Raw genomic sequence first — 72,089 nt, forward strand, 5'->3', positions numbered from 1 at the left:
AATGAATTTTCTCCGTATTCAAGGGGTAATTCTCAACATGCTTGTTATGTTCATTTGTAAGGAAAATGATATTTCAAGTAAGTGACAGCCACAAGTATATGGAAACTTACTTATTTACATCAGTGTAAGACAATGTACTATTTACAGTGATTCTTTTATTCATTCGATAAATATTTATTTGATACTTCCTGTGGGTCAAGAACTAATGAACATTACGTTGGTCTATATTGCCTGTAGATAGAATGCTTGACTCTCACACACAGTAACTAGGAACTAATTACTGATACAGGTTAGTCAAAGCTAATCCAAATTAATTTTATTTAATTAATTATTTTTGTTTATTGATTGATTTATTTTTGTGTTTTTAAGGCCGCACCCCGCAGCATATGGAGGTTCCCAGGCTAGGGGTCTAATCAGAGCTGTAGCCACTGGCCCACGCCAGAGCCTCAGCAATGGGGGATCCAAGCCACCTCTGCAACCTACACCACAGCTCAGGGCAATGCCAGATCCTTAACCCACTGAGCAACGCAAGGGATCAAACCTGCAACCTCATGGTTCCTAGTTGGATTCGTTAACCACTGAGTCACGACGGGACCTTCCCAAATTATTATTATTATTATTATTATTTTTTTTTGTCTTTTTGCTATTTCTTGGGATGCTCCCGCGGTATATGGAGGTCGAGTCAGAGCCGTAGCCGCTGGCCTATGCCAGAGCCACAGCAATGCGGGATCCGAGCCGCATCTGCAACCTACACCACAGCTCACGGCAACGCCAGATCGTTAACCCACTGAGCAAGGGCAGGGACCGAACCCGCAACCTCATGGTTCCTAGTCGGATTCGTCAACCACTGCACCACGACGGGAACTCCCCCAAATTATTTTTGAATGCAGTCATTCCCTCTATCCTTCCTCCTCACCTGAGAGATGATCGTATTAGTGTGGGGACCTACTCAGATGGACCCTCCTAATTGGTATAGAGATCATTTTAAAGTGAAAATATTTGAGTTACAAAAGCTTCAGTAGGAAATCTTCTCCAAACTTCCCTCTCATCTGACCAAAGTGGAGCCTCCTAAAGGTATACCTCGCATTAACCCCTCAGGAGTTTCCCATAAATTCAGTTGCCTGGAGACAGACTGTCCATTTACATAAGCATGGAAAAGCCCAACCGAACCTTCCATACTTTCCTACTGAAGCTGTGATCCACCTGCCGCTTTTTTTTTTTTTTTTTTGTCTTTTTAGAGCTGCACCTGTGGCATATGGAGGTCCCCAGGTTAGGGGCTGAATCAGAGCTGTAGCTGCTGGCCTACACTACAGCCACAGAAACACGGGATCTGAGCCACCTCTGTGACCTACACCACAGCTCACGGCAACACTGGATCCTTAACCTACTGAGTGAGGCCAGGAATCGAACCTGCATCCTCATGGGTACTAGTCAGATTCGAATCTGCTGAGCCACAATGGGAACTCCCACCCTGCCACCTTTAAGTTGATATACGGAATAAACCTTACTTATGGCTAAGCAACTTCCATTTGTCTGCATAAATAAATATCATCTTTTTCTCCTGTTAATCTATCAGTTAATTTTCAGGCTCCCACCACGAGACCTAAGTCAGTAGAAAAAAAGCTTTTCCCCCCAACATGAGCATATTTTTGTCTAGCAGTCCATAGCAAGAGTCAATTTTGAACCATACAAAATTGCTATGCTTAACATTTACAATGTTCACCAGTGGTTATAGAGAAAACACATCCCAGGGACATAGAGTTTAACACTGTATTTGAAAACTAGCTGTTCTACTTGCTGGCTGTGACCTTGAACAAGCAAATTAATTTCTCAGTGCTTCAGTTTTCTTACCCATAGAATGGGAATAAAAATAGTACCTCATGGGATAGCTATGAGAATGAAACATGGTAGCACATGTAAAGCTCCTAGACCAGGGATATCTACATACATCCCTACTATACACCAGGGTGTATAGTAAGGGTTCAATTAGATGCTGTTATTCCAGGGTCTCCATAGGGATGGCGGTGGTGGTGGGGGGTTGTCTTGTCTTCTCTGTCAACACCAGTTATCCTCTGGTTTCCTTACTTTACCTTGTTTTTTGACACTCGGGAGTATTTCTGAATTAGTGTTGTGACATAGAATGTTCTTTTTTAGGGTATCTATGTATACTTCTCTATAATTTCCTAAATTTTTTAAAGTAATTGATGATTTCTGAATATTTGGGGATCATTATGGACACTTGTAAAGTTTTGAAGGTTTGAAAACAATCTAAATGTCAGTACACTCTGAGAGGTTTATTAGCAATGCAAAGCGAAGCTACCGGTACTGTGAATAATTACAATAAAGAAAGGAATTAGATTCACTAACAGAGACTTGCAGGCCATTCAGTTTTCTAGAACTTGGCTCTGACGAGTTAGAAAAACAAAAGGAAAGAAAGAATAATCTGAGTTTAAGTGTACAGAATTTTGCCAGTCTTGACTACTTGAGGTCTGGGTCAATACCAATGACTATTATTTATTGATTACTTATCAATGTTAAGATCCCTGCTAATCTTTTTTTTTTTTTTTTTCTTGGGCCGCTCCTGTGGCATGTGGAGGTTCCCAGACTAGGGGTCGAATCGGAGCTGTAGCCGCCGGCCTACACCACAGCCACAGCAACGTGGGATCCAAGCCGCGTCTGCAAACTACACCACAGCTCACGGCAACGCCGGATCCTTAACCCACTGAGCAAGGCCAGGGATCAAACCCGCAACCTCATGGTTCCTAGTCGGATTCGTTAACCACTGAGCCACAACAGGAACTCCAAGATCCCTGCTAATTTTTTTACAGACATGATCTCATTTGGCTTTTCATGAAATCTAGTCAGAGAGGTATTATTATTTCTGATAAACATAGGAAGGAACCGAGCATTTTAAGATTTAGAAAACATGTCTAAATTCCAATGTGGAGGTCCTCTTTGAAGCCGCTTGTGATTGTCCGTTCAGAAGCCAGACTTCTTAACCACCACGTTGAACAGCTCCCCTGGTTTCAGTGTTCTTGCTGTGTTTAGCCAGCTTCTTATTTTATTTGCAGGTGGGCCACACTTGGAGTTATATTTTCTGCAATGAAAATTAAAATCTTAAAAAGTCATTAGTGGATGTCTACACAAAATATATAAATATGCACTAACAATGCAAAGAGTTTCCCCAACATCCTTTATTTTGGTGCCTACAAAGTTAATTCATTTCTCCCTCTTTTCATTCTTCTCTTCTCCTTCCTCTTCTAATTCTGCTCCTTCTTTTTTTTTTCTTTTTCTTTTGTCTTTTGAGGGCTGCATCTGTGACATATCGAGGTTCCCAAGGCTAGGGGTCCAATAGAACTGTAGCTGCTGGCCTACACCACAGCCACAGCAATTTCAGATCCAAACTGAGTCTGTGACCTACACCACAGCTCATGGCAACGTCAGATCCTTAACCCACTGAGCGAGAAAAGGGATGGAACCTACGTCCTCATGGATGCTAGTCAGACTCGTTTCCACTGAGCCATGACAGGAACTCTCAACTCTGCTTCTTCTTGGTGTTTGTCTTTGTCTTCATCTGCATCTTCATCTTCATTACTCCACAAAAAAACTGGAGGAACATGAGAGGAGAATAGTGCCCTGGTTGCAGAGGTCAATCTGATCATATGGAAGTTGTAAACCCAGAGATGCTTTCAACTGCCCCAAGATTCCCATACTTCGCTTTATTACCATTTCTATTTACAATGTATCTTTCTTCTTAAGATCTCAAAGGCCCGGAAGCTCACATTATTATCATAAGGCTGTGACTCAAATACACGCAAATTTAAATTTTAAAAGAGAATGATTAATATAGGGGAGGCCTTGCTCACTTGGTGCTGACTTGCTTCATTTTCCTGTGGCAAGCATGATTTTTCTGAATCAGCTAGTGTGTTCCTCTGCAGTAGATGGGTGACCCAGTACCTCTTTTTGCTGAATCAGTGGGTGCTGTGTGCTCACGTTTCCTTTGGGCTGAGTGACTACAGGAGGTTCTGTCATGCATACTTTTTATTCATGCAATGCTTCAGGTAACAAGCAGAAGCAAAGGTTAATTTCCAGGGAATGCCAGTAGCACTACTCACTCAGAGGAAATGGTTGGTGATCAAGAATCATCTACAGCTAGAGGCTTTTATCCACTTCCCAGCCAGTTTCATGTTTAAATATTGCTTATATGGGGAAAAGCCAGTGATATTTTGAGTGCGTGTGCATTATTTTTTAAGTTGAGGTGATTCTAATACGATCAGCAGAAATCATGAATGACTAATTTGAGCTCTGCTTGTTACGAAAACATCTGTGTGATTTCTTTTTCTGATAAGTACATTTGATTGTGGGTATTCCAGAAGATTCTGCTTTTTACATTTTAATACTCTCGGTAGATATTTATTTAGCCCCGATGGTGTGCAAAGCTCTGTACTAGACACTGGGGAGGGAGGTTATTGGATGAAAAGAAGAAAGAGACATCAAGATGACTAACAGAGGGCAGGAGGATGAAGGATTACACACACACATGCAAGTGGGTGGAGGTGCTTAGTCTCCTATGGGGGCTAAATCTGATGGGAAGTCTCCACTTTCCAAACTGGGACTCCAAGTTTGGAAGTGTGGCTGCTTGGACCGCTGGTCCTAGTAGTATCTTTTCAGATCTTTTGATTCCAAACATCATGCCTCGTTCATCCACCCAGGATGGAATGATATTATCCAGCTTAACTAGAACTAATGGAAAATGTGAAGAAGAGAGGAAAAGCATCTCCAAACAATGGAGAGCTATTTTACTTTTCAGGGTTAGTGCTAACTTAATGTGCCTTCTATTCTGAACGATATCTTCCTAACTCCTCTCTTCCCTGGTTTCCCCTACCCCAATCATAAAACAATTGGGTAGCTCTATAAAAATAATTGTTAACCAGGGGAAGAAATAGTGAAAGAATGGTATTAAAGTATTTTCACTGTGAAGGAGAAGGGAAGAAGATTTTTCCAGGGGGATGCTAAATACATTTTCATAGAATCTTAGAATCAGGAGGAAGCTGAGTGATTGGGTTGAATATCTTTCTGATAGAAAATTCCCTCTTTCCAATCCCTGATAGTTGCTCAAGGGGGTTTCCAATGCTTCACATGACTGCCAGGTGACTCCTTTTGGGGTGTCTTGCTCTCAAAGATTAGTCAGCTGTTCTCAGTGGCAGGTGACAGAAAGCTGAATCAGTGTAGCTTAAATGAAACTTAGACTCTAAAGAAGAGGAATGTATATATATGGAAGATTGGGTCACTGCTGTGCAGCAGAAATTGGCATAACATTGTAAAACAACTACATTTTAATTAAAAAAAAAGAGAATCTATTGCTCTATGCAAGTGGGTAGACATAGCTGAACCTAGGAATTTATAGACTTGCATTAATGTCTCCTCTTTCGTCTATGTGGGTTCAACAGCAAGCATTCTCTTCTCACATTGTGACAATGATAACTCTCAGCAATGATAGGTTTGTATACCTCCTTTCAACTAGGGATTATCGTGAAAAGATGAAAAGTCCAAGCCTCTTTTTAAAAACAATGTGAGGGAAAAAAACAACCCAGGGCCAGCTGGGATCACATGTTCACTCCTGAACCAGAGGGATGGATTACTCTGGCCAGGTCCTGACACCAAGGGGTGTGGTCAGTCCCACTTAAACCCTATGGATTTAAGAAGGGGTGGGGTTGTTCTCCAAGAATGATTGGGTATCTAAAGATGCATATGTCTACTATATGCCTCTAATTCAACATGCCCAAAGCAGACCTCTTCATCTCTCCTTCCAAATCAACTCATCCATCTCTGTTCTCTTCTCGGAGAATGGTTGTGTCATCTGCCTAGTTGGCCAAACTTGAAAACACCCTGGACTCTCCCTTTTCTTCAACTTCCTCAACAAGTCACCAAGTCTTTTCAGTTTGATTCGATATTTCTTACATATGTCCACTTCTCCTCAATCTGATTATATAATCTTTGTTCATCTCTGGATTTCCATAAACTCCTAAAGTGTCTCTTTGCCTTCAGTCGGAAGGGGTGGGAATTTTGCAATCTATACACATTCCTCCCTGGGAAACAGAATAACCTTTTCAAATGAAAATTCTGATCATTTCATAACCTAGTTTCAATTACTTTAGTAGCCTCTCATTGTCCTCATGATGAGGTGCAATACTCTTTGTATGTTTGAAAAGGTCCTTCATGATGTGACCTCTGCCATAGTATTATTATCATACCAGTGCCAAAGAATAAAAATTTATTTTGATTGCCAGTTTTACTTGGTGGTAATTAAAATCCTTATTTTTAGGAGGCCTGGGGTTAATAGATGCAAATTATTGCATTTGGAGTGCATAAGCAATGAGATCCTGCTGTATAGCACAGGGAACTATATCTAGTCACTTGCGATGGAACATGACGGAAGACAATGTGAGAAAAAGAATGTGTATGCATGTGTGACTAGATCACTATGCTGTACAGTAGAAATTGACAGAACACGGTAAATCAACTATAATGGAAAAAATAAAAATCATAAAAATAAAATAAACATTAAAAATCCTTATTTTTATAGTAATTAAGTTTGCATGATGCAAAATACAAAATATCAGTAATTTTAAGATCAAATAATTAGGGTAGACATGCGGTGCTCAGATCTGGTTCTCCTCTCTTTCTGGGCACTTGGATGGATTCTTGAACCCTGAAGTTGGATGCCTACTTCTGGGTAATGTTTTGCGAGCAGGTCATTTAATTGCTGATGTGAGGCTTTCAGAGCTCTATTTCCTTTTGAAGAATTTGATTTTCAATATTTCACAGAGTTCCCATTGTGGCTCAGTGGTAATGAACCCAACTAGTATCCATGAGGATGCAGGTTTGATCCCTGACCTCGCTCAGTGGATTAAGGATTCAGCTTTGCTGTAAGCTGCAGTGTAGGTCTCAGAGTGGCTTGGATCTGACATTGCTGTGGCTGTGGTGTAGGCCAGCAGCTGTAGCTGTGATTTGACCCCTGGCCTGGGAACTTCCGTATGTTGCAGGAGCATTCCTAAAAAGACAAACAAGACAAGACAAAACAAAAGTATTTCAGACAATGACTTCTTCAACAGCTTGGGTCTTGAAAGGAAAATGACCCTAAGCAGTTTCCCCAGTCAGCCTGTGATGACTATGAAACAAAAGTGAGAAGAAACCTTTTCTGTTTTAGGCAAATGTTGGAGATGTTTGTTACAGCAGCACAATCTAGCCTATCCCATCTGAGGCAACATATCTGTCTTCTCTCATCTGCGAAGATAGTTCTCTCTATTCTGCTCTTAGGAGTTCAGGTACAGTTTTGAGAAGTACTGCTTTACGGCATCTAGCTTAGTGCGATTGTGTACTAGATGCTCAAATAATGTTTCTAGAAGAGAATTCATTCTATTTTGAATGATAATTTACATGTGATCTTTTCTAGAGTTAGAAGGATATATATTTTTTCTTTTCTACGTAATCATCACAGAGAATTAATTATTGAAGTGATATGCGATGCATTTTCTTTCTACCTTTTCCTCCACAAGTGACAAATATTATTTTTGGAAAACATATAATCAGAATTCTAGCATGTATCCTAGTAATATTTAGCAGTCTTACCCCACAGTCTATTTTATAAATATCTGAAGAATTTTTAGGACATTTAAATGTGTTTCCTTCCCCATGATAGAAATGTGATGCTTGTGTCTCTGTGAGACACACACAAATATGGCTGCCAGTGGACCTGTGTGTTACACATACAGTACAATGTCTCTATTTGAAGTTAATCTTTTCCCAAACAGGTTTTAGAGAGGTTTAAGTGAATGCTTGTAAATTTGAGTCAGTGCTGGCTAGCAGTAAAAAAGCAGGTAAAGAACGAGCAGATTTCAACAAGACAGTCTTTTATTGCTAGAAAACTGCTTTATGTCCAACCCACCCTAAAGATCATTGCAACAGGCAACTATAAGATTTACAAAGGACTAAAAGCATTTACAGTGAACTATGGAAAACCCTGCAATTAACAACACCGAGCTAGACCCTGAGATGTCCCAGGGCTGGTCAAATTTTCCTTTGATCTGAGTAAAGATTCTCTCTGTTTCAGTTTGCATATGTTTAGTCCCTGGAAGTTAAATATCCTCAACTGATTTTGCTTGCTGGTTATTGTTTCATTTATTCATGGGGCACACATTCAAGTTTGCAAAGCAAATCTTTCCACATCTCTAAGTATGACAAGAATTTCTCACCTGGGGTAAAGTGTAAACTCTGTTAAGATATTAGTTTATGTATTTTCTACATTGTTTACATAGTCACACTTTTAGAAATGCTTTTTGAAAGAGTGGGACTGTTTGTACTGAGAACCATCTTGCTTAACCTTTAAATTCAATCACTAGCTACAACTGCGATTATAGATCTTTTTGTTTGTGAGTATTAGTGTTTGTTTCATTTCATGATTAGAAATTTGATTTTGGGAAAAGTGTCCATTTAAAAAAAAATGCAACTAAATGAAATTTGCTTTGTTAATTTTTTTACAGCCACACCTGCCCATATGGGCTAGGGGTCAAATCAGAGCTGTAGCTGCAATCCTTAACCGATTATTGAGCGAGGCCAGGATCAAACCCAAATCCTCATGGACACTATATCGGGTTCTCGACTCCCTGAGCCACAATGAGAACTCCTATTTGCAAGGTTAATTCAATAGACTCAACCGCTGCTTTCTCTAAGAAGTGCAGTCTATTTCAATACATGCATATACTGACTGCTTAAGCAGAAGTTTTTATACATGTGTTCTCTTCCTCTCTTTCCTTTCACGTATATACACATCTAGTCCAATTAGCAGACATGGAAATGATTTAAACCTAATTGTATTAGTAATATATTACGTATATATTATTAAGAGATGTTCGTTCTGGTGACTTTTCAGGAACTCTTCAGATTTTCTCAAGATTTAAAATTCTCTATTTTTTTGTGGTATTGTAAGGCTCTTTTATAATAACTGTCTTCTCTTTCATCAAAATGACCCCTAAAGGCCAGGACTACATGTTGTTCAACTCCTGCATTTCTAGACTCTAATATAAAAATATCAAGAATTTAATGTATTTTCCATTAAATAGATTAGAATATTTCCTCTTTTTTTTTCTTGTGAAGCTCATTTATGGAATACCTAAATGATTAATTTAAAATTAAGCCATATGTTCCTTATATCTCAATAAAGCCAGGAAAATACTAATTTAAACCTTCATTATTTTAAGTTCCACAAGAGCTGTATTTCCATGGATATTTGTCATCATTATTATAGAGGACCCAAGGCACTGTTTTTGTGTCTGAAGTTTAATCAAATTATAGTTCTTTTGTTGTGGAGTGCATGGGGATTGGTGTGTGGAAGGGGTTCACCTTTGGTTCAAGCAATAAGAGGTTTCAATGCCTGTGGAGAACTTCAAAACAACTTAGAGCCAACTGAATATCAGTCTGCTTTTATTCCAACCACAACCAGCATTTCTAAGCAATGTCAGTGATCATTGACTCTTCCCTATTGGGGTACTGCTTCAAAGCCTTTCTCTAACCTGGTTCTTAGGACTGTAATTTTTCAAACTAAATTGCTCATGTCTTACAGAGGTTAAGTATTTCAAAGCACTAACCTTTTTTTTTTTTTTTTTTTTCAGGGGGAGAGGGGGCTGTGCCTATGGCATGTGGAAGTTCCTGGATCAGGGATCAAACCCATCTCACAGCAGTGACCTGACCCACTGCAGGGACAAGCAGGATCCTTAACCTGCTACGTCACAGGGGGACTCCCAACACTAACATTTTACAAAAGGAAATTTGCAGATTCTTGAATGACCTTCAGTTTCAAAGCATTACATCATTTCAAGAAAAGGGAGCAATTTTGTCTTCGTCTGGTGATGATAAAGAATATCCATTTACTATGATCCTGGGCTTAGAAAGCTGAAGGCAGTTTTGAGGAGGGCTTTAGCGGGGTACCTCAGCTCTCAAAATTTCCAAAGACTTTTCAATGTCTTCCCTGAACCCTGCCCTGAGCTTCTCTCTAGCTGCCTTACTGTAAACATAGGCAGCTCTACTGGGCAATTAAAGATAATCCAAGGTAGCTGACTAGAATGGGAGATCTGTCCACAAGGAACAATGCTTGAATAATTAAGATATCAATACATCATTTTTATAGTTCTCATAATGTGTTTGCCTAGGACATCCCCACAAATTATTCACAGCATGTGATTTTGCTTTATTGAAAACACTAAGGGAACAGCCATAATATGTCCTTTTTTCTCTCTCACCACCATTTACTATATCTTTTAATATCCTAGCTACTATGTATGAAAACTTAAAGCAATGGAGGACAAGGTAATTGGAAAACATTTACTCTGTATGTGTTCAGAAAGGCAGTGTTTTTTGTTTGTTTGTTTGTTTGTTTGTCTTTTTGCCATTTCTAGGGCTGCTTCCTCGGCATATGGAAGTTCCCAAGCTAGGGGTCTAATCGGAGCAGTAGCCACCGGCCGACGCCAGAGCCACAGCAACCCGGGATCTGAGCCGCATCTGCAACCTACACCACAGCTCACGGCAACGCAGGATCCTTAACCCACTGAGCAAGGGCAGGGATCGAACCCTCAACCTCATGGTTCCTAGTCGGATTCGTTAACCACTTCGCCACGACGGGAACTCCAGAAAGGCAGTGTTTTATGGTTAAAAAGGCAACAACTTGATGCTTAGATCCACCATTGACTAATTGTATGGTAGCTTTCAGCAAGTCAGCTAACCCCTTCGAGTCTGCATTTCTTGGTCTGATAAAGGAGAACCACTGAAGTTAATGTAACCCTCCTGTGGGGCTGATGTGAACAGCGAGGGAACAATGGACCTGAAATGACGTTGAAGACCGTTAAGCAGCACTGGCAAACTCAAAATTCGACCGGGGCCGGCAGACGACATAAACATGTGAATCAGGCTCAGGGTAACCATAAGCTCGATGGAGTATGTGGCCAGGCCAGAGAACTTGGCCATGACTCAAACGTGCTTATTTATTTTGCAAAATGAACCCATCAAGCAAAGCAGTCAGAGTGTTACTAGTTGAAACTCCAATTCGAAAGGTTAATATGGATATAAGCGTTGTATTGATAGGGACGTATAATTTGCCCATTTCCTCAACCTAAAAGAATTAGGCATTGAATGTGCTTACTTAACAGCAGAAGGGATTTAGATGAACGCTTAGGGAGAGCTTTCCAAATCCTTTCAAATTATATTATCCACACATCAGCTTGGAATGTAGAGACCATCATAGAGTCCGCACAGGGCACAAAGCCCTACATCTTCCTCTTGAGTTGTCTCCTCCCCGCCCCCTCCCCCAGCTTCTAACATCCCAGAGACAGACCTGAAGTGGCAGTGGAAGGAGAGAAAGAATGGGGCTCCTGTCCTGGTTCTTCACTGTTTTGGCTGCTGTCCCCATGTTCCTATTGAACACAAGTCTAACTAGTTAGACTTCCATGAGATCATCCCCATTCTGGCCACACCAAGTGCAGAAAAATAAACAGTTCACAGACCCCCAAATCAGCATTCCCGGCAAAATGATATTCCTACCATCCTTGTCCTTAGGGTTAACAAAGACCACGGCAGAGACTCAAGGTAACAGGAAGAAGAAGGAAATCTTGGCTTTATTTATGAGTCAATTAATTTATGCTAATTGTCTGGAATGATCCCCTAAAACTTAAAAACATTTGAGAGAAGTTTTCTAGAAGGATGTTGACCTCGGCTTATATATTTACAGGATCTTGGGGAAAGGCTATTTGAAACACTCTTCTTGTAAAATGAAGATTTGCCTCCTCAGTTCCCGTGTCTGTTTTGGCCTCACGGTCTCCCTTAGCAGATTCCTAAACCCCAGCTGCTGCTGCTGTTTCTGAAGCTCCTGTCCCTGGGACCTGGTGAGGAAACATAATTCTGCCTCCAGATACTCTGACTGCGTTTGAATACTGCAGGCCACATGTAGCATTTCTTTCTGCTGTAATGTTTTCGCCAAGGTAGGACAAGTCGAGTGTTCTCTTTCCCTTTGCTCCCTTTGGCTCCATCCAGGAAGATTCTGTTGCCTTGGGAGATGGGTCAGCTAAACGCCTTCCCTGGTTTCTTGTTTTGTTTTGTTTTTCAAAGTTTCCAGCCATTGCACCAAAATGTTGAGATGTTTAGGGGTCTTGTCTAAGTTCTGAGCCAAGTGAGAAATAAGACAACAGAAGGCGGGAAATAAGTCAGCCGGCGAAGGACAAATGCCAAAGGGTTTCCTTCATATGTGTAATATAAAAAACAAGAAACAGGAGTTCCCGTCGTGGCGCAGTGGTTAACGAATCTGACTAGGAACCATGGGGTTGCGGGTTCGGTCCCTGCCCTTGCTCAGTGGGTTGGCGATCCGGTGTTGCCGTGAGCTGTGGTGTAGGTTGCAGACACGGCTCGGATCCTGTGTTGCTGTGGCTCTGGCGTGGCTTGGATCCTGTGTTGCTGTGGCTCTGGCGTAGGCTGGCGGCCACAGCTCCGATTAGACCCCTAGCCTGGGAACATCCATATGCCGCAGGAGCGGCCCAAGAAATAGCAAAAAAGACAAACAAACAAACAAGAAACAAACAAAAAAAGAACAAACAAAACCAAATGAAAATAAACATGTAGACACAGAGAAAAGAGTAGCGGTTACCGGAAGAGAAGGTGCCGGATAGGGTAGGGATGGTGAAAATGGGTAAAGAGCATCTGTAGAGTGATGGATGGTGCAAAATTTTTGGTGGTGAGCATGCTAGGGTATAGAGGAATGGACATATAATATTGTACACATGAAGCTTGTGTAATGTACTCCAATGTTACTTCCATAAAAAATAAATTTAAAATTAAAAGAAGAGAGGAATTCCTGAATGGAAACGGTATAAAATTTGGTTGTGATGATCATTGTACAACTACAAAGGTAATAAAATTCATCGAATAATGAAAAAAATAAAGTATAAATTCTGTCCTCGCAATAACAAAATAAAAAAAATAAAGTAAAAGTGTATACTTAAATTGAAAAAAAATAAAAGAAGAGGGAAGTTCCAAGGTGGTGCAGTGGGTTAAGTATCTAATGTTGTCACTGCTGTGTCTTGGGTTTGATCCCTGGTCCCAGAACTTCTGTATGCCACAGGTGCAGCCAAATGAATAAATAAATAAATTGAAAAAAGAGAGAAGGTAGTTATTGTTCTGGGGTAGATATAGTGGTGTGTGGGGGTAGGTTCCAACATCTCTGATCTAGTCACTATCTAAAGTAGGACACTGGGATCCAGGAATTCTTTGCATTACTGAGAGGGGTTACTCCCACATTCTTCCCAGCTTTATCGAGGTATAATTGACAGATGAACTTGAATATGTGTAAAGTGTATACCATGATGATTTGATCTATGCAATCATTGAGAAATACTACAATCAAGTTAATTAACACATCCATCACCTTACTCTGCTAGTTCCTTTCTTGTGTGTGGTGAGAATGTTGAAGATATACTCTCTCAGCAAATTTCAAGTATATAATACAGTATTGTTTACGACAGTCATTATTACTGACTATTAGATTAGCAACTTTCCAATATGCAGACAGTATTAACTATAGTCACTATGCTGCTTATTAGATCCTCAGAACTTATTTGTTTTACAGTTGAAAATTTGTATCCTTTAACCAACATCTCCCCATTTCTCCCAAACCCCAGCTCTTGACAACCATCATTCTATTCTGTTTTCATGGATTCAACTTTTTTGGAGGGTAACTTTTCCCATATAAGTGATATCATACAGTATTTATCCTTCTTTGCTTGGCTTATTGCACTTGGCATAATGCCCTCCAGGTTTATCCATGTTGTCACAAAAAGCAGGATTTCTTTCTTTTTTTATGGCTGAATAATACCATTTTGTATATATCTACCGCACTTTCTTTATCTATTAATCTGTCAGTGGATGTTTAGGTTGTTTCCATGTTGTCTTGGCTGTTGTGAATCTTGCTGTAATTAGTATGAGAGTGTGGATGGCTCTTCGAGATACTGATTTTGTTTCCTTTAGCTCTATACCTAGAGGTAGATTTGATATATCATATGAAAGTTTCTGTTTTTAACTTTTTGTGGAACCACTTCTTGTTTTCCATAGTGGCTACACCAATTTATATGCCTGCACCAATTTATATGGCTGCCTAGCAGTGTACAAGGGTTCCCTTTTCTTCACATCCTTGTTGATATTTTGTCTTTTTTTTTTGTCTTTTGTCTTTTTAGGGCCACACCCATGGCATACAGAGGTTACCAGGCTAGGGGTCCAATCGGAGCTATAGCTGCCAGCCTATAACACAAGTACAGCAACTCATGATCCAAGCCATGTCGGACCTACACCCACAGCTCATAGCATTGAAAAATCCTTAACCCACTGAGCGAGGCCAGGGATTGAACCCCCAACCTCATGGTTCCTAGTCAGATTTGTTTCCTCTGCGCCACAAAGGGAACTCCAAGTAAACATTTCTTAAACTTCCCATTAAAGGTTTATACATTTAACTATATATCAATTATACCCTCCCAAACCAAAACTAAAACCAACTAAGAAGGAAAACTGAGTATTTGAGAAAAAGCTGATTCTTTGGAATGTTTGACCAAATTTTACTCATGTTTCTTTTCTCCTGTTAAGCAAAGAGACTTAAATTTGATTCAGTTTGTGTGGGGAATAGACATAGAACCTCTGTGAAATTTCTTAGTATTATGTATATTTCCAAATAGAACAATATTGTTAGCTCCGGCAGATTTGATAGGAGGCGAAGGGTAAATAGTCAAAGCTCTGCTCATTTTTTCAACTTTATAAATTATTCCCTAGAATGAACCATGTGTGGAAAATAGAAAATTCATCTAATTAATCTTCTAGACACTTCTAAAAGTTTTTCTAGAATCCCCTTAATACTAGCTCTCTTCTTGGGTCAGATTTGTGAGCAAAATATAAAGAGTACAAATTAAGGCTGTTCCAGTGATTTGAACAGGGTGACAATTTTTTTTTCCTAAGGATGGCTGCTTTAGTGTCTTTCTCAAGTGTGGGTACATCTAAACTTAAATCTGTTTTCCAAAAGAGATGTAACAGATCCACAGTTTATCTACAGATGGCCCAGATTTTCTACCTATTTCTGGCATGTGATGTCCAGTTATCATTTGGTGGCTTTAGTATAATCTCAAAAGCATTTTTCCCATGGTCCAGTTGGGCTTCAAAGATCACATTTATCAAGTCTTGGAAATTGACAAGTGTTTGGCGGCAGGATGTGTGTAACTGTCTGTGCCCCTGACTCAGCCTTTTGGTATGGTGTTTTTATTTGAATACATGGGGTCGATGGCATTGTACCAGCTTGAAATGTCCACTGAGGTTGTTTTTTGACTATAGACCTGGACCTGCAGGAAGGTAAATGTTATAATTTTTGAATAGGTATGTTGCATATAGTTTGAGGATAGGAAGGGTCCTCAAGCTATACGCAAGATAATTTCTTAGAAATTCAATACCAAAGACAGTCTTTGAATATTCAATCAACTCTTTTCATATTTAGAACTCACTTCTTCAGTAAGAATAAAAAGAAAATCTTGGAGTTCCCGTCGTGGCACAGTGGTTAACGAATCCGACTAGGAACCATGAGGTTGCGGGTTCAATCCCTGGCCTTGCTCAGTGGGTTAAGGATCCGGCGTTGCCGTGAGCTGTGGTGTAGGTTGCAGATGTGGCTTGGATCCCCCGTTGCTGTGGCTCTGGCGTAGGCCAGTGACTACAGCTCCTCCGATTTGACCCCTATCCTGGGAACTTCCATATGCTGCGGGAAGCAGCCCTAGAAAAGGCAAAAAGACAAAAAAAAAATCTACAAGTTTATTACTTAAAACTGTGAACAAAAGTTTATCCAGAACAGTTAAATATATATGGATTTAATTATGGCATGAACGGGCTATTTCGTGAGTATAAAAACATTTTCCTTCCAAGATATTTAATGTATTTCATGCCCCAGTGGTCACCCCTTAACACTTCGCTTATTCATTTATTCTACCTTGCTCAAAATTCATCTATAGTTGATTTCTTGCAATATGAATCCATGTAAATAACCTCACTTGAGAGTTTTCTAATTCTCCAAATCTATGAACATTAATTCATCATTTCTGTTCTACAGATGCAGTAGTGGGCATAGATTGTCTATCAAAGCAGAAAGTATTCAAACTGTATCTATCAAAGATATGAAAGAAGACATTGCTACATTGGGAAAGCTGTGGGAATAGGCCTCCAAGAATCCTTCAAACTCTGGGTGTTTTTTAGGTGAAAGTCACTAACAACTTAATGGTAAAGCCCTTTCCTGAGTATCTTCTCGAATTTTCCTGCTCTTATCTCTAATCCTCAAAACAATGTGGTAAGGAGTTCCCATTGTGGCTCAGTGGGTTAAGAACCCAACACAGTGTCTGTGAGGATGTGGGTTCAATCTCTGGCTCACTCCGTGGGTTAAGGTTCTGGAGTTGCCAAAAGCTGCAGCGTAGGTTACAGATGTGACTAGGATCTGGTGTTGCTGTGGCTGTGGTATAGGCTGTAGCTGCAGCTCCAATTCGACCCCTAGCCTCTATATGCCACAGGTGCAGCCCTAAAAAGAAAGAAAGAAAGAAAAACAACATCAAGAACCTACCATGTACTATTACCACCATGTGATGTGATACTGTTATCCCTGTTCTATGAGTGAGGACACAGGGACTTGGAGAGGTGAATTCAACTAGCGAAGTGTTTATCTGAAATGCAAAACCAGATCAAGTCTGATTCCAGAGTTTATGCTCTTCATTGTACTTGCTCTGGGTGTTGGAAGAATTCTGGGAAACCACAGTGGTGTGGAAGGACACCTTGTCCCATTATTTTGTGACTCTCCTTCATGACATGGCTTATCACATGGTTAAAGCCAAAAGCAAGAACAATCTATGCCTAAGGACATCCTTTCTTTTCACCCAGGGGTGGCTCCCCTGTGTCTGCTTTGGGCTTATGATCCAGGGAGGCTCCTGTAGAGCAGGAAGGTGGATATTCCACTCCCTGGTGTCATTGGCTTTCTGAGGAGCAGCAAGGTGAGGAAATATCCAATGTCCATTGACAGGTCTGCATGGGAGGGGGTTCCTGCAGAGTACAGAGGGAACATGTGTCCTTCAGAGGGGAGTCCAGGCTGCAATCCTTCTCTCGTGGGCTGAATCCATGCCCTCTATGCCCAAATGTCTCATCGTTGCTGCATGGGTCTTACTTGAGTTTGCTTTGTTTTCTGCCTTATAAGCGGGAGCAGTTGGGCTCAATACTCAACGGATCGGAACCATGACTAACTTATAGGTGGAGATCACATTGGGCTTGAGGGCACCATAGTCCATCTTTCTAATTCTCTCTTTCCTGATGGCAAATCAGATAATGCAGGATTTAACCACCCTCCTCAAACCCAAACAATCCTCAAACAGCCAAAAAAATCCCATAGACCTTGAACACAATCTATGATATCTTTGCCAAGTAAATGGTATTCATCCTGGAACAGTATAGAAGGGACACTCACAGCCTTCTGAGTCAGTTAAATCAGCCTACATTTGGATCTATCCTTTCCATTTATTGTTTTATAATCTCAGGCACGTCATTTAACCTCTCTGAATCTTTGTTCTTTATCTGTTAAGTAGGGATAATAATTTTGATTTTATAGGGTTATTGTGAGGAAAAAGGAGGTCTGGACGTAAAGCACATAACCCAAGGTGTGTCAGCAAACCCTTGGTAAATGCTGCCTCCTTCTTCTTGCCTCATGGGTCCCCTGGCTTTTCTAGGAAAAGGTTGTTCAGAAGGTGAAAGGACCTTTTCTTCCCATTCATTTAGGGGCCTTCCATAGCCTTTGGCTTTTAAGAATCTTGAATTGTTTACTTTGAGCTTTTAAAAATAGCTTAGATGGCAATCCATGGAACACAGCTACAGAAAAATATACAGACTTTACAACCACCATAGTGGGAAAAGAATGGAATGAAAAAACAATGAGAATGAGCAAGAAACAAGGACAATGCTGTATATATTATTTACAAACAGGAATACTTTCTATGTACATGCTCCAGACACCTCATTATTTTGTAAACTGTATATTCTTCTCAAGTATGGGGCCGTTGAAGTGAATGATGTGATCTGTTCATCTGGCCATGTTTTATTTATGTTTTCTTCACAGTGAAATGAATAGCTCAAAACAATGCCTTGCTTATTCTGTGAACAAAAGGAGGAAAGGGAAGTGGGGTGTGTGTGTGTCTGCGTGTGTGTGTGTGTGTCTGCGTGTGTGTGTGTGTGTGTGTGTGTGTGTGTGCAGGCGTGTGTGAATTTTCCCCACTATTTAGGAGTCAGGGTGATCTGAACCCATCTAACCACAGGTTTATTTTTAAAACCTCTTAATCATGTTCAGACTTACGCCTAATACGAAGGACAGCCAATGGCAAAAACTCTGTGGCCCTCTCTGTGGAAGACCAACACTGTTCCCCTCCTGCTTCAGTCTGATTACCTCTGGGGAATGTGCTGTTCCTTGGAATGAATCAACCCTGCACAAAATAAGAGAGGTTGAAAAGTTTAGGACGTGGAAAACATGTGGAATTTGCTCTTGAATAATGATTTCTATTTGTCTTTTGCAATGCATATGACCAATGACCCAGATAGAAGGATGGCAATTACTTAATGAATCAAGCTTCAGAAATGTAAAAACACTTCATAATAAAAATTAAAGCAATAATAGTAGGAAGCCGAGTTAAGTAAACCGAGATAATGCTCCTTGTATCTGTAGATGTACATTTACGAATTCCAAAGCTATGACTGGGAGAGGAATTATTCTAATGATATCAGTGTTCTTGGTTTCCGTTGTTCATTGAATTGCTTCCTCTGAATCCGTGAGCCAGTAAGGCTCTGGGCTGACTTTCCTCACCCATTTGGGAGTCAGTTAGATGGGAGGATGTGTCACTAACGTAGGGCCGTGAGTTAGCAGTCCCCATGGCTCTGACAATCATTTACCTGTGTGCAAGGTGTTTTGCCCTAGCAATCTCAGGTCTTTCCAAGTAAATCATTTCCAAATCTGTTACAGCCCAGGTAGAAATCTCTTTTTTGTTCAATTATATATTTAAAATCTACTGTCCATGTCAAGCAGTTCTTGACTATGGACTCTTCCTTGAATTTGTGAAGTGGGATATGTCTCCAAATTTTCGAGAAAAGAGGAAATTGCCTTTAAAGAGGCTTGGGGTGGTGGGGGGGGAGAGAGGGAGAGGAGGAGGAGCTGTGTATGCACAAATTCTGGTTAGGGTAGGGCTGTATCTTCACGAAGCCATCAACAAAAACATTTTTGCCTTTTTTTTAATTTTAAAGATTTTTTTTAAGGTATAGTTGATTTACACTGTATCTTCAAGTTCTGTCTTTATAGCAAAGTGACCCAGTCACACACAGTTCCCTGTGCTGTGCTGTACTCTAGGGCCCCATGCCCATCCATTCCAAATATGACAATTTGCATCACAAAACCCCCCCAAATGCCTGTCCATCCCACTCCCTCCCCCTTCCCTGCTGGGAACCCCAAGTCTGCTCTCCTTGGCCATGATCTTTTTCTGTTTTTTTTTCAGATAGGGTCATCTGTTCCATATTTTAGATTCCACAAATAAGTGATATCATACGGTATTTGTCTTTTTCTTTCGGCTTACTTTACTTACTGTGAGAATTTCTAGTTCTATCCATGCTGCTGCCAGTGGCATTAGTTTGTCTTTTTTATGGCTGAGTAATATTCCATTGTGTATATGTACCACACCCTTAATCCACTCATCTATTAATGGACATTTAGGTTGTTTCCACGTCTTGGCAATTGTGAATAGCACTGTGAGGAACATGGGGGGGCATGTATCTTTTTCAATACATAAATATCTTTTTCAACATATCCACACAAAACTTTCATTGAAAAAGATGCATGCACCCCTAAGTTCATTAAACCTTTTTTGTCTTTAAGAGTTGGCAGCTATTTACTTTAAGGCATATGATGCCTCTAGCTTGGTAACATGGGGGAAATCACAGTCTTTCTGATAAAACAAGGGACTGAATCAGATGATATTTAAGAGACACTATGATAGCCAAATACATTTTCAAGGTCAAGAAAATCTTTTATAAGGTAAAGAGCAACTTGATGTAAAAAAACAAAAACAAAAACAAAAACAAACAAAAAAACAAAACAACTAAAACAAAACAAAACAAAAAAGTTTCATTGGTCTTACCTTCCTCCCTGGCCACTGAGTAAACCATAGTAGGGTAGGAGATTTACCTGAATTACTTGATGGTTATATCTACAGCTGTAGCTTTCCTCCTTGCCAACATTTCCCAAACATTAGCACACTTAAGAATCACTTGAGAGGCTGTTCAAAAGGCAGTTGTAACTCCAGAGATTGGTTCAGTAGGTTGAGGGCAGGGTCCAGGAATCTGTACTTTTAAAGACATTCCAGGAGATCCTGGAGCAGGGAGTCACTAAACTTGTGGTATTCTCAAGGGACAGGGGGCATCTTTCTAGGAGTTGCAGGGGTTAGCCAGCAAGGAGGGAGGAAGCGAGGTGTCTTTAACTGGCCTATCTCTGCTTAGGGAAGCTCTGATACTGATGGTACAGGTGAGGAAATGTGAAGTACCTCTCATCTGGGTTGAGGTCGAATCACTGCCCAAAGCTACTGGTCCATTTCAGCTAAAAGCAACAAATAAATAAACCTACTGAAAAGAGTCTCTGAGAAGTAAACAGTTCTAGTATCCAAGCAATGAGTAGAAAGTAAAGGAATTAATTGAAGGAGCATGAGCATAGGAAAGAATTTTTATCAAATTTCTAAAATGTGCCAGATGCTTTGTATAGATTATCTCCTTTCATCCTTGCAGCCATTGATAAGCAACGAGTTAGCCCTATTTTGCAAATAAAGAACCCAAGGCTGACAGACCCAGTACTTTTCAACTCAACCTCACATTAAAAGAAATTGAGGGAGTTCCCCTTGTGGCACAGCAGAAATGAATCTGACTAGTATCCATGAGGATGCAGGTTCAATGCCTGGTCTTGCTTAGTGGGTTAAGGATCTGGCGTTGCCATGACCTGTGCTGTAGGTGGCAAGATGCAGCTCGGATCTCACATTGCTGTGGCATAGGCCAGCAGCTATAGCTACTATTAGACCCCTAGCCTGGGAACTTCCACATGCTATGCAGGTGTGGCCCTAAAAAGCAAAAAAAAAAAAAAAAAAAAAAAAAGACAAAAAGTAAAAAAAAAAGACAAAAACCAGATAAAATCAGTTGAGGCTGGGAAGGTGGAGGAAATTTTTGAAAAATTGTTTATGCCTAGTTTGCACCCCCCACCACCCCTGCCCAGAAATCCCATTATCATTGGCTGGGCATTGATGCCTTTATAAGTGCCCTAGAAATGCTAATCTTCAGCCAAGAGTCAGCACCACTGGTATTAGCCAAAGTTTACAGGGTTGAAATGACTCCCAAAAGAGCACTCACAGTGCACCTCCTTCCATCTATTCTGGGAATAATTCTCTCTTCAAGAGAATTCTGAACCTCTGAGGTAAGATTGTTGAATGAAATCTGACTGTGTTAAAAAGATGCTCAGAAACGTAATCTTAGAGGGAAATTTTGCATGATATAGCTTATATTATTCAGTTATTACTATGATCCTGAGAAGTCAGTGTTATTGTTATGAGCCTCTTTATAGATGAGGAAACGGGTAGTTCGTAACTTTCCTAAACTCCCTGGGACAACAAATCGGAATTAAACCGAGGATAGCAGAATCTTTGGCATATACCAATTTCTTTGGAGTATATGACTCTTCTTACTTTAGAAGTTATCTTGCCTGGTCTTCCTCTGCTAAACAAGTGCAGTTTTGCTATCTCAGAGAGTTGAGAGTTATCTATCTTTAAAGACTTTCTGAAGAAAATGAAATCATTAATATATTTATTGAGCCCATTGGAAGGTCATTTCTCCTCCTGAAAGTCTTAGCATCCGTGATTGTTAAAAGAAGCAGTGACATCTTAGAAGAAGCAGAGATCCATGGTGATAAATAAACCCATTTACATGCTTTGGAAAAAAGATTCTGTTTTATAAAAGGAAGAAAAAGACATCTTTTTCTCCATATAGAACACCAATGTTAGTGTTATAGTAATACCTTAATACTAATATTAATATTAGGTGATACTTGGCTTACCACTTTTTCAATATAAAAATCAGGACCATGGAGTTTCTGCTGTGGTGCAGTAGCTTAAAACTCTAACTGTAGCAGCTCAGGTTGCTGTGGAGGCACTAGTTTGATTCCGGGCTGGGGAACTTCATATGCTGCGGGGTTGTGGCCATTAAAAAATAGAACCAGGTGATAATAGCATCAGAATTCATTTATGTAGCATTATACAATTGTTTTTCAAAAGTTTCTAGTATCTTCTTCAATCATTTAATCCTATCGTTAATTGCATCAGTTTAGAGAAAGGGTGAGTCAAGTTTTTAGGTACGTGACAGGTGAGGTGGAGCCATTCCAAATAGAAGGAACATCATACTGAAGGAATGGAAGTAGTTAAAATGTCAAGTGCATGTGGTTGAGAGGGAGCACATGCAGCTAGAAAGATATGCAGGGGATGTTCAAAAAGGGCATCATTTTATATTTATACATATCTACAGATGTACATAAATTTAAAGTATATTTATATAACGTATAACTGAATTGCTGTGATGTACATCTGAAACTAACATGATTTTGTAAATCAAATATACTTCAATTAAAAAAAATCAAATCTACTTCAAATATAATTCAATTTGGCACACATCATGTGCCAGAGAAAGAATTTTGAACTTTTTCTCCTAGGTCCTCATTGTTCAAAATAGTAGCCAGTAGCCAAGCATGTGTGGCTCCTGAGTACTGGAAATGTGGTTAGGTCAACTGAAAATGCTGTAAGTGTAAAATCCACATGAATTTTCAAAGAGTCTGAAAAAAAAAGTAGAATCTCTAATTAGTAATTTTTATATTATTATGTGATTATGTATTGAAAACTAATGTTTTGGATACTTTGAATTAAAGAAAACATGTCATTAAAATTAATTTCTCCTTTTTTTTTTTGCTTAAAAAAAAGTGGCTACTTGAAACTTAAAAATTAGATATATGGCTTCTTGCATCCTATTTCTATCTGCCAGGACTGCACTTGATCAGCCTCAGGAAACTATAACCCACAGGCCAGTGCCCTGTTTTGTAAGGTCAATGAGCTAAGAAAGGTTTTTATGTTCTCAAAAGATTGCTTTAGAAGAAGGAGAAGGAGGAGAAGAGATGAAAACTTCATGTGGCTTAAAAGTCTCAAATATTTACTACTTGGTTCTTTATCAAAAATGTGGGCTTTTTTGTTCTAGATTCTTGGTGATGCAGTGGCTCCACTCAGGAGCACTGTTAGAAATACAGAATCTTGGCAGTTTCTGCTGTGGCTCAGAGGGTTAAGAACCTGACATAATGTCCCTGAGGATGTGGGTTCAATCCCTGACCTTGCTAAGCGGGTTAGGAATCCGGCGTTGCCATAAGCTGTACCAGGTCACTGATGTGGTTTGGATCTGGCATTGCTGTGGCTGTGGTATAAGCCAGTAACAGCAGCTCTGATTCAGCAGTTCAATCCCTGCCCTGTGCAGCGGGTTAAGGATCCTGCACTGCCACAGCTGTGGTGTAGGTCACAGCTGTCGACTCTCAGATTCTATCTCTGGCCTTAGAACTTCCATATGCTGCAAGTGCTGCAGAAAAAGAAAAAAAATCCAAGAACCTCGAGCTCTCCCCTAGACTTACAAAATCCAAGCCTGCATTTCAATAAGATCCCCAGGTGATTCATTAGCACATTAAAATGTAAGAGGCACAAGGCTAAGTTGCTAGAGAATCATTGGAAGATGTTAAATGAAGACAGTGAAGAGTTTATTCTCTTACATAAAACCCCTTTCTTTCACACTTAGAATAAATCAAATTAAGTACTTTGTAATATTTTTGTTGAGAGGATGGATAAATATTTGATTTTTATAATGTTAATCTTAAACTATCATCTGAGTTGACACTGTGTCTGAGATGATTTCAACTCTGTATTTAAAATATCAAGGTTATGAGTTTTGGTCTGATTTGATGACTTCCAAAAATTTCTTATAACTATGAATCACAGGGAGCAATCATTACATTGGTATCCAATACACATATAGATATATTTAACCGAAATCTAAGTTTCACCAAAGAATATTTACCTTTATTTGAGATATGCTGCCATATATTATACTCTATCCTATCCTATTCTAGTCTGTTCATTCTAATCCATTCCATTCAGTGCTATTTCTAGGCATGATAGAGTAGCTGGTACTGTGCTAGACTTCATACTATGAACAACTACAAAATCTGGTGAAATATAGGAGACAACAGTTTTCAGGCAGTTCACTCATAGGGAAGACAACTTTTGAGGTGTACCTCACCATCACCCATTCTCCTCGGGGATAATTTCCTTACTGTGTTACAGAGTGTTGGAGTCTGAGTTGAACATGGTAATTCTATTGAGCTGAGGAGATGGAGATCAGAGTTGGGAACAGCTGAAATGGCTGGAATCTCTGAGCTGGGACAACAGAAATGAGGGAGGGAGGGAGGAGGCCCCAGGAGATTATGTTGGGATCACCCATGAGTCCATGGCTGGAGGCTGGGCTATTTGTCACGTGTGGGGTAAGACCACCTGAAAATGACCAGAGAACAGGTATAGCAGGACACAAAGCAGAATAAAGTAGGGTTAAGCATGCTGAGGGACCTGTGTACAGAAAGGTATTGGAGTTGAGCCCTGCCAGAAAGGGAGACTACAACACCATGCTTGGAGCCCAGAAAAAACAAAACCTAGAATAAAGCCAACTCTAGACCTGCCCTAACAAAAGCAACACTCCCAAAGCTCCCAGGGAGACAAAGTTGACAGGACACTGGCCTCATTAGTTTTGGTGACGAATTATATCCCAGTCGTATCTGCTTAGCCTGACAAGTGCAACTTTGATGGAATATGGATGGAACAGACTAGATCAGCTGCCATTGACAGAGAAGGTGGAACTGTATATTCTATGGCTTCCATAGCATTTTCGTAAGTGAAGGATATTATGTTGGTTTCCCTTCAAATCATCCATTTATTTATCTTTTGTTGGTTAAATAATTTCAGAAGAGATAGTCTTGAGCTGGCACCAGGAATAGAAAGATTTAAAAAGATAATTCCAACTCTAGGGAAGCATACAGTTAGTGGGATAGACAATATTTATCTATGAAGCTATTCCAGCTGACAAGGACTTTGACACTTTGTAATTTCCTTGTATTTCTAAACAATATTCTCAGAGTCATAATTTTTGTTGGTGTTATAGATAAAAAAATGTGATTGTCTCCCCTCATAATTTTGACAGTCTTACTGAAACAATAATTTAACAAAGAACAGAAAATCTATTCTACTGCTCAAAATGTATTGATTTATTATTTTTGTAATATCCTCAGGTGATTACGTGAGTTAGTTTCCAAAATATCCTTGATAAATTTTTAATTCTGCTTAAGTTATATTTGAAATTCAGCTGGAGTATAATCCAAACACTCTATTGTAACACAGCGGTTAAGACAGTTTGTTATTATTGTTTTTTTAAGTCATCTGTTATTTATTTATTTTATTTTTATTTTTTTTGTCTTTTTAGGGCCACACCCAAGGCTTATGGAGGTTCCCAGACCAGGGGTCAAATCAGAGTTGTAGCTGCCAGCCTACACCACAGCCACAGCAATGTGGGATCCGAGCTGCGTCTGCCACCTACACCACAGCTCATGGCAATGCCACATCCTTAACTCACTGAGCAAGGCCAGGGATCAAACCTGAGTCCTCATGGATGCTAGTCAGATTTGTTTCTGCTGAGCCATGACAGGAACTCCTTATTGTTGTTTTTTGACTTTGGAAGTATTTCAACAAGATTTTTCTCCATAGTGATTCACCATCAGGCTTTCTCTTAAATTGTAGACAAGGGTGATAATTACCCTAAGTATGAAAGTAACTCAAAATAAGAGGTTCTCATTGACATGATGCTCCTGTGATATATACCTGCAGACTGCATGGTAGGAAAGCCCAGGTTCATTATGATTAATTGCTAAAGCTCTGCTGTATACCAAGTGTATGGGGAGTTGTGGCCTGTGTAGAGACAACAAACACAAGCTCCGCTCTCTCTGATCTTTCATTATAAGACATATATAAAATAGATAAACCTTTATGCTGTAAGAAAGATTGGGAAAAACTCTAGCAAGAGCATTGCTTGTTCATTTTTTAAAAATAAAAGTATAGTTGATTTACAATATTTCTCAATTTCTGTTGTACAGCAAAGTGATCCAATCACAATTATTGTTCATTTATATCTTTCAGATAGACTCAGTTTAATCTTACAATAATTTGTCCTAATGTGCCTTAACACTGTGGAAGTCTATAAACCAGCTTCTGTAAGGAGGCAGAATGTAAAGCTAAATATATGTATATATATGTATTATATATAATACATAGTCTGCTGAAAAATAATCTAAATGAAGTCCTCTTCTGTGTCCTTCATGAATTATTTCAGATTATTATTATTTTCTCTCTGCCATGTTCTTAATGTTGGTTGGAAGAATAACTTAGAATAAAATGCCAACAAGGAAGATTATTTTTATTTAAAAAATTCAACAGGATTGGTTTTTTCCTACTTCTGCCTCAGTGTACAGTGGGACTTCTCACCACAAATGGCCATGGTTATGGAAATAACAAGATGTCCTCAGGTCTCACTGGTTTGGTGCAAAAAATTCAAAGGGACTATAAATCACCTAAATGATGAATCCCAATCCTTTTTCCAGCTTTCACATTTATGAAAAGGCTGTGGATTTGTAGCATGTAAGAGAGAATACGATTTTATTTTGTTGAAATAGTCCAAACATCTGCTCCTTACTTTGAATAGATTTTGATTTATGTGCCTGTACAAACTTGATATCTATAAAACCGACTAGCAATGTAATATTTTGAAACTTTATTCTCTCTTTGCTTTAGGGAGCTCCAGAACCTAGGAAGTGACTAATGATATTGCATGAGATAGATTAACTTAATTCTTTCATCATCAATTTTTGTTTGTGATTACGTGGTAACAACTATGAAAATAGAGACTTAGTGCTCATTGCTTGGAGCTGTTCGACCTTCCTGTTGTATAGCAGTAAGATGTAGTTATGTCCCATAATATAAAGAAGGCTTACATCTCCTATGAACATCATGATGATTCAGCAATCTCACCCTCTGCAACAAAAGCAAAAAGAAGAAAGGTAGAATATTCAGATTTTGACTTAGCAATACGGCTGGATGGATTTCCCAACCAAGCAAATAGATGCTTTAAACCTAATAAAGTCTTAGAAGAGAAATTCTTCACTCTTTCTACTTGCTTGATATCCATTATACTCTTTCCCCTAGCAAAGAAAGGATATTGTTTATTTTCCCCCATGTTGATGAATCTAATAACCGGTGTTGAAGATTTGCAGAATTTCATTCCCTCCTTTAGATCTATTTCTCATATCGTTTTCCAAATCTAATGTTTTGTAATATCCAGAAGAACCAGTGCTTGCAATTCATTGTTCTTTTTTCATCAAAGTGTCCACTGTTTCTCCCATTGTTTCTCCCATTTATCATTCTTTCGCCCATTATTTGTGTTCTCATTCTGAGACTCATATGAATTTTTTTTAGTCAGGGTATAATTTAAGTCTGGTTTCATAAGCCGATTACTGTGAGACCAGATGACAGAAGAACCTCCCAAAAGAGCACACTTAATACAGGAAGTGAGGTTAATGATTCAGTGGGTGAAACGTACGGCTGACTCACTGTACCATCTAATAAAGTGTTATATTCGCAATAGAGATTTAGTGAATGTTTGTTGACTGATTACTATACCACAGATAAATCCTGAGTATAAGGAAAATGTCATGTAGAAATCATCTATTTCAGTTTTCAAGATTAGGAAATAGAAGCGGCAAGACATCAAAGGATGTGTTTGATATAATACCTGTAAGAGTTTGGAGTAGAAACATTTCTCCTGTTGGTTCCATTTTTGTTCCTGCATGTATTCATTTCACCTCTTTCTCATCTTTTAAAAATGTATATTATGTTACTGTACGTACTTGCCCTTAAAAATCTCCTTAGATAGTTTATGGAACAAGGCAGTGAAAAAGAGTAGGTACCAAGAGTTTAGATTCAGAAATACACCTTTGCCATCTAACCAAATTGAGTCCAACATGAAATAGAGGCGGAGTTTCATGTGTAGATGGTCAGAAACTATGTGGGAATCTGTAACAATCAGTTCAGTCTGTCAAACACACAGAATCAAGTTTACTATTGTGTAGCCCTTTTCAATGATTATGGCAGCCACAGAGTAGTCCATTCTTGAGAATATACTCTCTGAATTGCCTAACATGGTTTGTTGGTAGATCTTAAACTTCCATGAGGTCCAGGACATCATGAGAATGCATGTACATACATACCAATATATTTTATGCATAATTTCAGGAAGTTTATAAACCTCTGAATCTATTTGAGTACTTTACATGGCACCATGACCAACAGAATAAGAATTATGGCTTAGAAAATCAGTGCATGTACATACTCTTCTTTGTGCATTTGCCAATTTGGGGGGGGAGGGGGGGGGTCTGGGGGAAGATATGCCAAATTGTCTAATTTTAAAATCTGCTTTATAAAACCTTAGTGGAAAATTCTTTCCTTTCAAAGTAGAGAGCAAACTTTAAAAATTTTGTGATTGCCATTGCGCAGATTTAATTTTCCTGTTAGAATTAGCGTTTTAAAAAATCTCATTAGATATTATTTCTAAAGTTAGACTTCTAATGTCAAAGAGTCATCGTGATAATTGGAATTCTTTCCAATTCTAGAAATGAGATTTAGAATAATTTTTAAGGGGAGCAATGACCTATATCAGGAGTCAGCAACGTAAGGCTGGACGGCCAAATGTGTCCGGCCACCTGTTTTTATTAATAAAATTTGTTATTGCCTAGGGCTGATTTTGTGATACAGAAGCAGAGTTCCTGAATTGTTGCAACAGAGACTATAAAAGTGACATAGCCTAAAATATTTATCATCTGACTCCTTACAAAAAGTTTAACTACTTCTCTCCTATATCATTCTAAATATTTCTCAATTTCAGTGCTATTGACACTCTGGGCTCGATACTCTTTCTGGTGGGGACTGTTTTTTGCATTATAGGATGTTTAGTAGCTTCTCTGTCTTCTACCCACTAGATGTCAGAAGACCTTCCCCCCTCTCCCACAGTGGTAACAGTCAAAAAGATATTTACAATGTTCTGGCTGAGAACCAGTATTCTTTTTTTTTTTTTTTTCCTTTTTGCCATTTCTTGGGCCGCTCCTGCGGCATATGGAGGTTCCCAGGCTAGGGGTCGAATTGGAGCTGTAGCTGCCAGCCTACGCCAGAGCCACAGCAACGTGGGATCCAAGCCGCGTCTGTGACCTACACCACAGCTCACGGCAACGCCAGATCCTTAACCCACTGAGCAAGTCCAGGGATCGAACCCAGAACCTCTTGGTTCCTAGTTGGATTCGTTAACCACTGTGCCACGATGGGAACTCCAAGAACCAGCATTCTAATTGGACAGATTTTTTTTTTTTCTTGGCTAGAAGAGAGGAGTCCATACCTACTTCATCACTTAAAGCTCCACTATTTTTCTTTTCAAAGCAGAGAATCTCTTCTGCTGTTTTAGTTTTCTTTTCTTTTTTTTTGGCCGTACCCAAAGCATATGGAAGTTCTCCCAGCTGGGCATCAAACTTGCACTGTGGCAGAGGCAAAGCGGGATCCTAACCTCTTGCACCACAGTGGGAACTCCTCTTCTGCTATTTTATTAGTTAATCTCTCTTCTTTCAGTTTTTCAAAGAATACTGCTGATCTCCATCTCTTGACTAAAAATATCTTCAAAAAGCTTGTACTTGTTAAGAAGTCATCCCTCCCCCATTATTATTAAGTGCTACCATCACTTCAAGCCCAAGTAAATGTAATAATTTTGATTTTCTGCCATAGGAAAAGTAGCAGTTATGTAATTGCAAGATATTATCACTGTTACTAGTTTCATTATTAGTTTTTGCTCTAACTTAGCTTGAGGCCAGTGTTTAGAACTATCTCCATTAAGAAATTCAGTGAACGAGAAAGATTTATAGCAAGTAGTCCAATCAGGGTATTTCTCTCTGAGAATGTAAATGTTCCTGCCCCTAACCTCTTCCATTAGCTGATTCTACTTCTCTTTAAACATTTGCCTTAACAATATACTTATATTACAAGTATTTTTCTTTTCGCATCGTATCCTCACTTGTTTAATGGCAAAGTCTTATACACATATGAAGTCCTGAATATTTCCTCCATCTTTCAAAACAGAAGAATGGCTTAAGAGAGAAACTAACTTTCTTTAAGGATTTTCTCTTAAAAGCCAACATCTAAAAATAAATTTATTTTTTATTTTTAGATAGGTAAACAGGATTTTAATTTATTTTTAGATAGGTAAGCAGGATTTTAATTTTAGCCATCTGAATAGTATTGCTGAACCCAACGGTATATGTACCTTCTGATTTAAGTAGATATTATCTTTTAATATTTATCTTGAGGAGATATGGATGAATTGGTTTTTGTGAAAATTCTTGTAGGCATCAGGTAAGAAATATTTATTTCTCCCACAGAGTCTAATCTAGAGTAGATGACATTTACACAAAGAAAATGAAGCTATTTCATCACTTCGGAATGAATGGACAGGATGTATCATGGCAAATATATTTTAAAAAAACCCCACACCCAGATTATAAGAAAATATAATTTAGTAGTCAGGGCTAAATTACTTATTTAAAGGAGTCAGAACTGAGTTAAAAATATAGTCGTTAATTTCTATACTGTAATGATCTGCAGTTATCCTTTCTGACTTTTACCTGATGAGGTAAATATGACCTCATGTTCTGGAAGTTTGTTCCATACGTGTGACGCCTGTGACATTGCCATGGATCCCAGCAAAATATTGTTTCTTTGGCACAGCTCACGTTGTCATTACCATTATGCAACCTTAATTTTTGTATAGGTTAGAGAAACATCAGAGTTTAGTCAAGTCACTGTAAAACAATCCAACAGATTGTTTACCTTGGTAATGAAAATTCTTGTCAGCAGAGATATGTTCCTTTCTTATTTGGATAGGAGAAATAACTTTTAACATGTCAGGAAAACAAACATTAGCATAATGTTTTCTCCAACGCTAATGCCAAAGTGATCAAAATTCCTTATGACATGCAAGTTGGAAACATGCAATGTTTTCTTTATTTTGTCTTCCGTGATACAAGGTGGTCTCTTTTCTTCTTTTGTTCAACAATCAAATTTCCAGAGCCGGAAACTATTACCCTTTCATACTTGAGTTGATAGTGACTCTGACCTTTTTATACAAAGAGTGAAGGAAAAAAAAAAAAAATCAGTCCAAACCCACAAACCACTGTTTTTATTTTGGAGAAAAGCAAAAAAAAATTTCTTTTTTTTTTTCACGAAAGGAACAGAAAAAAACGAGAGAGAGAGAAACCATAGCAAACAAATGTTTTGTGATTCACAATTGCATGCTGTTCGAAGTGGTGATGGTTATTATCCAATTATGTGTGGTTTCTCCTGTATCGTCTTGTCTGTGTATTTTATGGGTGTCATTTTGTTTATTTTGCTCTGATTATTTTAGAATTAGTACAACATATAGTATGTCTGAATGCATCAGTTAATTTCAGGCCCAATCTTGTAAATCTCCACACCCATTTTGCATAAAAGCTTCCATAGATCAGATGAACTCATGTGTTGACGACTCATGCATATGGTTGCTTGAAGGACTTTGCAACATTCCTTGTTTCATTTTCTTCCAGTTGCTTCATTTGTATTTGGATCCTCATAATGTACCAGAGGTGGTGCTTTCACATTATCTCCTTTCATTCTTAGGTCAGTTCTGCCGTGCCCATATATTTATCCTCATTTTCAGATTAGGAAACCAAAGTTCTAAGGATGTGGATTTATCCAAAGATGACATAGCTAGTAAATGGGGTTCTATGACTTGACCATTTTCTATAAAATATATCTGTTTATCAATTTTGGTAGCTGTATTTGTACATTTCTGTAGTGAAAATAAAATAGTTTAATACCTGAGTGATAGTGTTCTTTAACTGAATCCTTGTGAAGAAAAACCCCAGGAGAAATAATCTGTTGTCTCAGAGTAAGCACATACATTTCTTCATTCTTAGGCTATATATTCAAGACAATGTAACATTTGCCTGGAAACAAATATTTAATTATAAATTTTTTTTCTATGTGACATTGTTGTAGCTTTGATCTTTCAAGGTAATGTTTTGGCCCAGCAGGGTCTGGGCGCCTTGGGCTAGCCTATCTCCAACATTGAGGGTCTCTGCCTTCCTTCCCACATCCTTTCTCCGCCCAACAGATAATGAGATTAGCTATGTATGTGTCATCTTACTTAATTTTGAACAAATAGCATTGCATTTCTTTAAATTTTTAACAGCCACTGGATTTCTTTTAGGTAAAATATACCTAAAATAAAATTTACCATTTGGACCATGTTTAGTGTGCAACCCAGTGACATCAAGTTCATTCACAGTGTTTGTGCAACCCTCACCACCATCCAGTTCTAGAACTTTCTCATCATCTAGAACTGAAACTCCACACCCATTAAACAATAACTCCCCATATGCCCCTCTTCCCAATATCGGGTCACCTCCATTCTATTTTCTATCTTTATGAATTTGACTATTCTAGACACCTCAAATAAGTGAAAACCTACCATATTTGTCATTTTGTATCTGGCTTCTTAGCATATATTTTCAAGATTCATCATTTTGTGGCATGTATCCGAGTTCCACTACTTTTTTTTTTTTTTTTTGTCTTTTTGCTATTTCTTTGGGCCGCTCCCATGGCATATGGAGGTTCCCAGGCTAGGGGTCCAATCAGAGCTGTAGCCACCGGCCTACGCCAGAGCCACAGCAACGCAGGATCTGAGCCGCGTCTGCAACCTACACCACAGCTCACGGCAACGCCGGATCGTTAACCCACTGAGCAAGGGCAGGGACGGAACCCGCAACGTCATGGTTCCTAGTCGGATTCGTTAACCACTGCGCCACAACGGGAACTCCCGAGTTCCACTACTTTTTAAGGTTGAATAATACATCATTACATGTAGACACCACATTTTGTTGATTCATTCATCTATTGACAGATATTTGGGTTATTTCCACTTTGGGGCTATAATGAATAATGCTGTAAGGAACATCGGTGTACAAGTATGTATTTGAATCCCTGCTATCAATTCTTTTGGTTATATACCCAGAGGTGGAATTGCTGAGTTATGTGATAATTCCACCGTTAACTTTTTGAGGAACCACCAAAATGTTTCTTTAGCTGCTGCACCATCTAAGTTCCACCCCTGGTCTCCAAATCCTTGCCAACACCTGTTACTTTCTGTGCTTTAAAAAAAAAAATAGTAGCCAGTCTAGTGGGTGTGTAATAGGATAGTAATAGGGTTCTTATTTAAGTTTTTAAGATAATATTTGCCATGAATTATAATGGAAATATACCCATATATTTTCAGATCAAGTTTTGAAAATAATGCAATCTCCCAATTTGCCTCTTTTGTTTCTGAATATAATGTTAATGGCTTATTGATGGGAGACTTTTCTGGGTGGGAGTAAGGACATGTTTTGATGCATCAAGCCTATCTAATATGTCTTCTACTCAAATACAACCCCGAGTCCCCTGAAATTAATTTATATAGTTTATGACAATCTGATATTTTTTGAGTATTAGGCTTCAACTCTGCACACTGTTAAAACACGTTTTGGGAAACAAAAAAACAGCAGTAACATTTTGCAGTGTAAAATTCTGGGATGAATCGAAGGCCCAAAAACTACTGATTTTTTTCAGGTGAATCAAATCTTCCTGGTCTTCTGCTTAAGATACAACCAGATATCGAAGATCATACAAACAATTAGCAATAGCCTTTATGTTATGTACAAACATAATGCAAAGAATGTCATCCATTCTCACCCCAGGGGCAGGCATAAGATCAGATAAAGGCTGGAGGAATGACTCCTCTGCCTGTCCTGCTTCTCACCTTCCTCCCATGAAATTTACAAGTGAGAAAAAGAAACAAGGCTTTTAGTAAAATGGCCAAAGAGAACCAAACCCAATATTGATTTCTTTCTCATCACACTTAGGATTTAGGAAACTGTGCTAAGAAAAATGTTCTGTGGCTTAACTACAGTGATGTTTTCATCGTATTATGTGTTTTGAGAAAATAGAGTTTTTAGTGAAAAATATTTACTCATCTCAATTGCATTGAAAAATGCTTCTTTCTTCCCCTCTTTCTCCCTTTCTTTTTTTTTTTTTTGTCTTTTGTCTTTTTTTTGTTGTTGTTGTTGTTGCTATTTCTTGGGCCGCTCCCGCTGCATATGGAGGTTCCCAGGCTGGGGGTTGAATCGGAGCTGTAGCCACCGGCCTACTCCAGAGCCACAGCAACGCGGGATCCGAGCTGCGTCTGCAACCTACACCACAGCTCACGGCAACGCCGGATCGTTAACCCACTGAGCAAGGGCAGGGACGGAACCCGCAACGTCATGGTTCCTAGTCGGATTCGTTAACCACTGCGCCACGACGGGAACTCCTGCTTGAATTCTTAAGTGGTCGGCCACATACTAATGAATGTTGGCCAAGGTTGTTTATATTAGAGAACTTCTAATCTGTTTATGATTCATAATGGTTTTGAAATTTTTGAAATACTGATTTCTCCACTTTAGCAAGAATTTTGCAACAGAGACAGAACTTTAAGTTATAAGATACCTTATTTTCTTTCTCCACTAATTGATATTTAAGTGTCAATTTGTCTAGGCATTGTGTGTGTGTGTGTGTGTGTGTGTGGTGTGTATGTGTGTGAGTGTGTATTGATATCAGGTCTTTACTATGATTTTGTCAAAATTTCAGCTAATACAGAGCCTGGTATATGGCAATAGTACATGTGGGAGTGAGAAATTTCTAAACTAAGAGGTTTAGGGAGGAAAAACTGTATTTTCCAGACTGTAATGATAAGTAGAGGGCAATATTTGGGCAGCTTCTGGGATTGGGGAATAATTCTTCGAAGACTGGGTAGAAGGTGGGGGGTGTTAATAGGAGTCATTCGTGGGGTCAGGGTTGGAGCTGATAACTTCAGAAAGATTTTTTCCTCATCATTTTTTTTTTGACCTATCCTCTCCTACCCAAACTTCCTCCAGTCTGATGTATATGTTCCCTGCTTTTGCTGCTCTGCCATACTGTACCCTCTTTATCACAGCTCTTGACCTACTGTCCTCTAGAAGAGGACCCTAGAGGGCAGAGATAACCTCTGGGAGTAGTGATATCTTTCTTTCACAATATTTCATGACACTGCTTCTCAACCACCAATGCTCAGTGGCTAAAATGATTGATTTGGGAATGAGTGGACATGTTAAATACATCTAAGAATAGGTTAGTTGAAGTTCCTACTGTGGCTCAGTGGGTTAAGAACCTGACATTGGAGTTTCCATTGTGGCACAGCAGAAATGAATCTACTAGTAACCATGAGGATGCAGGTTGAATCCCTGGCCTCGCTCAGTGGGTTAAGGATCTGGCATTGCCACAAGCTGCAACACAGGTCTCAGATGCACCTCAGACCTGGTGTTGCCATGGCTGTGGCATAGGCCAGCAGCTGCATCTCTGATTCAACCCCTAGCCTGGGAACTTCCATATGCTGCAGGTTCAGCCCTAAAAAAAAAAAGAAGGAGAAGAAGAAGAAAAAAGAATAGGTTAGTAATCTGCACCTGAAATATCAAAGACTGTGGCTGGCCATAGACATTTCAGCACAGACTCTCAACCCAAAGTGCTTCCTGATTTTCTTTGGTGTAAAATAATCTTTATCTTTATTTTTTTTATTTTTTATTTTTTTTGTCTTTTTGTCTTTTTTGTTGTTGTTGCTATTTCTTGGGCCGCTCCCGCGGCATGTGGAGGTTCCCAGGCTAGGGGTCAAATCAGAGCTGTAGCCACCGGCCTACGCCAGAGCCACAGCAACGTGGGATCCGAGCCGCGTTTGCAACCTACACCACAGCTCATGGCAACGCCGGATCCTTAACCCACTGAGCAAGGGCAGGGACGGAACCCGCAACCTCATGGTTCCTAGTCGGGTTCGTTAACCACTGCGCCACGACGGGAACTCCTGTAAAATAATCTTTAAAAGGCCCATCTCTAAAATGATGGAAAATAGAGAGATGGAAATTTAGTGAGCCGTGTGTGAGAAAGTATCTTTTTCAAATTACTGTGTAGGGGATTTACCTTGATAATATGATCTATTGGTAGAAGGAAGGTTTGATTCTTGAGAATCTTTGAGAGATTTCACGCATTTTGAGCTTTCTTCTTCTATGTGTATATATTATATATATTTATACTTACAATTATATTTATAATCACTCTCTACTCACTCCTCATTTCTTACTCTCCATGGGGTCAGCATTGGGCTGAGCCTATTTAGTTTTTAGGAAGAATTCTCTGCCACAGCATGACACCACCTCCCACCCCATCGTACACAGTCTTGGGGCTGGTCCTTCTGAAGAGGTGTGTGTGGTGATGATAAGGGTGGGGAAGAAGGTGCCCCAGCCTTGAGATGTTATTTCTAGTGTAGCAAAGAAGAAATTCTTGATTTACTGTTGCCTCTACAACTTGTTAGATATATCATCTCCACTTCATATGTATTTTTCTCTTATTGAAATTTATTTTGGAATTCCTTGCTATTCTGTACTATGTCTATCAAGGTTTTCAGATGAGATGCAATTGATTTCTCATATTCTTGTACCCATGTGAATAGCTCACTGACCCTGTGCAATAGTGACCCAAGAGGCAGCCTCACCAGAAGGATTCTGAGCTGGGACTAGCAAGTGTCAAATAATAGCCTCCCCCTCAAGTTCCCATCCTCCAAACAAGGTTATACTAAGAAGAATTTTATCCCTTTACAAAAAGTCATGAGGGAAATAAAATCATGAAAAAATATCATGCTGCTTGAATGCAGAGTGCTTATGGTATATCCATGTGGCCATTTTAAACAAATAAGGTCAGTGACATATTTCATCTAAAATATGAAAGACACAACTACTTAGGGATGATGCATTTCTGTGATCCTTACCACATGACCACCTGCTAGGCCCAGACTGCTTTCCAAGGTGATTCTGATGATAATAATAATAATGGTAGATGGTTATTAACATGCTGACCGTAGTATACACGATGCTGAAAGATTTACATGTCTGTGTCATTTGGTCCTTCCAATACTTTATGCAGTAAGGACTATTATTACCCTCATTTTACAGAAGTGGAAACTGAGGCATAGTAAGGTGAAGGAGCCTGCCCATGGTCAAGCATCTAGTAAGAAGCAGAGCTGGGCATTGAGCTCTGATTCTAGACCATGACCTTACATGATGCTGTGACCCACAGTGAACCTATGCTGTGGCCTCTATTCCTCCTTATCCACCCGCCTCCATGCTGTGGTCACTCTCATCTGCAACTGGGCTAAAACCGACCTGGTTTGGATCAGACACTTTGGAAACTCTCCTGCCCAGGAAGCCTCCATGGCTATAAGTAGCAAACTTTCATCTGAAATGAAGAAGATGCTGGCCTAAAACAAACAATCTGGCAGTATTTTCTTCAAGACAAATGGGTTAATTCAGATCAACAAAGAATTGCTGTTCTTGGTCTTCCGAGGTAGTAAGCCTCATGTAAGTCCTGGGCAAGAAAGAAGGGAGAAGCATTTTAAAGAAGGGAAAAGGAAGTTGAAAGGGCTGTGGTAAACAAAGAGTCTATTGGAGGAATTGAGAGCTCCAAGTAATGTGGCTTCTCATTGGCTGAGTCTTGACAGTCGCTTATTGGCTGAGCTCTTGCCAAGATATAAGAGGAAGTCTTTCTTCTTCCTGTTGGACCCTGCTCTCTTTTAGGGCAGGAGAGCCCCCCTTTTTGGTAAATCTGTTCTATTTTAGCTGAAGTCTGTTTGTCAATTTTTTAAAAGATTAAAGTTTGCCCAGATAAAGGTGTATAAACTTGTAATTTTAATAAGTGAAATTGTCTGTGTAAACCCATTGTCTTTTTTCTTCAATTTTCAATATTTAAAATTTATTACAGTTTTCTTAAAAGACTTAATCATGTATTTTTCTAAATGAATCATGTGTTTTTCATCTAATAAAAAATTAACCAAGCAACCTCACAATACTTTGTTTGGGAGGAAATACAATTTAAACAATGACCTGTTTTTCCAGCTAAGAGTAGATGTAAAATGAGCTCTAATTTTTAACTATTTACATTAGAATAGTATCATATTAGTTATAAATTCATTTCAGCTTGAGAGTATAGTTGTTAAGTCAGAAAAACAAAACAACACACACACAAAAACAAAAAACAAAAAGCAAAATTAATAGAAAGAACAAAAATAAATCTCATTCTTCATATCTAACTCCAGCTCCATCTCTGTGTGTCTGTAAGTAGAAAAATGGCCACTGTTCTAGTATTGTTGCTTCCTCAGCCTGATAACTCTTAAGAGAAGGGCATGTTTTCCTTTGGTATTCTCTTTGGCAGTTGTGACATTGATAAGATAGGGAAAGGTTGAGTTAGCTTTTGAGAACAAAGTCACTAACTATGGGAAGATGCCCAGTGACCATAGATATGATCTGCTGGAATTCCACTCAAATTTGCTTACAGGGAAATCTGATGATCTAGTCCTTGTTTCTCTGATTGCATAAGCAATGAACATAAGCTATGTCATCTCACAGGGTCTTTGATAAGGGAAGTAGTCTCTCAAACCCCTTTGCTCCTCCATCACATATGGGATCTTTTAGAATTAAAATGATCATTGTATTTTCTCATAATCTGTTTTAAAGTTTCCTGCTTCTTTAATTATGTCCCTCTTCCCTTTCTCATATTCCTTCTTCTATCACTCTTTTCTCAGGATTAGTCTCTGAGATGGTTCATTTTATTTATTTTCTTCAAAGAATCAATTTTGGATTTGTTGATCATTTCTATTAATGTTATTATAGATTGTTTAAAGTTTATTATTTGATTTATAACTTATTATTATTGTCTTGAAATATCTTCTAAGTTTTACTTTCTATGGTTTTATTTTATTGCTATTTTAATCATTTTTTGAGTTGGATATTTAACCTTTTAATTTTTAACTCTTTTTTCCTAATATAAGCATCTAAGTTTATAGATTTTCCTTTAGTATTATTTTAGCTACATCTAATGAATTTTTATATATATAATTTGGGGGGATCATTTAGTTCTAAATGTCTTCTAATTTCCTTCATATTTTCTTCATTTTGTCAAAAAAGCAAATGTTGTATCATTTTACTACCTTAAAAATAGTCATTGATTTACCTTTGCTTATTCACTTATTCGATATTATTATTGAACACCAATTGTATAATAATGTGCTAGTCCCTTATTAGGTGATCAATATACATTGTTGGGTAAGAAAAACACAGACCTAGCCTTGTGGAATTCAAAGTCTTGATTACTAAAAATGGAATAGCTTTAAAATAATAAATTATTTCTTGTCAAAGCATAAGATATCTGCCATTTATTTAGTATTTGTAGGTAGAGGCAATTGTATTGGCTCTCACTTGACCTTTCCCACCATAATAACCCTTATTCACAGGTCAGGGAATCAATGCAAGGATTCTGCAAGATGCTAAGTACATTTATTCTAATTATGTGTGCTGGAACTGGGGAAAAGACTACAGAATGGGTTCAGAGACACACTGGACCCACTATGAGATGGAACTGAGCTGAATTTCATTGATTTCCTGACCTCTATAAGCTCCTTCTCCAATGGTGGGCCACAGGAATGCTTTGGTTCTCTTGGAATTAGTTTCAGTTCAGAGCTAGTGTCCAGAACTTCCCAAAAGGCATAATTACCCTGGTAAAGGGCCATTGGTCCCTTTGGGGAGGGCTGGGAAGAAAATGAACAGTATAAATTTTCAGCAATATACCAAGGCCCTTTCAAGGACGTCTGGGTCTGTCAACTGGCTTGAGTCTGGGAAATAACTGAGAAACCATGACTTTATTTTTATGAATCAGATTAGACTTTTTTTCCTCTGACCAGGAAATTTTCTGTTTATATAGGTCAGGGAATCACTGGGAGGACTTCTTATCTATTTCAGTTCTAGAAACACCATGATCAACTAGCCATGGTCATATACAGTGTAGACTCTCGTGATTGCTGCTTTAACTTTACTGTCTATTATGGTAACACACCCAACCTTGCCTTTGGAGGTTGGATGCTGCCCCTTGGCCCCTGCTACACGGGATCCAATTATTCCCATTGCATTTAGGTTTCCCGATTCAGTGACCGCAGTCTCTACTAAGGTCTGGTCCACAGGAAAGGATGATCAAGGCGCTCTTCAAGGATGGCAAGGCTCCCCTTACAAATTTACTTTTCACAGCTGTTTTCAAAGTTTTGTTTTCTAGATCCTCCCAGAGTGAGTAAGCCTTATAAATAACACGTCCACTCTCACATTCCAAGCTCTCCAAACGTTTGAATCTCTTCCTCTATATTAAATCAATGGCTCACTGTGGGCCACATTATGGTCCATGTTTTGGCCAACCAACCAAACTGTTAGAGTCTGTCCTAACTCCTGGGATAGAGCATTGAATGCAGAGTCTAAGCTTAGAGTCTGAAGCGATACATTTTGCCCAGTTTATCTTTATGTTTCTCCCTTAATCATCCCTCACTCTCAATATCCATTCCCACATGCTCCCTCAGAATTCTATTTGTGAAAATTAGAACAACCCACGCAGTTGTTTTGGAATGTAGCACACTTCTTCATGGGTCACACTTTGTACCTCATCTTTAAGGGTCTGATGTGATTTGAATCTAGTTGTAGGTCTAGAAGCAAAGAGGACTGGTGAGGGGCTTCTGAGAAGAATCAGGATTGTTTTTTGTGGCAGCTGTCCCAGGAGAGTTGACTAAGGTTTCCTCAGGCAGTACAGGGTTAATCCCCTCAGGTGGGGTGAAGAGGCTGTTACCATGGGGATGGTAACATGTTACCATGGGTGGAGAGGCTGCTTCTATTGGCAAAGAAGACTCATCAGAATCTAGGGACTCAAAGGTCCCTGTTTCATCAGAGTCTACCCACATGTCCCCATTCGAATTTAATAATCCCATTCTTTCCCAGTCAATACCCTTCCCTTCACAGTGAGGATGGGAGTGCAACCTGTAATTCAGCCAGTCACAGGATGATAAGATTCTGTGTTTGATATTTCAGCAATCTTCACCCTGCAGCTACAGAAGATAAACTCTCTTTAGGACACTAGTGGACACTTTCAAAGCAGTGATGCAGTACTTGAGTTGGGAATTCAAATCCCCGAGCTCATCCTTTTCTTTCACTACTTTGTCCAGTGACACTGGAGCAACCTGGCGATCTCATTATATTTGTTAGTTTTCCCAACTTGTTTGAAGGTACAATTGCCCTGTACTTTACTTCTTGAGTGGTTGATTAGGAGTATCCAGTGGAGATATTTTGCTTATCTCTATTGCCAGAAAAGTCCATGGACTATCAGTTCTCTCTTTACCACAAGAAATAGAATCATTATCATCTTTAAATCTATCAGATTAGAGAGTCAATCACAGAAACATCTGAAACAATTCAGAGAACTCATCCTCAAACTCTGTTTCTTTTTTTTTTCTTTTCTTTTTTCTTTTCTTTTTAGGGCTGTACCCATGGCATACAGAGGACCCCAGGCTAAGGGTCCAATTAGAGCTATAGCTGCTGGCCTATGCCACAGCCACAGCAGCATCAGATCTGAGCCACTTCTGAGACCTACACCACAGCTCACGGCAATGCCAGATCCTTAACCCACTGAGCAAGGCCAGAGATCGAACCCACAACCTCATGGTTCCTAGTCGGATTTGTTTCCACTGTGCCACAACAGGAACTCCCTCAAACTCTGTTTCTATAGAAACACTCTTGGTACCAAAATCTATATCAGTCTGGGTTCTCCAGAAAAACAGAACCAAAAGCATGTGTGTGTGTGTGTGTGTGTGTGTGTGTGTGTGTGTGTGTGTGTATTGAGAGAGAGAGAGAAAGAGAGATTATAAATTATTGACTCAAGTAGTTATGGAGGCTTAGATGCCTTAAGACCTGCAGATGGCAAGCCGGAGACCCAGGTGAGTCAGGTGTAGAGTTCCAGTCTGAATGTGAAGGTCTGAGAATCAGGACAACCAAGGATCTAAGTTCCAGTCTAAGTCTGAGTCTAAAGGTAGGAGAAGACTAATGTCCCATTTGAAAACTGTCAGGTAGAGAGGAATTCTTTATTTTTCTTTTCTTTCTTTCTTTCTTTCTTTTTTTTTCTTTTTAAGGCTGCATCCGCAGAATATGGAGGTTTCCAGGCTAGGGGTCAAATCAGAGCTATAGCTGCTGGCCTATACCACAGCCACAGCAATGCAGGATCTGAGCCTTATCTGCGACCTATACCACAGCTCATGGCAATGGCTGGATCCTTAACCCACTGAGCAAGGCCAGGGATCGAACGTGCATCCTAATGGGTGCTAGTCAGATTCGTTAACCATTGAGTCACGATGGGAACTCCCAAAGAATTCTTTCTTTTTTGAGAGAGGGTCAGTCTTTGCTCTACTCGGGCTTTTCTCTGATTGTGTGAGGCCACCTACATTAGGGAGAGCCATCTACTTTATTCAGTCTCCTGATTCAAATATTCATCTTATCCCCAAATACCCTTACAAACATACCCAGAAGAATATTTGCTCAAATATCTGGGCACCCAGTGGCACAGTCAAGCTGACACTTAAAAATTAACCATCAGTCAGAGTTCCTGTCATGGCTCAATGGTAATGAAATTTACTATAACCATGAGGACACAGGTTTGATCCCTGGCTTTGCTCAGTGGGTTAAGGATGTGGCATTTCCATGGAGCTGTGGTGTAGGTTGTAGAGGTAGTTTGGATCTTAAGTTGCTGTGGCTGTGGGCTGTGGTATAGGCTGGCAGCTACAGTTCTAATTCGACCCCTAGCCTGAAAACTTCCATATGCCAAAGGTGGAGTTCCAAAAAAAAACAAACAAACAAACAAAAAAAGCAATTAACCATCACAGATGATAAGAGTTAAAATTGCCATTGAACCAAGAGATGGAAACTGCCAGCTGAAGTTGGCGGGCCTTGTAGATGAAAAATCCTGGAGTCTCAGTATTCTGGAAAAGCTGTGACAGCCCTGAAAGCTTCCAGGGGGAAGTCTTATATGAGGAAGCTAAACTTAGAGCTTTTGAAAGCCATTCTTATTTTTTGGTTACAGCCTTTTAAGTAATAGCACACTTGTATTTTTCCTTTTTGGTTCTTGAATATGTGGGCTTGGTTTAAAGGAATTCAGAGTGAAGAAAAAAATGTTAAATTCTTTGGGCGAATGTTGTACAATTTTTCTTATATGTGTGAGAGAACGAGAGTTGAAGTTGTGGGTAAAAAAAAAAAAAAGAGGTTTGTAGGGGAAAAGGCCTATGTTTTCCTTATGGCCTTTAAGATGGTCTAAAAGGAGAGTTCCTGTTGTGGCGCAGTGGAAATAGACCTGACTGGTATCCCTGAGGATGTGGGCTCGATCTTGGCTTTGCTCAGTGAGTTAAGGAGGCTCCGATCCTGTGTTGCTGTGGCTGTGGCTGTGGCCAGCAGCGATAGCTCTGGTTTGACCCCCTAGCCTGGGGACTTCCATATGCCGCAGGTATGGCCCTAAAAAGCAAAAAAAAAAAAAAAAAAAAAGTAAAAGGGCATATTTTTCCAAATAGAAAATAGAATATAACATAGGGGCAAAATTCTGTCTGTAATGCCTAGATCTTTCTTAAATGGATGGAAAGGCAGCTAGTGGAGGACCATGCTGTGGTCTTTGAGCCAACCCTGGCTCTACCTGGGAGTTGAAATATTTGTCCTGAGTAGTCTCACCTAACAGTGTTGAGGTTTTCATGTGTGTTTACTTTTTATTAGGCATGTACCGATCTGACTTGTTTGAGTTTTACTGGCACTTATCCTCATGAGAGGATCACTGATTCATGACAGCAGAATTTTAGATGATTCATTCAATTCATTAATCAAAATGATTAGTTCAACAATGATTACATTAGAGAATCAGTAACCAACTTATCTTTTCTGATTTAAAGGTACCTGAATTACTTGGTATTAAGCCACTGTAATATTTATATTTATTGAAATATAATCTACGTAAAATAGAATGCACATAGATGGGGTGTCTCAAAGAGTTCTGCTAATGGTATAAATGCATGTAAACTTTGTTTATGTCACAAAGAATGGACTGGAAGTAAGCGAGACTGGAAATATGTTAAAGGCCATTGCTTGAATTAGGATGGTAAGGCTTATAAAAAGGGATATTTTGGTGATAATTTCATTATGCATGTGAATGGGTTTGGTGGTGAGGAAGAAAAATAACTCAAAGACCTTGCCAAGATTTCTTATTGAAGCAACTAGGCACATGATAGTACTATTTCCTGAGACTGTAAGTACTGGGAAGGCTGGTTGTGAGTGTGTGTATGTGTGTGTGTGTGTGTTGAAGAGAAGCCAGGATGGAAATTTGACCATTTTTGACATACAGGTTTATTTTGGTGCTTGCAGGACATACGAATGGTGTTATCCGTAAGACATACGTCTGGAGCTCAAGAGATAAAGTACTCAACTAAATTTGTTCCTCATCAGCAAATAAATGGTTATTGAAAGATGGCAGTGGGAGGAGTTCCCATTGTGGTGAAGCAGAAATGAATCTGACTAGAAACCCTGAGGTTGTGGGTTCAATCCCTGGACTTGCTCATTGGGTTAAGGATCCGGCATTGCCATGAGCTGTGGTGTGGGTTACAGATGCAGCATTGCTGTGGCTGTGGCTGTGGCTGGCAGCTATAGCTCTGATTTGACCCCTAGCCTGGGGATCTCCATATGCTGCAGGTATGTCCCTAAACACACACACACACACACACAAAGATGGCAGTGGGTAAAATCGCCTACATGAGGTGTGGAATTCTCGAAGACAATTCGTATATTGTTTCCTAAAGAGGGCTCCATGGTAGACTAGTTCTATTAGATATTTTGAATAAAATTACTTTGTGGACAAATAAGTTTAAAAAAATACTCCAAATAATACTTTTTTTTTTTTTTTGGTCTTTTTGCCATTTCTTGGGCCATTCCCACGGCATATGGAGTTTCCCGGGCTAGGCGTCGAATCGGCACTGTAGCTGCCAGCCTATGCCAGAGCCACAGCAACGTGGGATCCGAGCCGCATCTGCGACCTACACCACAGCTCACGGCAACACCGGATCCTTAACCCACTGAGCAAGGCCAGGGATCGAACCCGCAACCTCATGGTTCCCAGTTGGATTCGTTAACCACTGTGCCACAACGGGAACTCCTCAAATAATACTTTTTTTTTTTTTTTAAATGTCTGAGACACACTATTGGATTAAAGACAAGGAAGTCCAGCAGTGTTAGACTATGTTTCACTTTTCATAATGCTATGTTTCCCAAACACTCTCCACTTGTCATACAATGGGGGAAGGAAACCATATCCTACCAGTCTTCTGCCTTGTGAATGACCGATACGCAACCAACTTGGCCTTTGGGCAACTGGAGTTCACTTTCCAATTATAGTAGGATACAAGTCTTCATGCTTAGGGTGGCTATAAAATTAAGTATTCTTATTTGTTTCTCTTTACTGAATGCTTAACATCACATTTAAAGCAAATTCTAGGTGCCATGTCCTACATGGACACTCATTTCTTTTCTTAACTCAGTTTAAAATTCGATGTTATTGGCATTGTTTGAATACAAAGTTAGCTATGATGTCACTTTATTGTAGTAGTACAGCAGAATATGCTAAATCATTTCCAGATGTTTTTGAAAATAGTTAATATCCTTTTTTCTCTCCTTCTTACCTTATATATTTACGGCTTTGAAAAGGCTGTGGCAGCAGAGTGATTGCTAAGTCCTGCCAATGGGGCAGTGGAACCAGACTGGTTCCTCTGCCTTTATGCTCTCTTTCAGTCTCCCCTGTCTCCACTTTTCTGCTGGGCTTATCTTTCTGAAACTCAGATCTGATCCAGCACTTCTGCTTTAAAATCATTAGTGACCATCTTCTAGAGGAGATCCCTAATCTTTGAATAGATTAGAAATCCTAATCTGATTTCACGGAGTTTCTCTCTTTTACTTTTTATTTTGTTTTATTGAGCTATAATTGATACATAGCACTATATGAGTTTAAGGTGTTTAGAATATGGATTTGACTTACATACATCATGAAATAATTACCACGGTCAGTTTAGTGAACATCCATCCTCTCATATATGTCCAAAATTAAAGAAAGCAAAAAATGGTATTTTTTCCTTGTGATAAACATTCTTAGGATTTACTTTCTTAACAATTTTCATATATAATACACAGCAGTGTTAATTATATTCATCGTGTTGTACATTACATCCCTAATACTTATACTGTAGCTGGAAGTTTGTATCTTCTTTTTTTTTTTTTTTTTTTCCCCCGCTTTTTGCTTTTAAGGCCACACCTTTAGCATATGGAAATTCCTAGGCTAGGGGTCGAATCAGAGCCATAGCAACTCAGGACCCAAGCCAAATCTGCTGCCTACAGCACAGCTCATGGCAATGCCAGATCCCCAACCTACTGAGTAAGGCCCGGGATCAAACCTGCATCTTCATGGATACTAGTCAGATTCATGTCCACTAAGCCATGATGGGAACTCCCTGAAAGTTTGTATCTTTTGACCTTCTTCATCTAATTTCCCCCCCTCTCCTGCCCATAAGCACAAATCTGGTATCTTTTTCTATGAGACTGGTTTTTTTTTGAAGTATAATTTACCTACAACACTAGGTTAATTCCTGGTATTCACAGAGTCATGCAGTATTTCTAAACATTTCAAGATGATCACCATGATGTCTAGTTTCCCTCCATCACCATGTAAAGATATTACATAATTGTTGACTCCTTTCCCACACTATATGTTTCATACCTATGATATTTACTTTGTAACTGAAAGTTTGTACCTCTTAATATCCCTCTCCTGTTTCTCTCCTCCTCCTACCAGCATCTCCTCTGGCAACCACTTGTTTGTTCTCTGTATCCATAACTCTGTTCTCTTATGTTTTGCTTTTGCTTTTTTTTTTTTTTTTTTTTTTTTGGCTATATCTGTGGCATATGGAAATTCCCAGGCCAGGGATCAAGTCCAAGCCTTAGTTGCAACAACGCTGGATCCTTAACCTGCCACACACAGCAGGAAGTCCTTTCATTTGTTTCTATATATATAAGTGAAATTACACAGTATTGGTCTTTCATTGTCTGACTTGTTTCATTTAGCATAATATCCTCGAGGTTCATCCATGTTGTCACAAATGCAAGATTTTGTTTTTTTTTTATGGCTGAATAATAGTCCATCTTCTCATCTATTGATGAGCATTAGGTTGCTTCCACATCCTGGCTATTGCAAACAATGCTCAATGGACAGAGAGATGCACATATCTTTTCAAATTAATGGTTTCATTTTCTTTGGATATATACCCAAGAGTAGAATTTCTGGATAATATGGTAGTTCTAGTTTTAATTTTTTGAGGAATCTCCATACTGTTTTCCATAGTGGCTGCACCAATTTACATTCCTACAGATTTCATGTACTTTCTTAATCTCATCTCCCATTTCTTTCTACACTCCGTATAGAATTTCTTTCAGATACAATATGGGCTTGTTATACTCTGTCCCTATATTATGCTTCCATTCTCCACGTCTTTGCTTAGAATCTCTTTCATTATCTGTCTGCCTTCCTTCTCATTAAATTAAGCTCATTAAATTCAGACTTCTTCCAACAGAAGGAATAACTTTCCCCACTCTTACAACACTAATTGTGTTATGAAAACCTAAGGGTGTATAGGTACTTCTCTCTCACCTGTGGATTGTGAGCTTCTCAAGCAGGGGTTGGCACACTTTTTCTGTAGAGGACTTTGCAAGACAAATAGTCTCAGCATCAAAAACACTATTCTGTGCAACCAGTTTAGTGTGCAAGCATCCCCGGATGAAAATCTAAACAAAATGAGTGTGGCTATGTTCCTATCAATCTTTATTTACAGGCAGAAATTTGAATTTCATAAAATTTTCACATGTCACAAAATATTTTTTCTTCTGATTTTTTTCCCCCCTAATCCTAACAAATATAAAAACTATCCTTAGCTCATAGACCGTACGAAAATAAGCTTGACCCGTGGGCCGTAGTTTGCTAACCCTGTTCTGAATGGTAAGGCTATTTTATATTTATTTTCACACATTGCTGGCAATGATGAACAAAATACCTGGCACTGAGTGAACATTTGCTGAAATGAATCATATGGAGACAAATGGTTTTCATTTTGTGTTATCTTCCATCAGAAAATGTGGAGGTGTGATAGAGTAAAATTTTTTAAATGAACTGAACATTAACTAGAAAACCAGTTCTAAATTTCAATCTTTGTTGAAAAAATCTTTCTGATGTGTGTTATTCCAATTTTCTGCCCTAGTAAGTACAGTTTAGTGAACATATTTAATGATTATCTTGCAGTGCCCCCAGGTCATGATTAAAGATAAGAATTCTCATTGTGCAGCCAAGTAAATGTAGATACAGAAGGTGTAGCTAATTGAACCCTGAATGCATATGGACTGGGATTTACTCTAGAAATTGCCTTTATTTTTTGTATGCAGAAGCTCAACCTCAGCTATATACTTGTGTTCTTGCCATCTCTTTTTTCTGTAAAGTGGAGCTTAGGAAGCAAAACCAAACCAAGACAAAACTAATTACTGAAAGTTCTTAATAGTTGGGTTCCAATTTCATGGCTTCCTATGCAGGGAACTATGAATATTGGTGTCATTGATTTCTTCTGGTCTTGCTTCTTACCTCCTCACACAGGAGAGTTACACATGCCATGTTGGTTAAGGAGAACATATTTTTGTAACATTGATCTAAGGAGAAAAAATTACAGGACTCTATAGCATAAATGCCAGGTTTTGATGTAGTTGACATTTTCCTTTAAATTAGAGTGGAAGCTAAACATGGAAATTTAGAGTCCTGTACTAGAACATTCTAGGAGTCCCTCCAGGAGGCAAAGCACAGAGCTTCATGGGTTTTTCCACCCAAAGTTCAGCTGAGCACACTCTCTGTCTCCTGGTAGACTCTCTATCTTATTTTCCAGCCTGGTGCAGTGAGGAAAGCACTCATTTGGATCAAAAGAAGGACGTGAGCCCCTAACTTTTTCTCTAAGTTCTTACATAGATGCTAATATTAATATTTATTCAATACAATTGCAGTGAGATTTAAACCCTATAACATTGGAGGGTGGCTCATATATGGAGGTCTGGGTAGGCATGTGCTCTCTTTCTGCCCTCTTAGCCTTCTAATATAGAACAATAAACTTAATACTGGTTTCTCTTTCTCATCACTTTGTTGTCTATTAAGAATAAGGACCTCGAGAGGTGGTCTTGTTCAGCCATTGTGTTCTGCTAGAAGAGTCATCTCTAGTTTTCCAAATACAACCAAGACTTGGAAAAGAATTAACTTGTCCAAGGTCAATTACAGCCTTCTATCCTAGATTGTCAGTAGTTAAGTGCCACTCTTGAGAGGGATGTCATTGGGAGAGATTGATTTGGCTCCTGAATCTTGAGAAGCTACATGCTGTGAACAGAAATTTTGGACAAGGGCCATCCTGAGCTCTGTTGCTGCTCTTCTCCACTCAAGACACAGGGAGAGATAATTGACACCAAGATGGTCACCTGGGGGAGTGGCTTCAAGAGGAGTCAGGGAAGACCCTCTGGCAAAGTGCGTCTTTAATCCTAAACCCTAAGTGTTAGGTGCCATTGTTTGGAAACTCCTAAGAATTTCATCTTTTGGGTTAAATAGGACTCTTAACATTTTCCCTATTCATTCAAGAATCACGTATTGAGCATTAATGATGTACTAATGCAGTATTAGGGACTGGAACGAAGGCAAATAAAACTGTGGCAGCTATTAAGATGTTCACAGTCTAATGAAGGAGACAGAGACAAACAATAATGACAATACTAGCTAACTTCCTAGTGTCAGATAGTGCAAAGTAATTTACAGGTATTGTCTCACCTAGTTCTCATATCAGATCTAAAAATTAAAAGTTATTTAAAGCCTCATTTTCCATAAGGAAACTGAATCCTAAAGAGGTAGACAAGGGAGTTCCTGCTGTGACACAGCAGGTTAAGAATCTAACTGCAGTGGCTTGGGTCTCTGTGGAGGCAGGGGTTTGATCCCCACCCAGTGCAGTGGATTAAGTGATACAGCATTGCAGTAGCTGTGACTTGTCGAAATTGCAGCTTGGATTCAATCCCTGGTGCGGGGAGCCTCTATATGCTGCAGGTGCAGCCATTAAAAAAAAAGTGGTAGGCGATATTTTAAGGAAACTGGCCTACATTAAGGCCATGGGACTAAAGATGGAGAGGAAAGGATAAAGAAACGGCAAAATTACTGGTTCTTATTTCTTAATACCATGTGAAGTTTTTCCTTTTCTCAACAACTTTCTGATGTTGGAATGTCCAAGTGCTCAGACCTCTTTTTTTGTTTTGTTTTGCTTTTTAGGGCCGCACCTGGGGCACACGGACGTTCCCAGGCTATGGGTCCAATCAGAGCTGTATCCACTGGGTGGCCTACACCACTGCCACAGCAATGCCAGCTCCAAGCCAAGTCTGCAGCCTACACCAGAGCTCACAGCAACACTGGATCCTTAGCCCACTGAGCAAGGCCAGGGATCGCACCTGTGTCGTCATGGATACTAGTCAGATTTATTTCCACTGTGCCATGACAGGAACTGCAGTCTTCATTTTTTTTTTTTTACTTGTCTATTCTTACATTCTGTTTTCGTGAACTAATTTAATCCTATAGCTATAAAAACCATCCATATGCTGATGATTCCAAAATTAATTCCTCTAGCCCAGCCTCTTTCTCATACTTCAAACTTACATATCCAAATGCCTACATGATACGTACACTTGGATATCCAGTAGACACTTCAAGCTTAACAAGTTAAAAGCTGAACTCAGTTTTCCCTAGACCTGCTCCATCTATCCCAGCTGATTACTCTATCTTTCTAGTTCAGAATGAAAACCTGCGAGTCATCTTTTTTTTTTTTTTTTGATTTTTAGGGCTGCACCTGCAGCATATGGAAGTTCTCAGTCTAGGGGTCAAATCAGAGCTACAGCTGCCAGCCACAGTCACAGCAATGTGAGATCTGAGCCACACCATAGCTCATAGCAACACTGGATCCTTAACCCACTGACCAAGGCCAGGGATCGAACCTGAGTCCTCATGGATACTAGTGGGGTTCGTTATCACTAAGCCATAATGGGAACTCCTGGGAGTCATTCTTGACTTGTCTTATTCTTTTTTTTTTCCTTTATTAAAGTATAGTTGATTTACAATGTTGTATCAATTTTGGTTGTATGGCAAAGTGACTCAATCATATATACATATATCCATATTATATATATTCCCTTTCTTATATTATCTTCCATCATCGTCTATCCCAAGAGAATGGACATAGTTCCCTGTGCTGTACAGTAGGATCTCATTGCTTATCCATTCTAAATGTAATAGTTTGTGTCTACTAACCCCAAACTCCTAGTTCCTCTTATTCTTATTCCCCATATTTCGACCTCTCAAGAGATCTCATGGAAGAGTAACATACCACCAGTTAATAAGACATATTGACACCATATATATTCTGATACGGTGCATAGAAAAAGAAACACGTGCCATTTCTGATAGTTTTGCCAAAAATACAATCCAATCATGAGAAAATATCCAATGAACAGAAGTTGTGTGATGTTCTACAAAATAGCTGACCTTTATGCATCAAAAATGCCAAGGTCATGAAACACAAGGAAGTACTGAGGAAGTGGGTGTCACAGGTTGGAGGAAATTATAGATACCCAACTACTAAAGGCAGTGTGGGATCCTGGCACAGAAAAAGGACATTGGGAGAAAACCAAAGATAGCTGAGTAAAGTTTGTAATTTAGTTAATGGCATTGTTTCATTATTAATTTCCTGGTTTTAAACATTACACAGCAGTTAAATAAGTTGTAAATATTCAGAGCAGCTGAGTGACAGATATATGGAAACTCTCTTTTTTTGGGGGAACAGTTCTGTTGCAAGTCTAAAATTATTTCAAAAAGAACAAACAAAAAAAGAACTAGACTCAAAGGAAAAAGAAATTCTGGTTGGACCTTCCTTCAGAATTCATGTCATCTGGTCACTCCTTATAGATTCTACTGGAGCCACTTTGATTCAAGATATCATCTTCCATCAGTTGGATTATTGCAATAACCTCCAACTTGGTCTTTTTTGCTTCTATTCTTGCTTCCCCAAAGTCAGTTTTCAAGGATGTCGCCAGAATAATTCCCTTGTAAGTGAAAAAAAAAAAAGAGAAAAAAGAATCGTACAATTTTTCCCCATTGGACTTTGGTGAAGGCCAAAGTTCTTACATTGGTGCATAAGACCTTTCACCTCTGGCCCTCGGTTCCCCTCGGGTGTCCTCTTGCACCACCCTCTCACCCTGACACTTATTGCAGCCACACTGACCATTTAGTCCTTCCCTGAACAGACCAGGAACATTTTCATTGGAGACCCTGTGTGCTGGCTTGTCCCAACTGCTGGGTACACTCTTCCTCTGAGATACCATTAGGGACCCAGTCCCCATGACTGAATATCAGGTCTCAGTGAGGCTTACCCACCTTCTTTGTTAAAAATTTCACTCCCCACTGCTCACTGCTCATCTGCACTCTTACTCCCAGTAGCAGTGGGAGTAATTAAGAACTACTCTTCCTAATCCTACTTAAAAATTTTTTCCATTGCGTTTCTCATCCTCTAAAAGACTGTTTAGATTACTTATTTGTCATAATCATTGTCATTGTTATCATCGTCAGCATTACCACAATTATGATTAATGACCCAGTCTCCCAAAACTTGAATGTAAACTCTAAGAGGGCAGGGATCTTTTCCCATTTGGCTTGCTGCAATATGCCAAGAGCCTAGAAAAATTCCGGACACAGGGCAGGCACTCCATAGATGCTTGTTGATAAATTGTATAAGAGGTGGAAGAGACAGAAATTGAAAATTCCTTTGGTGGTAAAGGATAGAGTCGGGTGTATTGCATGCAATTCTTTGGCTATTGATTTGGGTTATGGGAAGACAACTCCATTAGTCGGTACAGAAGGACACATTTACCAGGGAAGATATCTGTTGAATATTCCTGTGCAAATGTCCAACACACCGTTTAATATACAGCTCTGCAACTCAGGGTAAAGATTTGGGGCGGAGAGAGAAGTTTGAAAGTCTCCCCTTGTAACTGCACCCATGAGAAGAATGAGAAGACGGAGGTCCCCTGTGGTTGAGAATATACTCGTTTGGCACATCCATGTCCTCATAGGAGGGAGCCTGAGTGACATGGAGCTCTGGAAGGCTGGCTGGTGAGGGTGGAGAAGAACTCACAGATGAACGTGACCGGGTACGAGACACCCTTTCCCTACCTCACAATTTGGCACAAGGCTGAACAATTTATGGTTGAGGGCAGGGAAGGATTAGAGAAGGTGGACCTCAGTTCCAAGACATTTGAAGCAAAGCAGACCCAAAGGCTGGTGGGGCAGAGCCCTTAAGTCCCCTACCTGAGTGAAGCTCATCAGTCTTACCATAGATGCAGTTTTTCTATGATAACTGGGCTGGAGTCGGGGTAAGCCAGGGGACACAAATGGGATGTGGAGGGAGGTTCACAGCCCAGCTCGTAAGTTTCCAAACTCTCACAGCCCAAGGAACACTCTGCGGTGTTTTGTCCAAATCTCTCAGGCTATCACCTTGTCCTTTCTTGGGAGCATAATTTTGTCATTAAAGCTTTCACTTGGCAAGAATCCTATTCATCAAGGAAGATGGAACTCTGTGTTTGCATGCTTCAAGGCAGAGTTAAAGTCTACTTTGGCAAGGCTTACAAGGAAAGAGAGAAAAGAAAATAAGAGCCATAAATCATCTGGAGGCCAGAATTCAGGATTAAAGATACTCGATCCATTTCAGAAAGAACTTCTGCTTGCATATGTTTACCTAATGACCCTTTCTTCTCCTCTTGGCCTTCAGATCTTCCCCTCCTTTAAGCTGGGCAAGTGACAGCTGACATTAGAGGCTGCCTTGGGGACAGAGGAGACTCCACAGAGACTGGCATAAGGCTTACTCCGCTGTAACCCTTATAAGTTCTCAATCCTAGGCAGTGTCCACTTTGAGGGTTTCACTTTCCTGTTTATGTGATAGTACATCTTAAGAAATAATAAACACTTGTAACTCAACTCCTACAAGTCTGTGGTAAACAGAGGACAATGGCTTGATTCCCATCTTGTCATGAAGCTGCCCCCGCTTCATGGGGCTAATTTAAGTAACTGAAGTTGTGTATTCACAAAGTCTGGGTGGGAATTAGATTTTCAGGGAGCAATACGCTTCATGAAATTGGGCAAGATTTAAAAACCTAGGCTTTTGGAATTCCCATTTTGGCTCAGCGGTAATGAACCTGACTAGGGTCCATGAGGATGTGGGTTCGATCCCTGGCTTTGCTCAGTGGATTAAGGATCCAGCGTTGCTATGAACTGTGGTGTAGGTCACAGACTTGGCTTGAATCCCGCGTTGCTGTGGCTCTGGCATACCCCCCTAGCCTGGGAATTTCCATATGCCTCAAGTGTGGCCCTAAAAAAGTAAAAACAAACAAAACAAACAAGCAAAAAAAAAACCCCTAGGCTTTCCGATTTGTGTCCTGGACACCTGAACGTTTCTTTCTTTTTAGATAGGCTAAGAACAGCTCTACATGCCACCATGAGTCACCTAGGTAATGACTACCTGTTGATTTTGTAATAAAATGCTACCGACCAAATTTATCATGTCACTCTTTACATCATGAAAAAAAAAATGTGCCAAGTTACATCTGAAGACTGAAGAGAAGAGTATCTATTATAATTTGTTTTTAAATCTAGTGATGCTCTGTGTCAAGAAATATAGCAAGGAAACTTCAGTAGCACAGCGAGCTTTACGTCTCACATACGGAAGGCTGTCCTACCTTAATTCTGGTTACTCTTGGAAATGAGGTAATTTGGAAAAGGAATTACTACTTTGGAGCCTTCTGTAACCCTTCCTGCTATACTTTGAATTAAATCAAAGGATCATTGTCAGTTCACCGTGTTTGATTAGAAGGAGAATTTACCCAGAGAGAAGAAAGAAGGAAATTAGCATTTATTTAGCTAGGGTTTCCTGCTGTGGTGTGTTTCCAGTGTAGTGATGCATGCATGCAAGAACTTAGTATACTGTGTATAAATATTTGTTGAATGAATAAATAAATAATTAGCCAATGGCGACGTGTTCTCCTGGGTTCCAGGGAAAAGGACAGCTTTTCGAATGCATTAGCCTATTGTTCCTTGGAGTCAAGGTCATGTTAATAGAGGAAGTACTCAAGATCCTATAGCACTGATGGCTTCTCTGCCTCAGCACTAGCCCTGGAAAAAAAGTGCCCTCACTTTTTCCTGCATGCTGTGGAGAGCTAATCTTGGCCTGACTGGGGAAAAAAAAAAAAAAAAAAATTTCAAGGGTTGTAACCCATGTAATCTTTCTGGAACGCTCAACTTGTGTGCTGGTCCACGGGCCACAGGCCATGCCCAGGGATCACTTACTCAAGAGCTTCCCAAAGGAAGAGGCTCTTCCTTCCAAATTTCCACCGAATCAACTGGACATTTGATTTCAGAGTGATGTTTTGGCTTAGTTTTGAAATATTGGTAGCAATAACTATTTTGTACCTTTTTTTTTTTTTTAATATATAGCTCATATGGTCAAAATAGCATAGGTCAGAACCACATAGCAGCCATAATCTTCCCATCACAAGACTGGACCTCTTGGATTGCAGTCACTTTCTTTACTCGTTTAAACCACAAAGACAAAAGCTAATCTCATTGCATAGCTATGGCTCTGTTCATCCATGGTGGGTTTTGGAGAAGCCAGCTTTGGTTTCAGATATGTCTCATTAAGCCCTGGTGAGGTGGAGTGGGAAGATGGAGTGGGGAGAACAAGATGCGGTGAGTGGCCTTTGCTGTGGATCTGTTGAGTAAGCAGTAGACTTGTGTTTTGAAGGTGTCTTTGGTTACTGCGGGTCAAAGAGATTTGCATGAGAAATTTTTGCACTTGGAAATATAAATTGCATGCTTCGTAATTGCATGTGCGGTAAAGGGAGTTTTATTAAGGCCGCAGGGAAGAGTGGCCTTCCAGGCTATACTTGCTCTGAGTGTGGCAAAACACAGGGGCTCGTTGAAAGGGATTACAACCTGAGGGATGGGTGGGCGCTCAGATTCAGAGCTATACTTGTTTGAGCTGGGAAATGCCTTGAAGCTCCATGCGCAGAAGCAGAAGTCCAGGGCTCTTTCTTTTTTCAAGACTCAAATGTTGTGGAGCAGATGAAGCTTAAGAAATCTAAGAGCCGTTGGAAGAGCTCTCTGCTCGGGAAATCTGGCAAGATGAGAGGTGAGTGATTAAGGTAGTTTCGGTCTGAACCGGAGTGAATGCTCAGCACTCTTTTTGGCAAAGCTGGTTTGGCAAAGCCCGGGAGAGAAGCTTGGAGCTGGAAGATTCAGGGCGCTCTAGGTCAAAGGTTAACTGTGTTAATGTATTTATTTGGGAAAGTCAACAAAAGGCCTTATTAACCTTGGCTTTTGAAGACGAGTTGTCAGGCCCTAGCTTTCATGATCATGTTTTCATCTAAAAATGTTTTTAAGCAGTCCAGTATCAAACAGAATTTATGTACCTCAGGTAGGAACATGTTGAACAGCATGGTACCTGTAATCCCATGTACCCTGGCAGCTTGGCGGATTAGATACCTATCATGTGAGCTATTCTTTAGTTCCTATAAATTTAGTTATGATTTCAGGGGAGGAGGTAATTTATTTTTTAAAAAATGAGGTGGAGGGAATGGTCTCTATTATTATTATTAAACAAAAAATCTTCTTTAGAAATTGAGCTTTCAGCTCCCTAATCTTTTACGGGAATACTTACTACCTGAAAAAAAAAAGTTAGGTGTCTTTTAGTCTTAGGGGGGTTTAGCAACAAACCATTATTGTTTGCAGACTGATTCTCCTATGAGAAGGCAAGCTGTCTTAATGACAGCTTATGCAATAACAATGCATGATAGAGTACTTACCTGGATGTAGCAACAACTGTGCTCTAAGCCAAGAAGAAGGAGGAAAAAAAAAAAAAGGCAGTATCTTGTGCGTGAGAAGCTTGTAGATACCCTGAGGTGACTTCATATAATTCTAAAATAGCAGGTAGCTTCTTGCATAGCTAATCGAGGCATCAGCGCCCCGAGCAAGTGGAGGAGGCTGACAGTGTACTTTGGTTTCAGATGCATTCAGCTCTTTTTTGAGTGATATGAGCTTAATTCATATGCAAGTTTCTATACGAAAAGTTTGTGTGTTCTGATTTTGCAAATCTCCTCCCCCAGAACCTGACAGCTCTATGCTTTGATAAAGCTGCTGATCTTAATGTCTTACTTGTATTTGTTCATCACATGCGCTGAGAAAGTTAGCACAGCTGAATAAAGGGAACGGCTGTATGTGTTGTTTTAAGCAGTTGAGTTATACCCCAGACCTTCCCTTTCCATTCTTTGCTTAGTGAAGGACACACAGGTGTCTCACCTGAAACACTTGAAACACGCATTATAGGTTGAATGGAAAAATCTTACAGAGAAAAGAGTCATCCTGACTGTGCAAAGTAGACAGGTCATTTCTGGAAAGAGCTGTCCCTTTGTCAGAATGAAGGGCATAAGAGTCATAGGGTTACATAGTTTTAATTGCTGGTGGCCTGAGGTTTCCCCCCCATAGTCTAACATCAGCAGATGGCTTTGGTAAGTCATTATGTCCATCCAAGATCTGGGCTACCTTTTTGAGTCTACACATGCCTCTGGTTTAGATCATAGAGGAAATAGTTTCTTGCAGTAGCTACTGCCCACTTGCTAGGAAATCACTGGCACAGAGTAGATAAGCCTTACAAAATTCAGGGCTCTGTCACATTTACTGCTTCGACGCTCAGGAAGCTACAAGTGGAAACTCCATGTGCAAAGAGCCCATAATTTTACTCTAATAGATATTTAGCAGCTTAAACAAAATAACAAGGAATACATTCAACCCAGGCGCCATCCAGGAGGATTTGGTGGGTATTTTACATTCCACTCTTTGAAAGGAAAAACATCATTTTTTTAGACTTTCCCAAGATATATGAATATTTGGGTATGCAGAGTGATGATACATAGCATACCTTTAAGGTTGAAGCAAGTTCTGTTTGGCCAAAGGGATTTACTGCTTTTAGTACAATACAGCCCAGTCAATCAAATTGAATTTTTCTTCTACATCAGTTCATTAGAGCTCACCCAGGCAGCGGCTTGTCTTGTGCCTTGTCTGTTCACATGCTGCTTGATTTTCTTGACCACAGTATTAACAAATATGAGTGCCATAACTTCCCCTCTGTGCCTGTTACCCCTTCATCCCCAGAGCTCGGCTTTTCAGGGATGCTTTGTGGTTCTGGTATTTTGCCTTTCTAGCCATTAGGACTCCATGGGTCTCTCCTTATACTCTCTGGCACATCTGTTCAGTTCATCCTCCAGGGTGCTTGCCTTCCCTCATGAAGCCCCTCCATGTCTCCAGGCTGGATCACTGCCGCAGTTACAAGTCTACAGTCTAATGATGACCCTGGCCAAGCCCTGGGTCAAGTCCTGCCTTTGCACTTAGAGGATGATTTCTCGTTACCCAGCTGCAGTATTGGAATAATAATGGGACTTCTCTCTTACATAAGAGCAGGCAAATAAAGTACTTAGCATGGTGCTTGGATATTTAGGGCTCAATGAGAGTTATTTTGGTGTCCATGGATCTCCCAGCCTCTTGGCCTCACCTTCTCACAATCAGCAAATTTGTCTCCCTTCCCCCTGGAACTGATCAAGTTGCTGCCCTCCTCAGGAATCCCAGGTCATTGCTGGGCCTGATAGTTCAAGATGCATGCAAAGCCATCCTTGCCATACCTACTTCATCCCAGCATCACCTTGATGGCTCCTTTGTGCTTTTACTCCTGTTCTGCCTGGAAAGTCGCTTTCTTTCTCGGTCACTTGTTAACATTCTACTCATCCCTCAAGGCCCTGTTCAAGACCTTGAGGCAACATTTTTATCTAAATCTGTTTTGAAATCTTTCCCTGGCCGTCTTGTTACAATCTATTGCTCTCTTGGCCACACTCAGAGTACTTCACTTGTGCCTCTAGTTAGACTTGTCCAATTGTGTTGTGTAATAAAGTTAGTTGCTTATATCTGTCTTCTGCAGGGGATTCTAAACAACTGCAGGGCAGGAATTTTAAAAATCTCACTATCTATGTAGCGACTTTGCTCATAATAGACAATCGATACATGTTCTAGAATTAAATTAAAATTAGATATTATAGGGATAACCTCTCAATATCTGGAAGTGGGCTGGAGCCACTGGTCAGGGTACATTTATTATAGAACTTAGTAGGTCAGCGTGGCTCTGGGGATGTGAGATTCCAGTGAAGTGAAAGGCCCAGGACACTCCAATCTCTTTGACAGTCAGCAGTGGGAGGTGGGGATGGGGCGGGGGTGGGGTCCTCACTGGTCCCAGCCCCCCAGGGAGATAGCAGAGGGGCAATGAACTGTTGGGCAAGACTCATCTTTTATGTGGGCTCCCCATGGAGAGGTTAGGGGACAGGAGTTTCTCCTCTACAAAGAGGGTAGAGAGAGGAAGGGCTACATCTGCTTGGTACGTAGTCCCAAAATGTGGTTCTTGGCCACTCAGTGGTGAGATCTGAGAAGATGAGACTTATCTCTGGATTGTAAGCAGTTGAAGTTTCATAGAAAGCCTGATTCCAGCATCAAGAAGGACATTGTGTCATTAGATAAAAAGTTCACCAACTCTGCAGATGGGACAGGTGCCCAGAATGTCTGTGTTGAGGATGCTACTTGCCTTAGAAACCTGACAGCAGAGTGGCAGCTGGGACATGGCTGCCTAGTTCAGCACCACAGTGCCCAGCACCCTCTGTAGCTGGGTTTTAGGCCAAGAAACGTGCTCAAAATTGATGTGTGCAACTTCTCATTTCCTGAGGGAAGTTCTGGCACCGGGTCTCCATTTTTCCTTTTCTTCCAACTGGAGAACAGGGGTGTGGAATAGAAGCCATGAAACTGACGATGGATCCTTCCCTGGAGCCCACTGGCAGCATATGAAAGTTTGGGGGCCAGGGATAAAATCTGAGCTGCAGCTGAGACCTACGCCGCAGCTGCAGCAATGCCAAATCCTCAATGCACTGAACCACAGGGGGAACTCCAATGGAAGCCATTTATTGAAGATGATGGAGTTGCATCAGCCTGCTCACTGAACATTCTTTGTAAAGTCAAGCCTCCTACTAACACTGGACATTTTCAGGCACCACATTGCCACATTTTTTTTAAAAATTTATTTATGGCCACACCCATGGCGTATGAAGGCTCCTGGCCAGGGATTGAATCTGAGCCACAGCTGTGGCAGTGTGACATCCTTAAACCTGCTGTACTGGTTGGGGATTGAAAACACACCTCTGCAGTGGCCTGAGCTGCAGCAATCAGATTCTTTTTTTTTTTTTTTGTCTTTTTAGGGCTGCAGCTGCAGCATATGGAGGTTCCCAGGCTAAGGGTTCAATCGGAGCTATAGCCACCGGCCTATGCCACAGCCACAGCAATGTGGGAATCGAGCTGAGTCTTTGACCTACACCACAATGCATGGCAACATTGGATCCTTAACCCACTGAGTGAGGCCAGGGATCGAACCTGCGTCCTCATGGATGCTAGTCCAGGTTTGTTAACTGCTGAGCCATTATGGGAGCTCCAGTAATCAGATTCTTAACCCACTGTGCCACAGTGGGAACTCCCAAATTGCATTTTTTTTTTATAGTAGCTATCAGCTCCTGAATGCAGGGACTTTCCTTTTTCCATCCATGCAAAGCTATCGACAAACATTTATTGAACACTGACTGTGTTCACTCTGTCAGGGAGTAAAAGCAGGAATGAATGATTCTTAGTCCTTGTCCTGAAGGAGTTTATAGTCATATGGGACAGATAAAACACCTTATCATAAAATGGCCTGTACAGGTATGTGATCGCTCAAACCACAGACAATATACATTAGAGGTTATGAGAGAGAAGAGAGATTCCTTTAGGCAGCAGTGAGCTAGAAAGCTCCCCCGAAGGAAGTGAGACTTGAGACATTTCTTGAGACCAGATTTGGAAAGATGAGTAGGTTCAAGGAAGACATTCTGGATGGGCAGGGGCATGTGCATCTTTTTTCTTTTTCTTTTTTTTTTTTTTAAGACCCACAATCTCGGCATATGGAGATTCCCAGAGCAGAGCAGGGGTCCAATCTGAACTGTAGCTGCCAGCCTACATCGTGGCCACAGCAATGCCAGATCCAAGTCATGGCTGTGACCTACACCACACCTCCTGGCAACGCTGGACCCTTAACCCACTGAGCAAGGCCTGGGATTGAACCTGCATCCTCATGGATGCTAGTCAGATTCATTTTCCCTGAGCCACGAAGGGAACTCCACAATGTGTGTCTTGAGAAAGGGAGGAATGATCGCGAACCTGCTAGTTTGGACAGAGGGAGCAAATTGCTTGTGTCAGGGAGCAGCAGCAATTACCTTTGGAAAAGCCATTGGGGTGTGAATATCTTGAAAAGTCATGAATACCATATGGACCTGGGAATTGGTTTCTCCCTGGAAGCCAGCGGAGCGCTCTCGAAGGCAACATCCTTGCACACTGGTGTGAATCTTCCAGTTTGCCTGTAGTAACCCAAGCAACCTTTTGTTTGTTCACAGATCTGTTGGCCTGACACCTTGTAGGAAGCTGTGAAAAATCTGATTCAGTCTCCAAAGTACAGTTTTTTTGACAAATAGCTGATTTGCGTACCTAGAGCCTAAGGCCTTTCCGCACAACAAACTGCAGAGGAAGAAATACATGGAGGTTTGTGTCACTGGCTCAACCCTTTCCTTTTAACCTCCCCCCTTGAAGACAAACTTCCTCTCATCTTCCTGGTCTCCCATTTTCTACACCAGTGACTTCTCACTGCACCTGTCTTTGAGTAATTACTTCTTAAAAAAATGCAAGTAAACTTTGCATGTTTAATCTCATTCTTCTTACCTCACTAACTGGCATTTTATTGATTTCCTTGTCCAAGAAGTCATGTTCAGACCGAGTACCTCCGTAGTTAACCCTGTTTGTTTTTATTTATCAACCACCTAGCAACAGTCTTTAAGGGAACTGTCCTTAACAACTGATAGCCTACATGCATTTTTCCAGTATTGTGTAGATTTTTCCAGCTACCTAGAAACTCTTCCTCCTTTTGAACCTGCAGAAATGACCTTAAAACTTAAGAAAGTTAGGCTCCCGGTAAATTTACTTCTTGGTGTTTCTTCCTTGTCTTATCGCCAATGCGTTAGACTTCTGAGGTCTTGAAAGGTGCAGAAATTGAGATGAAGGAGGGTTTGATTGCAGCTGGCAAGATTTGAGTCATAACCTCGACTTGGGCGGGCTAACATTAACTCAACGTGTTTCCTAAACATGTGAGGGTGAAAGGCTGAGATGCCGGAACCGTGCTCTGTGACCCTTTGTCCGAGAATGACCTATTATGTTAGTAAATCAGATGTAGGAGAAGATGGTTTAAAAATAAGAAATCTTTTCAGATGTTCAAAATTGTACAGGACATGATTTCTGCCAGAATGATGAAAAACGTGGTCTAGTTCATTAGAACATCGGGGAAAGTCAGGAATGGGTTTTCCATTTGGGCTGTAGAAAAAAAATAATCAACTTGTAAATTTTGCCATCTCAGTTATGAAATATGAAATATGTGGCTTTATCTTTTTCTTTTGGCCACACCCACAGCATGAGGAATTTCTTGGGTCGGGGATTAAACCTGCACCATAATAGAGACAATGCCGGATTCTCAACCTGCTGAGCCACCAGGGCACTCCTCTGTGGCTTTAATTTGAACAAAATTGTGGTCAACAATCTTGTAATTTAGTTTCATTTTTATTATGTTCTGGAAAATTGTGTTTACACAGGTCAAGATGTTCTTTAACTAGCATCTCTGTTTCCCCTTCTTACAAGCATAGGACTACTGGTTGGGGAAGTGAGTCCATGCTAGTGCTAGCATGACTAGGATGCTGGCTGAAGTACGAATTTGGAGGGAATAGCATGATCTTTCATTTATCTCCATCCGCACAGGGCTTTGCTGTATTTCTTATACCTCCCTCTCAGTTGCTATTTTTTCCTTTCGTTTTTATGTTTTGTTCCCCCACATTGCTTTTCTTAGTTTGCACGTACCATTGTTTTAATTTTAAAGTTTGTGGTTGAAGATGGAGGAAGAAGGGGACGTGACTGTTAATGAGAATGAGGATTTCTTTTCGTGGCAATCAAAATGTCCTAAAATTGATTGGGGTGATGGCTAGCTGACTGAATCCACACACACACAAAATGAATGAATTGTGTGCTTCAAATAGGTGAATTTCTGGAGCTCCTTGGTGAACCAGCTTCTGCTGAGGCCCTGGAATCAGTGGTAAATAAATGACTAAGTTTTCTGTCCTCAAGGGATTAACATCCTAGTGACAATAGTAAACACTAAATAGTTTATACATGATTTCCTAACATCTTAGTAATAATATTAAACACTAAATAGTTTATAAGCGATTTCCTATAAACTTTGCTCCAAAGAATAGTTAAAGAGGGAAGTAGCATAGAAAGTGTATTTTTATTGAAGAAGGAATCTTCAGGAGGAATCTCTCTCAGAAGGTGACGTTTCGGGTGAATCTAATGATGGAGGAGAATCCCGGGTGTGAAGATGTGGGGCAGAAGCCCTCCAGGCAAAGAGAGCACATAGCATGACGTTCCAGTGTGGCCAGAGCGTAGCAGGGGTCACATCGCTGCAGGTCTTGCAGGGCAAGGTAAAGCCCATGACTTTTGTCGTAATTGCAGTAAGAAGTCATTGGAAGATCTTCACAGGGGCACACCGTAGTCAGATTTCTATTTTTCAAAAGACTTCAGAGACCAGTCAGCAGCCTGCTGCCATGTTCTGGATGGAAGATGATATTTGTTTAGATTATGGTAAGAGTTGCAGAGTTGCAAAACGTGGCTGGTTCCGGAGGTATAGCGCACTGTGTGTGTCTTTTGTATTTCCTAGCATGATGTGGCATACACAACAGACACTTGGCTGTGTGAGTGACTGTTTGGAGAGGGCTGGAGGGTGAGAGGTATCTAAGGAGCAACACAAGGCCAATGATACACTGACCTTTGGCGCCATGAAATATTGACTTTTGAATTTATTGGCAGTGGTTGAGTTCATGAAAGATGCCGCTATGGGTTAGAATCCAAACTTGTAATATCAGCAGAGCTCATGCAAGGGTCATTCCTTTGTATTTCTCTCTCGATCACAAAGCCATTCTCAAAGAAGGGCTTCATTCGAGGTTAGAGATATCGTGCACCAGAGAGGCATGGTGCACCTCTCTTTAGGGGCTTGTCTTTACTGTTCTTTCTTTGCTTTTTTTTTTTTTAAGGGCCATACCCTTGGCATATGAAAGTCCCCAGGCTAGGGGTCGATTCAGAGCTACAGCTGCTGGCCTGCACCACAGCCACAGCAGCAACAGGGGATCCAAGCCATGTCTGCTGCCTACACCAGAGTTCACGGCAGTGCCTGATCCCTAACCCACTAAGTGAGGCCAGGGATGGACCCACATCCTCAAAGATACTAGTTGGATTTGTTTCTGCTGCAGCACAACAGGAACTTCTCTTCTTTCTTTCTGCCTGTCTGTCTGTCTGTCTCTTTCTTTTTGCCTGTTAAGGCCACACCTATGGCATATGGAAGTTCCCAGGCTTGGGATCGATCAGAGCTACAACTGCCAGCCTATGTCACAGCCACAGCAACATGGGATCCCAGCCATGTCTGTGACCTACACCACTGCTCACAGCAGTGTCTGATCCTTAACCCACTGAGTGAGGCCAAGGATCAAACCCACATCCTCAGGGATACTAGTCTGGTTTGTAACCTGACAAGCCACAATGGGAACTCCAAAGGTCATCTTTTTTCTGTACCTTGATATCTTCTATCCCTGCCTCCACTTGTTCTAGCACTCTTTGTTAAGTTATAAATGACTTAAAAAAATCAGCATCTAGAATTTAGAGGGTGAGTATCATTGTAATAAGGCGCATTACAACAGAACAGAGATGGAAACCAAGAGATGTGGAACCTATCTTCTGCACGAACCCTCTCATTAGTTGAGATACAAGGAAGCCATAGGAAGTGCTGAGAATCAGTTTCCAGATTTAGACTTCTGGTTTGCTAGAAAGTAACTGCATCACAATACGTCTGTGCTTCTTTTCTGAGAAGCAGCTGATATGGAGGGGAAGGAATACGTCCTTTGAATATCAGTTTATATTCTGGTTCTGCCGCTTACGAACTGCAAGAGCTTGGGCAAAACACTTCATTTCTGGGCTTGGCATGCCGAGTTGCAATGTGGTGGCAGTAATCCATTGGTTTCAAAAAATAACTGTTTTTGAGTCTTCTTTATATGGGAGATCCCTTCCGCAAAGTAACTCAAAGCATGGCCTCTTTACTTCCTTTCCCTTTTCTTTCCTAAGGAAGTAGCTGTCAGGTATAATTCGATTGCTTTTCAATATTGCAACTGTCGTGAGAACGTGTTGAGGGGCAATAGCCTTGTGATAAAGGCTCCCCACGGTGCTAAATTGCATGGCAAGTCCTGGCTTCCCTGTAGGACATGCAGGGAGGGTGGAAGGAGCCAAGAATTAAGTGAGCTGATGGGTTTCTGTGATTATGCCAGAATCTCAACCAAAGGTAAAGATCTACAACTTGGGAGAAGTCGAAGGAAAAGCTGGCTGGCTGTGTTATAAATACACTTGGATGAAAGCAGCTGAGGATGGAAAATGACTGACCCTTCATTCAGATGCAAGTGTTTGAGTTGGTTACATTTTATTTCCTCTCCAAACTCGCACTTTATTTTCAGCCCTCAAATAAAAAGCAACCATTTGATTTGGTAATGTAAAAACTATTATTGCCCTTAGGAAAAGGATTACTGAACTTTCTGTACCTAGTGTTTATGCCTTTAATAAGCACAGTGTTTCCAAGAGAATTGAATGCCGTTTTTGTACTATGATGTTTTTCTGCCACTATATCTGAGTTTTGTACCTTAATGTCTGGGAAACTGGTTTTTATAAATTCACAGAAACCTGACAAACAGTAGGAATTTGTTCTCTGTCCTCCCGTAGAGATGGGCAAATCCCTAAAGAGCTTGCTGATTTCATGCTAACCACTTTGCCGAGAGCCAGGCACCTTTTTTTTTTTTCTAAGGAAAAGATTTATAGTGGGGAATAAGATTAATGGGAAATACCAGACTCAGATAACTGCAGCTTTATCAAGCAGCACCACATATTGGACATTCGTCCACCAGCACATGAAAACTCTTACATGCTCTAACTTGTAATTGAGCTCTGCAGTTTGTGTCAAATACCGTATTTCCAGTCCAGTGATGGTATCATAAAGGACAATGGCATAAAAAGACCTCCTAAACATTAAAAACCAAAACATGAGAAGAAATTTAAGTGCAGAGAGATGAGGCTAGAGAGGAAAGCAAAAATAGATGGCAAAGTTCATGTGTGCCAACTGCAAGAGTTTACGCTTCATTCTTTTTTTTTTTTTTTTGCTATACCCACAGTACATGGAAGTTCCCGGGCCAGAGATCAAATCCAAACCACAGATGCAATCTACACCACAGCTGCAGCCAAGATGGATCTTTAACCCACTGCATTGGACTTGGGATGGAATCCGTGGACCCAAGCTGCCTCAGAGACAATGCTGGACCCTTAACCCAGTAGGCTACCAGGGAACTCTACCTGGTATTTCTCTAATAATTAGCAAGGCTGAGCATCTTTTCTTGTGCCTATTGGCCATCTGTATGCGATTTAGACAATTTTTAAGCCAAGCAATAGATTTGACTGTGTTGACAGAAACATTTTTGGAGTTAGGGTCAGCAAGATGGTAGAGATAATAGCTTTCATCCTATCACACACACACACACACACACAAAATTAGACAGCTATTCATAAACAAAAATAGCCCTGGGAGAGCGCGTGTCCAACTTATAGCAACACAATGGAGCAAAGAGCAGAGAATAATTGCACAGAAAGGATCACTAGGGGAGTTTAGCGGAGATACCTGGAGGTGGCTAAGAACTATTACATGCGGGAGGCATGTAACCAGTATCAGCCACACAGCAGGTGCCATCGTGGTCCCAGTGATCTGCTCTGCAGAGTCTTTTCCACTAAGGACCTCCACAAACGCAGCAGCAGCCTCCCAACAGCTTCCACAGAGGAGAATCCAGTATGGATTCCTGGGAATTTTTGCCACTGAGGTAACCACCAACCACAACTATTGCAGGCCCCCAGAGAGGGGACATTGCTGTTCTGCTACCCTGGGACCAGGGCTGCCTCCCAAAACTCTGTGCACACACTGGACCCTAACCAGGCAGGGTCCCTTGGTTAGCTTCTCTCTAAAGTACCCAGATAATAGTGTCTCATGCTTACTTCCTGAGTTTTTAGATGCTAGAAACCAGCACAAAATGGAAGAAATTAACTACCTGATGCCCATGACCATGTAACTCCCAAACCTTCTGGCACCTCTCGATTGATAATGTTAACGCCTGTGACACCACCCTGTTACCTCACCATCAGCCAATCAGAATTGTGCACAAGCTGGTTGCATATCCTGGGACACCCAATCCTCATCTTGTCTTTAAAAATACTTTGCTGAAACCCTTTGGGGAGTTCAGAGTTTTGGGGGCACAAGCCACCTATTCTTCTTGCACAGTCCTGCCATAAACCTTTCTCTCTTTGCTCTAAACTCCCACTTTTTGGTTTGTTTGGCTTCACTATGTGTTGGGCACATGAACCTGAGTTTGGGAACAGAGCCACAACTGCACCCTGATAGTCTGGCTCTTTGGCTAGTTTTTGTAAGTAGACACTCCAGAACATGGTTCCACAGTTGCTCTGTGTTGGCCCATGTCTGCTACTGCAGACTGGCCAGCACCTCAGACCCTGGAGTTGCCCTCACTTCTTGAGTGCTTGAGCGACAAACCTCAGCCCTGTGCTTGCTTCATGGGTACCCACACAACTAACATCACTGCCAGGGTGTCTGTGAGCCAGATCCAGCACCAAGAGAGATCCTCGACATGCACTGTGGGAGAAAAACAGATCGGATGATCCTCAGCAGCTTTCAAAACCAAAGACCTGAACACCTCTCATCACTGCTGCAGATACCAGCAGTCTTGGCCTTTGAAGACCCAGAAATCATTGCCAACACTAACATCAGCTGACATCTGCACAAAGACCACATCACTGGAACTTCCTCAGATCAGAAACTTTCATAACACACCCAGCCTGCAGGTGAAGGCTTTTACTCACCAAAATTAATCCATAGGAATTCCTGTTGTGGCTCAGTGGAAACTAACTCGACTAGTATCCATGAGGATGCAGCTTCAATCCTGGGCCTCTCTCAGTGGGTTAAGGATTTGGCATTGCTGGGAGCTGTGGTGTGTAGATCAAAGATACGGCTCAAATCCCGAGTGGCTGTGGCTGTGGTGTAGGCCAGCAACTGTAGTTCTGGCTGGGCCCCTAGCCTGGGAATGTCCATAGCGGCACCTGTGTCCCTAAAAAAGCAAAAAAAAAAAAAAAAAGTTTCAAAGAGGCAACTGCTCTTGGTGCGCAAACATCAATACAAGGCTGTAAGGAACACAGAAGTCAAAGAAACATGATAACATTTCAGCATCTGACCTCAAAGAAGTAAAACCTACCAATTAAAGGGCAAAGAATTTGAAATAATTAATAATTATTAATTCCTGTATAAGGGAAGCTCAGCAAGCTACAAAAGAACACAGATATTTGACAAAAAAAGGAAAGGCAACAAAAGCAAAAATATGCAAGTTGAACTACATAGGAAAAAAAAACCCATCAACAAAATGAAAAGGCAATCTATGGAATGGGAGACAACATTTGCGAATCATAAGTGAAAAGGGGTTAATATCCAAAATGTGTAAACAACTTGCACAATTAATATCAAGAAAATAATCTCATGAAAAAAATGGCAGAAGAAAAAATAACCCAATTAATATAATGGACAAAGGACCTGAATAGACATTTTCCCACAGAAAATACATAAGGGGCCAAGAAGTAAATGAAAATGTGCTTAAATAATCATCAGGGAAATGCTAAATCAAAACTACAGTGAGATTATCACCTCACACTTGCTAGATATGGATACATACATATATAAATGTGTATGTATGGTTCATATGGATGAATGTTATCCAGTCATAAAAAGAAGGAAGTCTTGTTATTTGTGACAACATGGATAGACCTTGAGGGCATTATACTAAATAAGTCAGATGAGAAAGACAAATACTATGTAATACCACATGTAGAATTTTAAAAACAAACAAACAAAACAAAACAAATTCATAGAAAAAGAGATAAGATTTGCAGTTACCAGAGGCAGGGGGTGGGAAGCGAAGGAATTGGATAAGGAGTAAAACTATACGAACTTCCAATGATAAGATAATTAAGTATGGTCATGTGACATGCAACATGATAACTATAGTTAATGTTGCTGTGTGGTATGTTTGAAAGTTGTTAAGAGAGTGAACCCTAAGAGTCTCATCACAAAAAGGAAAAAAAAGAAAACATTCTGCATGAGGTGATGGATGTTAGCTAAACTTATTGTGGTAATCATTTCAAATATATGTAAGTCAAGTCATTATACTATATACCTTAAACTTATACAGTACTGTATGTCAGTTACATAAAACAAGGGGTAAATTGGGGAAAAAATCCGGTAAAGTACTTAGGAATAAATTTAACCAAAGAGGGGAAAGATCAGTACACTGAATACTATAAGATTTGATGAAAGAAATTGAAGGAAACTCAAACAAATGGAAAAATATCCCATGTTTGTGGATCAGAATAGTTAATATTATTAAAAGAGCCATACTATTGAATGCTGTCTAGTTTTAATCCAGTTCCTGTCAAAATTCCAATGGCATATTTGTCTATTTCACAGAAATAGACAAAATAATCCTAAAATTTGTTTGGAAACAGAAGACACTAAAAGACAAAAAGACGTTAATAGCCAAAGCAATTCTGAGAAAGAACAAAAGGGGAAGGCATCACACTTCCTGATCTCAAACTCTACTATAAAGCTATAGTAATCAAAACAATGTGGTACTGACATAAAAACAGACACATAGATCAATGGAATAGACTAGAGAGCCTAGAGATAAACCCATGTGCATATGGTCAACTAATATTTGAATATGGAGCCAAGAACATTTAATGGAAAAAGATAGTCTTTTCAATAAATTTTTCTGGGAAAACTGGATCTCTACATGCAAAAAATGAAACTCAACCCCATCAGTCACAAAAATTAACTGAAAACGGATTAAAGACTTAAATGTAAGGCCTGAAACGTGGAAGTCCTGGAAGAAAACAGAAAAAAGCTCCCTGATATTGGTCTTACTGTGTTTTTGTTTGTTTGTTTGTTTTTTGTTTTTGTTTTTTTTGGTAGGACACCAAAAACACAGGCAACAAAAGCAAAAATAAGCAAGCAGAATTACATTCAACAGAAACATTTCTGCATAACAAAGAATACAATCAACAAAGTAAAAAGCCAACCTATGGAATGGGAGCAAGTATTTGCAAACCATATATCCAGATACAGGGCTAAGATCCAAAATAAATAAGGAACTCATATACTTCAGCTGCAAAAAACCAAATAAGTGGGTTGAAAATTCTCAGAGGAACTGAATAGACACTTTTCCAAAGAAGACCTACAAAATGGTCAACAGGTATATGAAAATATGCCCAACATTAATAATCATCTTGCAAAGGCAAATCAAAACCACAATGAGATATCACCATACACCTGTTAGAATGGCTATTACCAAAAATTCAAAAGATAAATGTTGATGAGGATAAGAAGAAAAGGGAACACTTGTGCGCTGTTGGTGGGAATGTAAATTGGTGTAGCATCTATGGAAAACAGTATGAAGTTTCCATAACCAATTAAAAATAGAACTATCATATGATCTAGCATATGGGTATATATCCAAAGGAAATACAATCATTATCTTGAAGAGATATTTGTACATCCATGTTCGTCGTAGCATTATTTACAGTAGACAAGACATGGCAACAACCTGAATGTCCACTGATGGATGAGTGGATGAAGAAAATGTTGCATACAATGGAATATTTTTTTTTTACCATAAAAAAGAAGGGAATCTTGCCCTCTGGAAATTCATGACATCGTGGATGAGCCTGGAACACATTATGCTAAATGAGGTAATCCAGGCATAGAAAGACAATACTGATGGCATGGTGTCATTTATATGGGGAATCTAAAAAGAAAAAAAAGTCAACATCATAGTAACAGAAATTGAGTGATTGCTAATGGCTGGGGGGTGGGGGAAATGGGGGATGTTGGTAAAGGGTAAAATCTTTCAGTTATCTGATGAATGACTTCTGAGGATCTAATTACAGCATGGAGACTGCAGTTAATAATATTATGTTGTACATTGGAAATTTGGTGAGAAAGTAGATCTTCAGCATTCTTCCTGCTCAAATAAGGTTAACCACATGAAGGGATGGATGTGTTGATTAACATGATTATGATAATCATTTCACAATGTATAGTATATCAAATCACCATGTTGTATACTTTAAATAAATATACTAAATATTAATAAGCCTGGGAAGAAAGGAAAC

This window comes from Phacochoerus africanus, chromosome 13, assembly GCF_016906955.1.
Source record: "Phacochoerus africanus isolate WHEZ1 chromosome 13, ROS_Pafr_v1, whole genome shotgun sequence".
In the NCBI taxonomy this organism is placed as follows: Eukaryota; Metazoa; Chordata; class Mammalia; order Artiodactyla; family Suidae; genus Phacochoerus; species Phacochoerus africanus.